Source organism: Silurus meridionalis, chromosome 12 (genome assembly GCF_014805685.1).
Source record: "Silurus meridionalis isolate SWU-2019-XX chromosome 12, ASM1480568v1, whole genome shotgun sequence".
In the NCBI taxonomy this organism is placed as follows: Eukaryota; Metazoa; Chordata; class Actinopteri; order Siluriformes; family Siluridae; genus Silurus; species Silurus meridionalis.
In genome coordinates this window covers 13343262-13413565 of record NC_060895.1, presented here as the reverse complement: position 1 = coordinate 13413565, position 70304 = coordinate 13343262, and the positions used below count along the sequence as shown (strand labels likewise).

The window sequence follows — 70304 nt, the reverse complement described above, 5'->3', positions numbered from 1 at the left end:
CTGAGCAAGACACTCGTTTATTCTTCAATATTCATCGTTAAAGATTGAAGTTATTCTACTTAAATCTTTACTCATGCTCAACCAATTCAACCATGTTTTCAGGGACTTTGGTTTATGCACAGTGGCATTACCATGCTGGAACATGTTTGGGCTAGGCTCCCTAGAGCCGCTAAAGGGAAACTTTTAATGCTACACCTTACAAAGACATCAGATATTGCATATAGTGTGTACTTCATGTTAACAGTTTGAATAAGGCCCACATATGGCTGTGATGGTCAAGCCTGATTAAAAAAAAAATAAAAATTTTGACTACTCAGTATACTAGCAAGGATACCCATAAAAACAACAGCACAGTCATTAAACCACTGGAAATTAGCAGACAACAAACTGATGCCAAATGATTGAATCTAAATATACACACACAAACAATGAATGATGTTGCTTTGTTTCATTAAAACTCAGGGCCCCGGAAGGCCCATTTTTACCTACTTATTTGTGACAGATTTAAAATGCATGTGCATATGCATGGATTAAAAATAATTACCAGTATATCAAACAAAAAGGAAAAAAAAAATTCTAATATTTTGTGATGATATCAGACCTTGTTTCACTGAACTCAAATCTAACTTTATCTATTGCTTTTTCTCCCCACAGTTACCCTAAAGCAAAGTGTGCATTAGCTATAAATCATGGAACATTAAACTCACATTAGATACATTTCTCCTGAACAACAGTGTTTGATCAATAAGAATCCAGACAAATGACACTAACGGCCATGCTAACTGGGAAAAACAAACAAAGAATAGCAAGCTGAAACATTTAGTTTTATATGCTCTGTATGTTAAAGGTAGCACTTGGTGTGGGGGGAAAAAAAACATTCATCTTAATTAGTATAAAGTAGTGGGTTTTAATCACATTTTGTATTTCAGATGTGTAAACAAATGGCAAATGTGATTACAGTTTAAGTTGAAGAAGCCAAGATCTTTCCAATGAAAATATAAATACAAACAGGCAATACAGGCAAAATAATAACTATCAGCTCGAAACCTCCAATATTCACATCCCACATATGTATATACATCACTTATAATTCAAGATAAAATAAGTGTTTACATTCACAGACACTCGATATTTACAACACATACATATGGCATAATTCTATTCCATTTTTGACATCTCAAATTTTGTGGTCATGATTTCCTGAAATAAAAAAAAATAAAAAAAACCATTAGAACAATATTATAACTTAATGGAAAATGCAAAACTGTGCAAAGAGTATAATAAGATTGGACATCTTCGAAGTAATAATACAAACTATATTACATAATAATGCATACACTGTTGCATAAATGCACGGTTCCCCCCAGAATAATGTTTATTAGCACTATGTAATGTGTGTAATGTACAGTATCCTCTACTGACAGGGAATAAATTTATAGCTTGTATTAGCAAAAGAATATCTCTAAGGCCATCTTATGGAAGCTGTGATTAGTCAGACAAAAGCATTAAAGCTCCGGTGCTCTTATTGTTCTCAGTAGAAAAAAAAATAACCAAGAGGGAGAGAACAAGGTTAAGCGATGTGACGTGGCTGGATGCTTTCTTAATGTTCTACATGAGGAATGCAGAGTTCGCCCACTTCTGGCTTTACACGGTATTACATTACATTGCACTTTAAATGACTAGTGGAAGGTGACTCATTTCAGTCTTCACAAGACTTAATATACCACAGACAATTCTAATTGTTTATACTTATGAACCTAAATCATTGAAAAACTATATGTTTTCCTTGAATTTAAATTACAGATATATTATATTTCTTATATTTATAATTTTTTTGTGTGCTGGTGCTATCATCTGATGATCTGTATTTGTTTAAAGACCTTTGTGTGCAATTACTTAAACATTTTTTTAACAAATATTGGAACTATTTTCCAAAAGCACCATTGTACCCCACAGTGGAATAAAAAAAACATACCTCATCCGAGTCCAACAGAGGGGGCAGTGCACTGCATGTCAAAAAAGGTACACAATCTTTTAACCAAGCGATTTTTTGAATGTCAAAGAAAAGCACTATTGCTTTCATAAAGGTATATAATTTCAGAATCATAAAATGTATGAAATCAAGGCAAACTAAATACATTAACATCTATTAAGGTGTATGTCTAAGATCAAAAGAATCACATCATCTATGGTGTTCATTATAACTTACACATCAGCCATTGAAGAGGGGATGTTTTCCTCAACCCATTTCAGATCTTCATCCTGAGGAAACCACAATTATTTTTATTATTAATTTATTTATGAAATGGTACAAATGTGCATCTAAGTAATGAAGCTCCACGTGTAATGAGATATTAAAAGTCAAATGTACTGTAAATGCTTTGAGGGAAAGTTTAAAAACTCTTACCACTTTACTAGGCTTTACACTGCCATTGGTTTCTACTTTAATACCTCTCATTTTTACACCCTCTGTGAATTTAAAAATATGTAAACTGAATGTCAACAAATAAAAGAAAACTGCTTTCAGTAGCATGACTGCTAAAGTTTATTTTTGAATTTTAATTACAGAACTGATTACATACTAGAACAGGTATAAATATGATACTAAAGGCTTGCATTAAGTTATAAAAAAAAAAAAAAAGCCTAGAACATGTTTAGATCCTTACCAAAAGCTTCATTCATTAGTTGTTCTGCCTCCTCCTCATCACTGAGCTCATCCACCAATGGGCTAAAAGCATACCTGAGGACATAAAAGAACACAACTCATAACCCAATATTATGTCTTCTTTGTCATCCCAAGGCCTACATACTCTTAATTTTAAACATCAGTGTTCTGATTTTCAAAAAAGTGCTTACAGAAGAAAGCTCAAGGTTTTATCATGTTCTTCAGTTATTCTACTTGTGTAAGTGAACAGATTTCTAGCAGTCTGTTTATAAGCTTTGCAACTCTGCTTTGATTATAAGCATCCTAGTCATGTCTAGTCAAACGTAGACGATTCTATAAAGTTTATTCAGGTATGAATGTGCCTTGTGGGCTTTAGACTACAGCCCCTACAACATTAAAATAATATATAATAATAAAATAAGCACATTTCCTTTTTATGCTTTTCAGACTAAGGTGTTGAACTAACTGTCCACCAGACTCCCATTTCTGCCTACGTATATCATAACATATCTTAACTGACTGCATTTTACAAAAGGCATGTTAAAAAAATAAATAGAATCATAAAATTTTACTGAAATAAATTAATAAATATGGGTTTGGGTAATAAATACCATATGCTGTAAAGCATTTATATAAGCATTTATTTATGTATTTATATAAGACCTTAGATCAATTTAATAGCTGTACATAATGCTAATTTATGTTATACCCTAAAATAAAATGTTTGTTTTACAGGAAGAATGTAATATCTGATCACATTCTCTTCAAAGAAGTTTGATGGGTTTGACAAAATAACACATATTACAGTCAAAACTAAATTTGCAAATATTTTTATCATTTATAACAAAAATAAATAAATAAATAAATAAATAAACAGGAAAGACTGTGCGCTCAGAAAACAAAAACCTGACAATAACATATGCAGAAATTTGAGTCTTCACACATCCAAATTAAAAAAACTAAATAAAGAAGCTATTAGACTTTGTGATACTGTTAGATCATTATATTTGCAAAAGTTAACTAATGACTTTTTAAAGTGTTTTACCTCTGGTTGTTGGCAGATGGCCTCCACAAGAACATGATGACAAGCAAGATGGTAGAGAAGAGAAAACGCCAGAATGCATCATCTATCCACATCTCCCTCCAGTCCTGCAAGAGACATGCAGTACCAGGCAATATTTTGATTACAAAATAGTCCACATAATTTATAATATCTAAAACAAACAGGCTTAACCAAGATAACCAAGTCAAAGTTGAAGATGACAATTGTTCTGTTACATTTAACACTGTTTATGGAAAAGAAAAAAAAAACTATTGCCTATAAGAAATTCCAATAACAAACCACACCAGATTGTTGTAAAAGGGAATAGAGATGATAATAGCACAATTGGGGTTATTATCCAATCAGCTACCTGTTGCTGTGCAGTTTTAAAATGTAAGTGCTACATCAGTGGCTGGCAGGAAAATGCTCTCGATGAATAGTCTAATCTTTTCTGTGAAACATCTAATTGGCTAAACATATCCCTGATTAGCCCTAGAGTGCATTGTGAAATAATTCTGGTGATAATAACAACCAATTTGAAAGTAATTAAATAACTCTTACAGACTGGCATTTTGTCAACTTGAAGGTCTTTGTTGTCCAAACAATGAAAATGACTGAAGCTGCAAAAGAAAAAAAAAAAAAAAAAAAAAAAGATGAAATCAGGTATTTAATATAAATGTACAGAGTAACCAAGTAAGATTTGAATCTTTCAAATCATCTCACCTATGACTGCGAAGATGAGGGTGTTGGTGAAGTGGCGGTAAAGGGAGAGTTTAACCACGTTTCTCCTAAGCCGCAAAAGCTTCATGGTCTGTGCCAAGCTTATGAATATGTAACTCAGAGTCAAGGAAAAAATGTTAAAACTAAAATCATACAGTTCATTTATAATCCTGAGTCCAAAAAAACATTAATCAATTACTAATGCTACACTCTTTTTCTTTAAAGCTTTGCATTGGCAAGGGGGGCATTAAATGCATTAACTGAAAACTTGTGTTTGAAAAAAGAGGAAGAAAACAAAATGGAGCAAAAATTTAAGAAAAGAAAGGACTATTTAGAAACCTGCATACAGAAGCAGAATAGCATAGCCATTAAAAAAGGGAGCGAATTCATAGGGCACAAGAAGACAAACACAGACATTGTGCAATGCAGGATATCCACCAGCAGAGGGTAGAGTCTAGCACAGCCAGTGGAATGGCAGCCAGCAATACAAGGTCATCTTCAGCCTGGCGGGATAATACAAATCAAGGATAGAGAAGTAAAGAGAGTGAAAAACAAACAAAGAAGAAGACCAGGAGGGGTAGCTCTATGACACCACCACCAGATGGTTGTGAACACAAACACTCACAGTTCAGACCAAGCCAACAAGTAAGCAGTGTACAGTTCGCAAAATAAGCTTAAAAGAAATGTTATTTTGTTGTGAAAAGTGCCATCAAAACAGAGTCTGGATGCATTGTGTGAATTAACTCTGCACTGATTTATAGTACAAGTAGATAATTTACATTGTCACGATTATGGCATTATATTGACAAATCATCTCTGATATTATTTCATTCTTTTAAAACAATAGTGAGTGTTGTAAGAGCTTTAGATCATTGTGTAATAATAATAATAAAAAAGGAGCTGCTACGTGTTTCTAAACATTAAAATAAATAATGCAAATCTGACCCTAACGCAACTGTCAAACAAATAGATTCAATAGATGGCTAAGGACAAAGGATATCCACCACACAATGCAAGAGTCAGTGACAGCCAGAACAATGTCACACAGTAGTCTGCTGGAGCTCCCTTGCTCCTGTGAGAAAAACAGGTTTGCTTTCAGCAACTTGAACAGCAGCACCACATTAGCATCCATAAATTGTTGAAATGAAGCAGAGATCAAGATGAATAATCTTTTCAGAGTGCATAAAAACTTACACTTTCTTGCTGTGCTGAAACTTAAAAGGGGGCTGCTGAACATGACGGTCATATTACATTTGTAAACATTACAGTATATTAATCTGATTAGCGTAGTAAGTGACTTGTCTACCAAAAAAAGTAGAACTTGATAAATAAAAATACATAACAAAAAAAGTGACACACTACTCACAGAGTTGACTCTTAAAACTCCTTCGACCACAGAGAAGCCAAGATAGAGCAGACCTACTCCTACCACCCTGTGCAGCAATGCTCCAAGCCTTGGTCTAAAAAATACAAAATAATCATTCTATAACAAAGTTTCTGTGATAAACACCCCTATACTGTACCTTAACAATGAAAACGTTTCCAACTGATATACGTGTGTATATAAATATATACACACACACACACACACACACACACACACACACACACACACACACTATATTATATAATATATTATAATAATATAGTATTCATCCCCCTTGAATATTTCTACATTTTGTCACGATATAACCACAAAATTAAATGTACAAACCCGATTCCAAAAAAGTTGGGACACTGTACAAATTGTGAATAAAAAAGGAATGCAATCTTTTACAAATCTCAAACTTATATTTTATTCACAATAGAATATAGATAACATTTAAAATGTTGAAAGTATTTCATGAGAGCTACACATTTCAAAAAAGTTGGGACAGGTAGCAATAAGAGGCCGGAAAAGTTAAATGTACATATAAGGAACAGCTGGAGGACCAATTTGCAACTTATTAGGTCGATTGGCAACATGATTGGGTATAAAAAGAGCCTCTCAGAGTGGCAGTGTCTCTCAGAAGTCAAGATGGGCAGAGGATCACCAATTCCCCCAATGCAGCGGTGAAAATTAGTGGAGCAATATCAGAAAGGAGTTTCTCAGAGAAAAATTGCAAAGAGTTTGAAGTTATCATCTACAGTGCATAATATCATCCAAAGATTCAGACAATCTGAAACAATTTCTGTGCGTAAGGGTCGAGGCCGGAAAACCATACTGGATGCCTGTGATCTTCGGGCCCTGAGACGGCACTGCATCACATACAGGAATGCTACTGTAATGGAAATCACAACATGGGCTCAGGATTACTTCCAGAAAACATTGTCGGTGAACACAATCCACCGTGCCATTCGCCGTTGCTGTCTAAAACTCTATAGGTAAAAAAAGAAGCCATATCTAAACATGATCCCGAAGCGCAGGCGTTTTCTCTGAGCCAAGGCTCATTTAAAATGGATTGTGGCAAAGTGGAAAACAGTTCTGTGGTCAGACGAATCAAATTTTGAAGTTCTTTTTGGAAAACTGGGACGCCATGTCATCCGGACTAAAGAGTATAAGGACAACCCAAGTTGTTATCAGTGCTCAGTTCAGAAGCCTGCATCTCTGATGGTATGGGGTTGCATTAGTGCGTGTGACATGGGCAGCTTACACATCTGGAAAGGCACCATCAATGCTGTAAGGTATATCCAAGTCCCAGAACAACATATGCTCCCATCCAGACGTCGTCTCTTTCAGGGAAGACCTTGCATTTTCCAACATGACAATGCCAGACCACATACTGCATCAATTACAACATCATGGCTGCGTAGAAGAAGGATCCGGGTACTGAAGAAATGGCCAGTCTGCAGTCCAGATCTTTCACCCATAGAAAACATTTGGCTCATCATAAGAAGGAAGATGCGACAAAGAAGACCTAAGACAGTTGAGCAACTAGAAGCCTGTATTAGACAATAATGGGACAACATTCATATTCCTAAACTTGAACAACTTGTCTCCCCAGACGTTTGCAGACTGGTATAAAAAGAATAGGGGATGCCACACAGTAGTAAACATGGCCTTGTCCCAAATTTTTTGAGATGTGTTGATGCCATGAAATTTAAAATCAACTTATTTTTCCTTTAAAAATGACACACATGCTCAGTTAAACATTTAATATGCCATCTATGTTGTATTCTGAATAAAATATTGAAATTTTTAACTTCCACATCATTGCATTCTGTTTGTATTCACAATTTGTACAGTGTCATAACTTTTTTGGAATCGGTTTGTATTTCTTTGGAGTCACAAAACTTTGTGGATCAATGCTCTTCTTGTCCGGCCTGTCAGTTTAGGTGGACGGCCATGTCTTGGTAGGTTAGCAGTTGTGCCATACTCTTTCCATTTTTGGATGATGGATTAAAGAGTGCTCCGTGAGATGTTCAAAGCTTGGGATATGTTTTTATTACCTAACCCTGCTTTAAACTTCTTCACAACTTTATCACCGACCTGTCTGGTGTGTTCTTTAGTCTTCATGATCAAGTTTGCTCACTAATGTTCTCTAACAAACCTCTGACGCCTTCACAAAACAGCTGTAATTATACACACAGGTAGACTCTAATTACTAATTAGGTGACTTCTGAATGCAGTTGATTGCACTGGATTTTATTTAGGGTTATCAGAGTAAAGGGTGCTGAACACAGGCACACCACACTTTTATTTGTAAACAAAATCTTTAACACCATGTATCATTTTCCTTCCACTTTACTTTGTGTTGGTCTATCACATAAAATCCAGTTTGTGGTTATAACGTGACAAAATGTGGAAATATTCAAGGGGTATGAATACTTTTGGAATGCACTGTATACATAATGTGTATGTCAAAATTAACCCTTAAAAAATTAACGCAAATTAATTGTAATAAAGTTTGTTATATATGTTATACATAAAGTCACTTACTTGACAATACCATAACCCAAACTGGCAATTATGACAAGTACTCGAGCCAGAGTTCTTTTCACAGCTGATAAGACCTCAGCAAAGACCACTGCACCCTGGACTACAAGACAAAACAAAAACAGCAACATTTTTAAAGGCCATGATTGACTGCTCAGTGAACTACAAAGGGAATTTACTCAAATTATTAGTTCTGTAACATAGCAACAGGTGATGTATTTAGCAAAGAAAATATGATTTTTGATTCTAGATAGTCATTTGATGTTGTCAGTAATAGTTTGGGAATGCTTTAGGGTTGATTCATGTATACACTTCAACCACCTTTTCCTTATAAGGCATACGTATCTTCACATGCTAATTTAAGCACACCCTTAAATATGTTTGATTGTTAACTCTAGAACAGGTTTACTGCTATAACTACCCTACATTTCAGTTATAGAAAACTTGGCTTTAAAAAATGTTCATGGAATTAACAATTAGAGAATGTGGATGTACCACAAGCACAAATCTAGAGGTTGCTCATCTTGTAAGGTGGCATACTACAGCGAAGGACCACACCCACTTTCACATTTTTGTAGCATCCAAAAAGACAAACTCATGTCTGTCAAATTAAAACAACTGTAAAATACCATTTTATTATTGGCTAAATGTTTAAATGGGTGTGTTGTTAATCACTGCATTTGACAGTCAGCTTGCTACACTACTTTACTTTTAACAATTTGGTTAGTAAGCAAGCAGTAAACTATGTACTTTTTAATTTTTGTCAACTGGCATTAAAAAGTATCTCACATTAACTTACTTTTGCTGTTAAATTTGTTTCACTAGTCTATGATGTCTTGCAGTTACAATCATTTTAAAGCCAGGAAAACTGGGTACATTTCAGTCACTTTTAAAGGTTGATAAAAACGTGGTTTATTAACTCAAATAAATATAACATTTTTATTTGTATAGCACTTTTAACAATGTATACTGTCTCAAAACTGCTTTACAGAGATAAAGAGATTAAAAATATATTAACATGTAGTTAACTTTCGAGCTACAATTAGTCCATAAGTGCATGGACACTAATTAAGGTCAGTCCATATCAACTTAATGTGGTTGTTTCTTGATTTCAAAATTCAGCAAATAAAATTTAGTGCAAATCACAAATATTGAAATCTACTAAGACATTAATAATTTTTAAATAAAAAAATGTCTTAAAATGAAATGTATGAAAAAAAATCTCTTTAACTAAATATATTTGAGGAAATCTTCACTTGTTGTTTCTATGATATTGCATAGCTGTGCTAAAGTATTTCAGGACAAACTTCTCAGGTGTTCAGAATCATAGCAGGGCTGTATTTGACTTGCAAAACCAGATTTGAAACTTGTCGCATTATTGCAGCTTAGATTCTACTGACAAACACTACCATCATTGTGAACATTGTAGATATTGCTTCTGGTCTTATTTAGTTATAATATTACTTTACACTAACTAGTATAAAGTTCTAGTACTATTGGCACCCAACTCATAGATCTGTAACAAGTATGTACCAAGTTCACTTAAAAGACAAGGTACCAGCAAACCAATTCATAAACCCAATATTATTAGATAAGAAAATGTAGAACGTAAACAATATAATTTCACTTTTAAATAATTAACACCTGAAAAAATCATGTCCCTATTTCACTAATGTGAAGTTTAAATGACAGAAAAAGGCAGTCTGAAATAAATGCTGAATAAATAAATCTGGCATCTTTATAATGGTTTGATAGGCTGTTACCTGAAAAACCATCGTAGCGGATGCTTTGAAACTCTGCGTAGTAGACAGCCTTCTCCAACATGCCGAGGAAAATGACGCCTCCTATCCAGAACTGGATCCTTAAAAGGTCTCTCCAATAGCATGCAGAAAGTGCAAGCCACAGAACACCCAAGACCACGTAAATAATGCACATCACCATATAGAACTGAGGAGGGAATTGCATAAAATATTATGAAAGTTTAATACAATAAGGGTAAACAAATGACTTTTTTAGATTTGCAAAAAAACCCTCAAAGTTTCAAGAAGTTAAATTGTCATTTAAAAAATATTTGTTTTAGACTTACAATCATCAAAGGCCAATCCGTGGCTGAAATATACTGATAAGGGCCCCGCATGTTGACTTCCACTGTGGACAGAGTAAATGTACTCAGCGAAAGTCTCAACAAACTCATGTTACTTTGTTTGATTACTCATTGGTTATCTTTTGTGTGTCTTACACTTAATGCTCCATTTTGTCTCTACATTTGGATTTTCAATGCGCAGAATGAACATGTACGGGCTGTCCTCCCAGGTCTGTGCCACTCTGTCGTGTGTAGGGTTCTGGCACAACAGACAATTTGGTTAAATAACAAAAAATCTCAGGTTAGAAAAACCTCTGGATTTTTGGTAAACTAATTTACCTGATTAAGAACTGACAGAATCTTGTTTTTGTTTTCCACAACATTGCTTGACACCTTTGAAGTGGTTTCTAAAGCCTGCAGAGACAGAAATTATCAGAATTATCAAGATCAGTACTTTAGAAAATAGTCTGTAAATAGAGTTGTGTAATGTGACTGCAAATATTCGGTCTGTCACAAATATGATATTTTCACTTAGAAATTATTGTCATACACATACTTTTGATTAACACATTCATTTTGCTAATTTGCAGTATAAACAGAAAGGGGTGAATGTAGAATCCAGAAATTAATGGACATCAGCTAAAAATATAGCAATGAAGTGGAAAACTATGTTGCAATGAGCCATTTTGATATCGAAGCAAATATTTTCAGTTCTTCTATAATGTCCGCATGTGAAAGAAGAAATTTTTGCAATATGCCAACTCATTAAAATTACTTTTACAATTACAGATAACTATAGTTGCTTCTGCCCTCTTCATACATTCAGATGGTTACATTCAAAATCTCTCATGATCTCCCATACCTCTGTGTCTCTCCTTTTTTCGCTGATTCAGATGTTCCCTAAAACAAAAAAGCTTACATTCAGCAGCTCATCTGAACAAGACCGAATAAGTTTATTTAAAGTTTTTTAATCTGTTAAAGTCTTTGCAATCAGATTAAAACTACTTTTCTTTCTATACATCTATAGCTCACCTTTGTTGGATCATTCAGAGCTATTATCTTGGAATTTTGCAATGCCAACTGTATTAAATAAATGTATAAGAAACAAGTCAAATAAGTCAAATTATTACAAAAATAGAGCACCTTGTATGCAGACTATACCAATACTTATAATTATAAACAAAAAGGTTATCATTAATAATCCTGTAAGAGTCACCTATCAGGCTGCTGAGATTATAGAAAGTGGTAAAAGTGTTAATCTGCACATAATAAAACAAAAGATGCCATACCACATTACTGGTCATGTGTTGGTGGCATTCAATGGTTTTATAAGCGTGGTTGATATAGTAACCGCTATCGCCACTCTTAATCACTGTGTTCCCGTTGAAGTACAATAATGCTTTTTGAGGCTGTAAGACAAAAATCACAGAAACAAATTAATTGTGACACACTTTAAAAGTATTAATAAGTACCCATTTAATGAATATAAACTGTAAGAGAAAATCTTAACGGTGTACTGACATCTAGGCCAAATGCCTCTTCAAAGCACCGGGAGCTGCGTAGATGCCATGATATACTCAGGTTTACTTTAGGATTGCATTCTTCTTTGAGCCCTGAAACAGCAGATTAAATAAAATACCCGCTTACATGTTATCTGTGTATTTAATGCTTCATATTGTATTTAGGAGCCAGATATTTCTTTTGACTGTTCCCAGGAAAAGTGTGTGGAGCAAAGTGAGATCATAATGACTATATACTTACATTTGATTTCAACCTGAGAGTTATTAAACATTGTCTTTGAGAAATAGAAGTAGTTTTGTGTCTTTACTGTTTCCTGCAAAATCAGAAAGAGCATTTCAGCATGTCACAGAGACGGATCATATGAGTGTGAGAAGAATCCCCAGCACCTCTTTACCCACCTACAGTATGTACCAAAGTTCACTAATATAATTTCGCCTTCAAATAATTAACACCAGTAGTGAAGTAGTTCACAGATAACCCAGACTGACAGGCTAACCTCCTAGCCTGCTAACCCCAGGAAATCCTTTCATATTATAAATGGACTAAGTGCCTTTATTGCACTGTCTTGGTGTCTTATGGCATATACAGTATAAACCACCAATTTACACAATATCTCATTTTATATATATTAAAACCTTTTTAGTTACCTTGCTACATGTAGCAAACCTTTGGCTAGCCCAATCAAGAAGGAGACTCAACTTACGCTGTCCACATTTAGAGTCCATTTCCCCTGCTCTAATACAGCACTGAGCGGCGGAATGGATATTAAAATGAAGATCAATGTAAGCAGGGTATTTCTCCGATTTGGTGAGAATAAACGGCGAAGCAAAAAAGTTGCCATTTTCTGTGAGATTTTAGTGACAACTTCACCGAGGGTTACTACTTCCCATCTGAGTGTACCGTCTTGTGACGTCAACCAGTGGGCGGGGCGCGTTTGCTTTCAGCGTGTACAAGGCGGAAGTGCTGCAGGATTTGCATATATATATATATATATATATATATATATATATATATATATATATATATATATATATATGAATATATATAAAACTGTTTACGCTCTGAAGCAAAATAAGAATTTTAAAAGAAAATAATTGTGGATTGTGTTGAAGTGAACGGCTTTAACAATACCTTTAATATGAAATTGAACATATTAATAGTGATAAAGGCTTATGAAACATATATTTCCTAATGACCTGTTTATGCAGCGAGGTGGCAAGGAAAATGGGTGGCCTTGACGAGACCTTAATAAAACCTGTTTAATAGATAGATCCGAGAGAGTCAGGGTCTCAACTTATCCTACATTCAACTTAGCATCTCTGTGTAAACATGGTGGGAAAAGGGTGATTTATAAGCAACATATGAGCAAAGACAAAGCAGATCATCACATATGAGTTATTCTTGTAGAACTTATTCGTCCTGTTGAACTTGTCTGGAAGGGCTTGTCCAGTACTTCTGGTCATGGTGTGTGTCATGCCTTCTTCTTTAGTCCCTTTCAGATTTGGATGATCCTCTATTCTTCTTAATGTTATTGTTTTAGTGAGTTTGATTCCCCTCACACTCTTATACATGTAAAATATGAGTGTGAACACTGTGAAGTGTACATATGTACGTTTGGGGTGTGAAGTCTTTGAAGGTCAGGCTGACTTCATATACTGGTTGGGTAAGTTTTTATTACACAGGTTATGGATCACTCTGACACATAAATATAAAAGATAAAAAAAAGTCAAATTCATTCTGTCACATTTTCTTTGCACCCTATTTGCAATCATAGGCATGTATTGACTGTTTCCTATAAATATAGACACAGTATATACAAGCTTTTTTATTCCAAATATCACCCAAGATGACTACAACCAATGCTAAGTAGTGAACTGAATGCTAAAGTTAATATTTGTGTTTTAGCAAATCCTGGGCAAAAAATGAGCCAAGCCCAAAATGGCAAACATTCACGGTCTTAACAGTCAATCATTACTCAGAAAATTATCAAGGATTAAACAAATGCATTCCTGAGGCCTCTTGTGTCACCATTTTGTCATTTATATTTACTACAATAAAAATTGTTTGGTGAAAGATTAGAAACTGTGGAATTCACTAACATGGTCTCCTTCTATACAGAGGTAAAACGATGATTATAAATTAAATGTGTAATGTAAAATTAATAGAGAATGATGATGTGTCTGGGTACACAGAATTTTGTTTATTTTATTTATTATCTGGGATAAAAACATTTTTAATAGTCAATAATTGATTATCTGCCACAACTGATGCTACCCATCAAAAGAATGATAGGAATGATACCATGAGTGATAGAGCAGGGAGAGGGAGATCTACACTATTTGTTTAATTTTTCCAATATTTCCTGACAAAGGGTTTGGTATTAAGGTAATTTAAAGCTTGATATTTATAAGTAAAACTTGTTTCATTTTTCATGTCCATGAGTGTACTTAAAACGTTGTACTATAATTCACTTATTTAAACAAACAAAAAAGTCCAGATTAGGTCTACACAGTAAAAAAAAAAAAAGCTACAAGTGCTATTTAGGATTTTGTTGGATAATTCATAGTTTTTAGCTTCCCAAGTGGTTCTACATGAAAAGTGTGTTTGGTAACAGGAGCCTGAGATTCCTCGCTGTTCGTGTTCAGGGCGGGGTAACATTTTAATGCGATAGATTTCTCAACTAGACAGACAAGTTTCCACAGTCGCAACAGTGCAAGACTGGGCGGACTGAAGAAGCTCTCTTTCGTCTGTAATTGTAAGTCTTTACTTTGTTTTGAGGTCCAAATGCTTTTAAATTGTATGCAACTGTATTATGCTACATTGTGCTGCAATCTGTATATGTTCTGTGGCGCTACTTTAGAGGAAGTTGGATTTTTACGACCAAAGTGTGTGATGCATAATGTTTGTGAACAGGCTGTGCTTCGCTTTTTCTTTTTTGTTTGTCTGAAGCTGTCTTTTAGTTAATGCGACACGAGTACATGCGGTTCTTCAATGCTCTAATCTAGCTCAAAATAGCATTTAAATGTCTTTTTCCTGATGTAGAAGTTTCAACTGCTGAACTTCATTTGCTCCACCTTTCAAACAGGAAATGCAACACTGCGGTTTTTAGAGCAAGCAGATTGTCGATGTGTTTTTCGTTTGTTTTAGTTCATTTCCTGAAATCACCAATAAACAAAAGCGGCAGAATTGTAAATACTAGTTACATATATATTTTCTTTTATAGGTTTTCCATTTTTAACCTGAACAACCACCACCATGTTTGCAATCAAAGGAATTGTAGGAGGCCTTATAAATGTTGTGAGGTGAGTTATCGAGTGTTTTGTGGTTACAATATAATAGTTAAAAATGTGCTCCTAATTATTGCTTTGAAATTTGTGTCGTTTCTTCTTTAATGCACTTCACTTCTAAGCAAATTCTTTTTCCCTTTCTAACATATGTTCTGCAGCAATATTGATCCTGGCATGTTTACTCCATCTGCTCCAGTAAGTTCCTATCATATTTATATTTTGTCATTCTGTTGTTTAGTCACAACCCATATACACTCACTATACAAAAAGTCGTAAGTCGTAGTTAGAAAAAGCAAATGTATATTCTGCACTATTGCGTATACATGTCTTTATGGCAGTTCGAAAAGCATATATATGATTTTTACTGTTTTTTTTGTATGCCTGCCCCAGCCTCCTACCCGAAGGCCCATATCAACAGTCCAGGCTGCGGCAAATGAGAGCGATGAAGACAGGCAGTTCCGCAAAGTTTTCCAGCAGCTCGCTGGGGATGTAAGAACCTTATGTCTTTTTTTTGTTTTTACTTTAAATTAAAAAAATATGTTCATGCCTTTTTTGTCTGTTTTTAAATTTATTTGGGTTATTTGTCTTTCTACTAAAAACAATGGGAGTGGCTTGGGCATGTAAAAACTCATTGATGCTTGTAGTTATGAATCCTGACTCATTCCTTCTCTTTAACACATTCCTGCCACTATAATGAAGAGTGACTTAGTAGCTCTGAGAAATGTTTTGAAAGATAGGTGGGTTTGTTATGGAATGTCTTCCATCAACTGTGTTTTTTTGTCTCAGTTGTTTCTTGTAGTTTCTTACATATTATAACATGATAAATAACATTTGCCAGACATTCAGTTTTTTACAACTATTCTTCACAAAAACTTTGTTATTCCACTATGCTTTTGTTTTAATACTGCTGACAAAACTTGTGATTTGAAATAATATTAAGGAAACTATTAAAACTATTAGTCATATACAACAGAGAATATCAAACATTTGTTACCAATAAATAGAGTAGACACCACATTTTTTTCACAAGAAAAGGTTGGTGTTTTTGTGGCTCAACAGCAATGTTTTTCTTGGTCTGTTTTAGGACATGGAAGTAAGCCCTAATGAACTGATGGATATTCTCAACAAGATTCTGACAAAACGTAAGTGTACTGTCTGAATTACAGCTTTTATTACAGCATGTATTGTTAAAACACAGTCAAGGGAAAATTCAAGGGAAAATGCAAGGGAAAATTCAATCTACACAGATGTCTGTGTAGATTAGAGTCAGTAAACATTGCAAGTCATCAGTGATCAACAAACTGTTATCGATACTAAGATACTAAACTTGCATGTTAAGACATTTTGTGTGTCTTTTGGGTGTGGTTAGTATATTTTCGACATTTTAAATCAGAAAAGTATGATACGTTGAGTGATGAAATGTAAGTTACATTGTTGCTAAGGATTATATTTGCATTGTAGCTAAAGATTATAAGAATGAAAAATATTGCCATGATCCACAAAAGGATTAATATAATGTCTTTTTATTTCGTCACTAGATGCTGACCTAAAGACTGATGGTTTCTCAATTGAGTCTTGCAGAAGCATGGTAGCAGTGATGGATGTATCCTTTAATAGTATACCATATATATATATATATATATATATATATATATATATATATATATATATATATATATATATATATATATATATATATTAGTATATGTTAGTATATATAAAACCCTGAATAACCCGATGGATGGATGGATGGATGGATGGATGGATGGATGGATGGATGGATGGATGGATGGATAGATAGATAGATAGATAGATAGATAGATAGATAGATAGATAGATAGATAGATAGATAGATAGATAGATATATTTTAGAATATGATGATGTGAGCACAGATGTCTTTGTTTATTCTGCCAGCAGGTTATATGTTCTGCTACAACAGGCATGAATATTTCCTTTTGCCTTAACACTTGACAAACAGTGTGACAGCTCTGGAAAGTTGGGCTTCACTGAATTCAAATACCTGTGGAACAATATCAAGAGGTGGCAGGTAAGAGAGCTGTTTGAATTTATTCTCTTGCAAAATTAATTTATAATTTGCAAAACAAATGAGTAGTACAATAAAACACGGTCTGGCATCTATCAGATTTGGAGTGCCTCTGTTTAGAAACTAGCAAGTCCAATACATGTTTTAGTAAAAAAAAAAAAAAAGCAGTAATGAAGGATTTTCCATTTTCCATTATGACCAATTGGTCACTAGTAATAATAGTGAACTAGTTAAATATGCACACATATAATGTATCGATAACTTGATCACTTTATTCAACCCAGAGAGAAATTCAGAAAATAATCAAAAATGGCAGCTGTGTTTGTCATTTCTTAAAGAACTAAGCAAGTGTAAGAGGGAGCAAAAGATGTTAAATAGCAAAAGAAATCCTTTGGCATGTGTTCCGTTTTATGCCTCTGCCACTGAGTGCTGAGAGCGATATGGTTTCAGCTTTCATCACCACTTAATTACATAAAGGTCTCGGAGCACTGTTGTCTCTCTATACGTTACAGATCTGTTTCCCTCCCTGTCCACTTGCTAGATCAAAATTACTGTTGGTTTGCTATTTCGCATATTGCAAACTAAATGTACAAAAAAGAATTTAGTTTTTCAGTCCTATGTCCATGTTTGCATGTAGAAAATTCATTTAGTTTTTTTTTTAAATAAGAAAGCATATAAATGATTTTAAAAATTATATATTCCTTTATTATGGTTAAAAAAAGTAATTAGTTCCGTTGCTCAGCTGCATGTATCTCTGTTATTGACTTTTACCTACTGTGGTTTAAAGAAGAAATTATGAGCTCATTATCTTCTGCCTGGCTGAGAACATTTATTAATGCATTATGACATTGGTTAATTCATAGTCCTACAGCAGCCTTTTGGTATTGTGGCTTCTGTTGTAAAATTATCTTCCTTCTCAATAATTACTGATTGATCTGTGATGTTTTTGTTATCAAGAAATAATAACTGGTTCTGGTAATTAAATAATAATAATGAAAACAAATAATGAATTATTAATTTAAATTATGAAATTTTAATGGAACTTTTCAATTAAGCTTCAGGCCACCCATAGCACTAAAATGACATTTTGCAAGGTTATACATGACCTGAGTGATAACGGATGCTTGAATATTCTGTAAATCTTAGTTGTCTTGAATCTGAGTGCAGGCTTTGACACATCACACCCCAAGAATCTGTTTTATTGGCTTGCTGAATTCTACAAAATGCTGTATTTTTTTAATTTATTTTTACTGATGTTTTCTGCACTTCACTTTGTTTACTTTATGAAACTGTTTTCTGTAATTGTTTATTGGCTGTCCTTGTTTTATATCATATCGTGTAATGCTAAAGTGAATTGTGTTACAACTATATACAATTATCCATTACATTGTACTCTAAATATTTTATTGTAAAGTATAGAAAAACACTGAATTTGAACTTGTCTTTGTCTGGTACAGAACATCTATAAGACATATGATGCAGATCGTTCTGGAACAATTAGCGCCACTGAGCTGCCTGGTGCTTTTAACGCTGCAGGTTAGTGTGGCAGTCAACAGGAATGAAGTATCTGATCATGAATAGTTTTAATATTTGCATTTAAGCACATTTGCACCTTAACACATGAGCTCCAATTTGCTCTTTTTCTTTTGTCCCAGGGTTTCCACTAAATCAACAGCTCCTACAGATGATCGTGCGCAGATACAGTGATGAAAACGGCGACATGGACTTTGACAACTATATTGGGTGCCTGGTGCGACTGGATGCAATGTGCCGTAAGTCAGTCTTCTTACTCTGAATGGCAATCAGTCTAAATTACATGTACATGACTTACCAGGATATATGTTTATACACAGGTGCTTTTAAAACACTTGACAAGGACAATGATGGTCAAGTCAAAGTCAACATTAAGGAGGTATGAGTTTTTTTTATATAAAATAGACTATATATATCTATCTAATATATATATATATATATATATATACAGTACAGACCAAAAGTTTGGACACACCTTCTCATTCAAAGATTTTTCTTTATTTTCATGACTATGAAAATTGTAGAGTCACACTGAAGGCATCAACACTATGAATTAACACATGTGGAATTATATACATAACAAAAAAGTGAACTAAAAATATGTCATATTGTAGGTACTTCAAAGTAGGCATCAAGAGAATGCCAAGAGTGTGCAAAGCAGTAATCTAAGCAAAAGGTGGCTACTTTGAAGAACCTACAATATGACATATTTTCAGTTGTTTCACACTTTTTTGTTATGTATATAATTCCATATATAATTCCACATGTGTTAATTCATAGTTTTGATGCCTTCAGTGTGACTCTACAATTTTCATAGTCATGAAAATAAAGAAAACTCTTTGAATGAGAAGGTGTGTCCAAACTTTTGGTCTGTACTGTGTGTGTGTGTGTGTGTGTGTGTGTATATATATATATATATATATATATATATATATATATATATATATATATATATATATATATATATTTTCTTTTTTTTTTTTTAAACTATTCTTATTTCTTATTCTTATATTTTCCCCTTTTTTATATTCACAGTGGCTGCAGTTGACTATGTACTCATAAAGCAAAATGTCTAAAATCTCTATTTCTCACTTCACCATTGAACACTTCACAAAAATAAGTTGGATCAAGTTTTTTTTTTATCAGTGCATCGTAGGTATGGAGTGTACTTTTTGCAGCTTGTATTTAACCAATAAAACTATATGCTTTGAAAACATGTGGAGTGCTTTATGACATTTACAGACATTCAGGTTTCCAAGAATGGGGAATACAAGGCGAGGTCATTTAAATAATTGAATTGCTAATTTCAAACAACTTCAGTAGGTTAAAGCAAATTCTGATACTGGAATAGCACATTTCAGTAAATCCACAATAATAAAGTCTATTTCTAATGCAGTCTGCTTAAATAAAAATCAATAAAATGGTCAATATGTTAAATGGCACAGCAAAAGTACTAGCACAAAAAACATTTACCAAACAACCAGCATGCAAATGTTTCGTACTACTTTAGTTTATTGTGTTCGTTCATGCTTTTAGGTTGCAGAAAAACAAAGTATAAATAGAAAGTAAGAATTTTTCCAAAATCTTGTGTGGAAATTTTCTTTTTGTATGATGATTAGCTAATGTCAGCCCTGTCAGATGCTAACAGTCTGTTAATGGTAATGTGTGTGTGTGTGTGTGGCACACGTTTTGTTTTTTTAACTAATCATGTCACCTATAGTTAACCCAATGAAAACTAGCATTTTTGTGTGTAGCTTTAACATTTCAATTAACTTTTTGTTTTGTTTTAGCCAGCTCTCTACAGCTCTGGGTTTCTTATACATGACCGGGTAAAAGAAGTAAGAATGAAGGAGTTAGTTAAGATAATTATTTCTTGCAATTCCAACTTTTTTAGCCAATCGGGCAGCCTCAACCCCTCTGTAGTGCCATAAAGCTTTACACATTGAAAATGAAATAGGCTACAATCAATAGAATCCCATGGTACCAAAATAAGCCTCCAACCCCTGGAGAGAACTCTGTCTAACAATCAGCTCTGGAGGAGACGGCACAAGACATACACTGTAAACTCTAATGCTCTTATTACTTAAACCAGGGGTGTCAAACTCATCTAAATCTGGCCCACGGTGTAATTATATTTGGCCCGAGATATCATATCAAAAGTGTATTAGCAACCCAGTCTCACGGTATTTCACGATATAGTCACAAAATTTAGTCTATTGACTCGTGTTCATGGACACGAATTTCCCTCTTTGTTCCGCGTCATTCAACACAACTAACCATCTAATGTATTTCAATATGATATTTTTCTGTATTTTTTTTTTTTCTGCCGTTGGGCGCCACAGACGCTGTATTGTTTATTTTCCTCATTTGTTTTTATATTTTAAATATTCTTCAACCACTTTTACACAACATTTAATTAGGAGATTTTATTCTTGGTTTTAGTGCTTTTTATTCTGTAAGCTACTCAGAATTTTAAAGCATCATCAGTGGTTGCTTCGAGTCAAAATACAGTAAATATATTCTCTTGTTAAATTTACAAGTTTGCAGATTTGTGGTACAGCCATCGCTTCTTAATTTTGCCGTTTCTATTCGGAGAAATACCATCATACCAACTGATTTTCCATCAGTTTGGTGTGTGAAATCTAGGGATCAGTTGTGGATTAATGAATGCAAATGTATCAAGATAAAAAATAAAAAAACTATAAAATTCAATTCTTTACTTTTTCGTAAATATAATAAACAATATCAAATTATTTTTTTTGGAATGTAATTATGCAAAGGATTTTTGGAAAGAAATGTTTTGGATTGTTTTCTCTGTTTACAACACAATTTGAAAGATGGATAGAAATATAATTAGTGAAATAGATGGACAGAGGTTGCGAGAATTAGACAGAAAATTATAGAGAAAATGATAAAAAAATAGAGAGAGAGAGTAGCTCTTAAAGCCTTTGGGTTCTATAAATCAGGTGTAGTTGGATTTGGACAGGTGACTCGTTTTGTTAGCCAACAGGGTACCGGTGGAAATTGGGCTACTGTTGGCTGAAGGAGGTGAAGGAGAGTAAGACATCTACAGAGACAGCAGGAAAAGAAGAGGTGGAGGAGAGTGGAGGTTCGGGTTGGTACATTAAATGTTGGTACTATGACTGGTAAAGGGAGAGAGATAGCTGATATGATGGAGAGGAAAAAGGTACCGGTAGATATTTTGTGTGTTCAGGAGACCAAGTGGAAAGGGTGGTAAAAATGGTGGTAGATTTTGCTAAAAGGAAGGAAATGGCAGTGGTGAACACTTATTTTAAGAAGAAGGAGGATCATAGGGTGACGTATAAGAGTGGAGGAAGGGACACACAGGTGGACTATGTTCTATGCAGTAGATGCAACCTGAAGGAGATTGGAGACTGTAAGGTGTTGGCAGGGGACAGTGTAGATAGACATCATCGGATGGTGGTCTGTAGGATAGTTTTGGAGGTGAAAAAGAGGAGGAGAGTAAAGACTGAAAGAAGAATAAGATGGTGGAAACTGAAGGATGAATACTGTGGTGTGAGATTGCAACTCTGTGCCCAAGCTGCTCAAATGCTCTTTATGTTTGGCTGCACATATCTATGTGAGCAACTGTTCTTTTTGATGAAGATGAACAAAACACCACTCAGGAGTCGTCTCACTGATGAACACCTTCACTTCTTCACCTACAACTTCAAACCTGAGGATTTCCTCAGCTCGGAGCCTAACCCCAGACATTGATGCACGTGCATCTAAGAAGAGATGCCAGGTATCTGGACTGAACCAATGTGCATCAGAGTAGATCAGAGTGTAGCAAACTGAGCTTGAATGAATGTTGTCTTTATGCACTTTTTCTAAATGAGTAAGTAAAATGATTATGTAGGTATAAACTTAAAATAGTATAATATTTTAACTGTGAAATATATTAGTTTACATCCTAATGGTACATTACAAGCCAGCCATCATTACACATTTTCCAAAAACACGTTGCATTATTGAGGTTTTTCCCAGTCAAACTTTGCCAACATCCCTATTAATTTTGTGAAGTTATGATTGTGAAATCAACTTAATTTGACTTGTAAGATGTAAATACATCGTTTTATACATTGGTTAATCGTGTGTTTCGAGGAAGAACAAAGTGATGTTTCCTAGTCAGTGAAATCCATTTACAGTCTATCTTAACCTTTATCATTAATCATTTTTCTTATTTAATATCACGATCTACCTACCTTTATTTGCTGATTTAGGCATATTTTTTAATTATTAATATAAAATATTATTACTTTGTTAACCTTTTTTATATTTTTATATTGATGATATAGGTGATATGAGAGAAGAACATGTGTAAATGTTAGTATTTTTAACTTTTTAAACTTTTTTTTTACTAAAAAAACATTATCGAAACATGGTGGTCATACAAAAACTGTACTTTTTCCATGCCTACACCACAACTTGCAACTTGAGGTTAGTAGTTATTAGTTTCATTTAAGATAACTTGAAAGCATTTCATGTTGTCAATATTGACAGTCGTTGTGGCATAAATGGAATTTCATGTTTATTCCTAAAGTCAGCCCAGCCAACTGAGGTCCAAACCCTTGTGCTGCGAGGAATGCCTGTACTGCTAATGATGATAAATCTGCTTTCTTTAAGTCATGTAAGGGACATGAATATATATGTAAGTACACATGTATATTTGTTGTAAAAAAAAAAATATATATATATATATATATATATATATATATATATATAAATTTCAAAATGTACACATTTTGCTTTGTGCTAAATTTTGTAATATGTGGCTAATAACAATTTGCCAATATAAATGGTGTGTGTAGTGATGTGCATATATTTATTGGCAGTTCTGAAAAATGTTCAGCCTTTAATGCAGGATCACAATAAAAGATTTATTCTTGTGTCTTCTCTAAGTGTCTGATCATCGCAATTCTATCCTTCATGTGCCAGTGGGGATCTTATTCAAGGACACTGATCTTTAGCCCCCCAACTCCTTGCATTTGAATTCCTTGATTGGTATAATATTTAAAGGCCAAATGGTGATGGACAAGATGCCAGACCACCCACAAGCAAAGTGTCTTCTCTTTGGTCTCATTTACGCATTAGACGTGAATTACCCCAAATCACTTGCAAACACGTTTGATTTTATACAGTGTATACTGATGTCAATGGGACAGAAAGCTCTCAGGCCCAAAATACAGTCTTTGGTAAAACTAGTTTTTGGTTAAGAAAAATGTTGTTTCAATGAATGTCTTGTTGTTGCTGAATTTGAGTCAGTATTGTTACATGTACATGTTCGGTACAAATTAACATAATTGTAAAACCATTTTTCCATTCGTTTCCTCCATTATCTATTAATGAATAATAGAAAGTGTGATTGGCTAAATTGATTAAGTGCACAAAGTTCGAGCAGTGATGTAGTGCAGCAGTTAATGTGTGGCTGTTACCCAGGTCTTTTCCATTCCAGTATGTACTGTAATTTAATTATTGTTTAACTGTACAGAGTTGTGGGTACTGGGTATTGTACAGGGTGGCTGTGACCCAGTTCTATTTTCATTATTTATTGTTATTTTTTTAATATTGTTTGATTATGTGCAAAAAATACATTTAATATGCTGTTCAGTATGTTTTATTTATGATAGCATAAATCAAAAGTAGTAAAATTTTAGTTTAATGTTTAAGTTAACTTAAACTATTAAGTTCACGTACTTACATATTTAATTGCAATTTATAAAACACCAAGTAAGATGAACTTACCAATTTTACAATTTACAATTTAACAATTTAGTCTACATGAGCAGCAATTTAAGTGAACTGAAATATACAAGTTTTGGAAAATGTATTACTCAATTCAACTGATGGAACTCAATAGCTTGAGTTCATTGAACTTATTAGGGTTTTCAGTGTATGAAGCAGAGTAGCCTCGGTCATACACCTACAGCTTCAAACTTCAGGCCGATGGTAACCCAGTGGATGCACCAGAAATGTTGGTGTTTACGAGAAATAAAGTCGAAATTAGGCAACCTTTTTTTATGTGTTGGAAACAGGCTTCAATAGATTTAGGCCAAAATAAAGTTTTTAAAGTTTGGGATCATTTTCAATTCAGTTCATTTTTATTTGAATAGCATTTTTAACAGTAAACATTGTCTCAAAGCAGCTTTACACAAATAATGTGGTAATAAAGAATTAATAAGATGTTCTTTATGTGTAAGTTTGTCCCTGATGTGTGAGCCGGTGGCAACTGTGGCAAGGAAAAACTCTACGAGATGGCATAAGGAAGGAACCTTGAGAGGAACCAGACTCAAGAGGGAACCCATACTCATCTGGGTGGTACCAAATGTCCATTTATTACAGATAAATGATGTTGATGTGTGCAGTGATGCAAACTGTAGTCCTGAGTCAGTGTAGCAGACAGTTGACATTAACTACAGTCAAAATCCAAATACTCAAAGCTCCTGTTCTTACTCCGTAATTTCATGGATCCCCAACGCGTTGATAAGAAACCATCCCCAGCTGCACAGAGTGGTCTCAAATCAAAGAAAACAACATCCAGAGGCACGCCGGGACAAAGTGGGTAGTATAAAAGTTAAGGACACTGTGCAGTTGGGGATTTCTGCAAGACTTACTATGGCAGCATAACTAAAAGGAAGATCCAGAGAGATATGAGACGGCCCACTACACCATCATCAACCTGAGTGAACATGTGAGGGAAGACAGAATAAAAATATTCCAGTTCACTGAACACTCTATATCCATGATCCCTCCAGATCTGCTCCTTTACCTAAGAAAAATATACTAATTAAAGGTATGATTATATAAATCTGAAAACTGAGACTGTGTCTGAGTCCCGAACACTGTTCGGAAGGCTGTTCCATAACTGTGGGCCTTTATAAGAGAAAGATCTGAAGTCTTCATTATTTAAGGTACCACCAATAGCCTACACCTTTGATCTAAGTAGGCGTGGGGGATCATATTGGCACAGAAGTTCACTCAGATACTGCGGCGCGAGACCGTTAAGTGCTTTATACGTCAGTAATAGTATTTTATAATCAATTCGAGATTTGATTGGGAGCCAGTTTAGACTGATTAAAACAGGGTTTGATGTGGTCATATTTTCTAGATCTAGTAAGGACCATGGCTGCTGCATTCTCAACTAACAAGCTTATTTATGCACTTACTCGAACACCCAGATAGTAAAGCATTACAGTAGTCTAATCTTGATGTAACAAAACAATGAACTACTTTTTCTGCACCCTGTAACGTCATCATATTTCTAATTTTAGCAATATTTTTGAGGTGAAAAAAGGCAATCCTGTTAATATTATTCACATGAGCCTCAAAGAAAAAACTAGGGTCAATAATCACACCAAGGTGTTTGACTGCTGTACACAGTGAGACAGAAAGACCATCCAGAGATGCTATGTAATCCGAAAGTACTTCTAGCTGCATTTGGTCCTAGTAAAAGTACTTCTGTCTTATCCGAGTGGAGCAGAAGGAAGTTATCAAGCATCCACTGTCTAATGTCTTTTACACACTCCTCAACTAATTTACTAAAACTTTTATTTAAAACTAAAACATAAAGAAAACACCATAGAGAGCATTTACCTTTTTTTTTTAAAGTGATCTGAAATTTATTTTGATATTTTTATTTATTGTTTTTTATTTATATATTTGTATTTGCATGTCAATGTAACATGGAAATTAAATGCACTAAATGTGAGATTGAGATGGTTTGGACATGTGCAGAGAAGGGACATGAATTATATTGGTAGAAGAATGCTGAAGATGGAGCCACCAGGTAGGAGGAAAAGAGGAAGGCTAAGGAGGAGGTTCATGGATGTGGTGAGGGAAGACATGCAGGTGGTTGGTGTGAAAGAGGCAGATGTAGAGGACAGGGTGGGAGCAGCCGAAAGAAGAAGAAGAAGAAGAAATGGGTTTAGTTTTCACAGATATTCTTGTATACAATTTCAGCAGTAAAATATTTTTTTCTAAAAAAGGAAACAAATTACTCGTTCAATTTTAAGAGACCTGTCTTGTTTTTTTCTTGCATATTTTTAGTATTGCTCCTTAATAAAGAAAAAGTACTTCTTATCAGATTACCATATTAATCGATGGAATAATCGGTAGAATACTCTATTAGTAAAATAATCGATAGCTACAGCACTGAATAGATCCATTATCTAATGAATTATGAAATTCATTAGATAATAATTTAAATGAATCAATATGTAGATCCTACACTTTAAAAATCGAGTTATTGCATTGGTTTGCTACCAGACAATTAGACATTCGCTTGCACAGATATTCATGATCAAATGTAATATGCTGAACGCATTTGAAGACATTAATAATACAATAAATATCATAATTATTTCAAAATGCAGTCCTCTTTTTGAATATTGCATACTCTAATATCTTTATGGCACTAATTTGACTCCAGTCCTGTACCCTTTGAGCTAGTTTTGGATCCTTTGAAGACACTCAGACAATCAATTATGTAATATATCGTGAATATTTTGTGTATTTTGGTACCAGATTTGTGCTCCATCCACAGCACGCTCTCGGTTGTCTCTCCTGATGAGAAAAGCAGCCAAACCCGTAAGAGACATTAACTGACAGTTTGTCAGCCAATAGTGGTGTAGCAGCTGAATACAACAGCCAATAGTAGTCTGGCCCGACAAGAGGGCGGGGTTTAGGTTTACCTGAGATGCAGAAAACCAAGCTGCAGATATTAAAATCAGATCGCTGAGCAAACACAGGTGTTGTAGACGCCCAGAACAGCTTTTCTGTACTGTAAAAAAAACTGTGGAAGTCAAAGAGGGTTTCCCACATAGGTAAGTCTTTGATTTCTTAAAAAAAAAAATTTATCGATGCAAAATATTTGTCTTTCTATTGTAAAGCCTTTGTATTGGCCGAGACGGTTAAATATTAGATAAGTCACAGGTGTTCTTTTTAAATATAGGTCATGTGTTCTATTTAAATACTTCCCCCTAAATAGATGCGGTTCCGCAACATCGAGATCCTACTTGGCTCCTGTGTCATGCTTGATCCTGTATGAGAGAAATGTGTTGATTTAATCGTGATCACTTTACAGAAAGTCTGTTCACGCTGTCATCTTTGTTTAATGAAAGCATTTGATTAAGCCTGGGGAACAGTCTAGCTGATAATAATGTCCTGGGGAATGGTGAACACTCAGGAATACTGTTTTGCCCTGTTCTCATGGGACGTGATGATGAAGACGACGCCTCTTGGCTGTTGGGTGTTTTACTATAACATAAGGCATAATGTGTTCATAGAATTATTATTATTATTACTACTACTAGATACATATTAGCAGAAAACACTAGTAGACTAAGTGTAGAGGTACAGAGGAAAAAAAGTTCCATCTAACCTTGTTTGAGGCTCTCAGGCTAAAGATGGTTGTAAATAAAAAGCATGAAGAAAGTTGTGCTTGCATTAATATGCACCACCCCATTCCTGTTAATCATCAGAATTAGTTCTGAGGAGTCCAGCTGGGATCTGAAATCATATAATTAGTTGAATGTCAACCTATGGGCAATTAAAGTGTCACTTGATCTCAGCATACCTGTAATGAAAGACCCTATACTTCAAACATCATCATGGCTAATGCACCAATTGTCCAGGGCACTGTTCTGAAAAAGTACCCCAAAACATTCCTTGGAGCACCATTATACCATTATTAAAAGTGGGCATAATATGGCATCTCTGGATAGAAGGGTCAGCAAAAAAAAATGCTGACCATGAATGTGACCAGGCATTAGTCAGAAAAGCAACCAAAATAAGATGATTTTATGCACAAGGCAACGGCGGTATATCATTTGTTGGAGTCTTCATTTTATTTATTTATCAGGAACAATGTAAAAGAAAACATTTGTTTAAACATTATAGATTTATTCATTCATCTGAAGTAAAGGCTTTATTCAGGTCATTGAGGATCCTATACAAGGATTACTATGCCTAAGGTGAGGTGGTCTGGCAGTCAATTGTAGAGCACTATTCACATACTCATTCACACCAAGAAGCAGTTTATCTTCTGTTCGACATGAAATTGCAACTTGGAAAAAAAAAATCCTCACTTGTAAAAGCCAAAACCAATCTCTAAATTTCAACTTAACATTAGGTAGTCTTATTAATTACTTCCACATTTACAGAATAATGTCAAATCTAGGTGGCTATGCATAACATACAAAATAAACTAAGTAGCACTTCTTTGAATTTAAATGTGTTGTACTGTATATACATAGAAATACATACATTTTTGCTTTAGATCAGTCAACATTCAGACATAGCCTGACTTTAAATCTAAAATATACTTTACTCATCAGTTGCAATTGCATATGCCTATAATGTAACATGTTTACAAACAATTTTCAATGTTCTTTTTAAATACATGTTCATGCATACATTAATTTTCCATAAAAGTATCTAATGATGGAGCTGAAAAAGCCTTTTACAGTTGTGTGCATACTTTGAATGCTTTTATATTCTCATTTTTAATGAAAGAAATACATTCTGAATTTCCTTCAATCAAACATCTACATCACTCACATATCACACTGAGAACAAAATGTCCTCCGAAATAAGTGAAGCTGGTAAAAACATGCTTTTTGTGGTTTAACTGACAAGTCATCGAAATTGCTTAATTTAATCAGAAATGTTAAATGCTTAGCTGAAATGGAAGCTTAAGTGATTTCCTCTGCTCACAGACGGGAAGGGTGTCGCCTGGTATTGTTGCCTAATGATCACATCCATCATTTTACTTTATATTGAATCATACAGTTTTGGACATCAGTTAAATCAAAACAGAAACAACTTTACATTTTTTATCGTTTGAAACAATATTTTCTAGCAAAATTTGTCACATGGGGACATTGTCAGTGGGATGTAAAGTTTATAAAGCATATTTTTGCAACCAATTTGAGAAAGCTTTATAGAGAAAAATGATTTGAATATAACTTTATTCACAAACTTCAGCTTAAATTCAAAGCATGTAAATTACTGGTGGGTAAAGCATATACAGTGGAAATAGCCATTTTAAACACCGAGTCCGCCTCCTAGCACGTTGCCTTGGTAAAAGCATAGTCTGTAATTATCAAGTAATTATACCTACATTCTGAAAAAAGCATCTCCAGCTTCTTTGTTTGTGCTCACTTATGCAATGCTGTCTAGTCGGTATATGTTTTAAACTGAATAATGTGGACTGTTTTATTTTTACATTAAATGCCCGGACGTTACACATGTTCATGTGATGGGTTTGAATTTAATAACTCATACTAATTCAAAGAACTTCCTAAATTGTGTTGAAAGCCTATTGGGTGCTATAAGGCCAATGATGTAATACCATTCCTTAAAATATAAATTAAATAATTTTCTTTGCATGCTGCTTTCTTCACTTAATTAATAGATTCAACTGTTTACATCTACAGTAAACTGACATCCTAGCAATTTGTTGCTTTATATAACCTTGGAGAGTACTTTATTTAACATATTCTCTCTTGACTTCCCTTTGGGGTTTTTTTTTTGGCTACTTAAATGAAATATTTCGACAACACTGTTTTTAAGATTATTAAAGGCTGTCGCCCTCCTTCATGCTTTTGTGGTTCTTCCAGTTTGTTGTTTACCCGGCAATTAATAAATGACAACTGCAGTGGGAGGCAGAGTCTGGCTGTTTGCAATGGAGTCAGACACTGCAGTAGGTTTAGACCTGCTGGTGACTTATTTGCTTAAGCATCGACTTTATCAACTGTTCTGTGCTCTCATCCATTGTAACAGACCAATTACACCTCCCAGTATGAGCCATGGTGAAGGTCCCTCTATGAATAACTGTGCTTTCTCTTGTGCTTACTTTCCTAAGCCTAAGATGGCTGCCGAGTGCCCCCCGAGACCTGAGGTGACGGAGCTTCACAGGAGGGTCAATCAGGTGACAGATGAGGTAATGGCAGCAGAAATTATATTAGGGAAACAATATAATAGGGAAATATTATTCACATATCTGTTTAGCTTCAGTGACATATGGTTATAAATGTCAATACATGTTCAATATAATGTATATTAATATATTAGTGTTTGTTAAACCAGTCAAATATAAATCGCATCCCCTATAACACTCCATTAAGTACAGGTTATTGACAGTCTGATCCATTCTCCTGTCCCTTCTCAGCTGAGGAAGTGACAGACAGTGTATTCACCCACAGTATCTCATAAAAATGAGGACACCCCTTTCATTTCAGCAACCATTTCATTATATCTTCTTAAGGGAAAATACTTTAGAAATTAACCTTATATATTTTAGAGTAGTCAATGTGCAGCTTGTAGAGCAATATACAGTAGATTTACTGTCCTCTAAAAATAACTCAACAGACATTAATGTCAAAATAGCTGGCAACAAATGTGAGTATACCATAAGTGATGATAGCTGTATGTTGCTTAACCATGCAAAGCCACATGTCCTATTCATCATGTTCCTGTTTTTGTCTGCTTGACAGGACCATACAATATTTGTGTATCTTGTATTGAAGCAGTTAAAATTTGCTGCTTTGAATACAATTCTATAATAACTCATGGCAAAGAACCCTTTGAGGATTTGAAAATTAGATTGTTGCTCTCCACAAACATGGCCTAGGCTATAAGAGTTACAGTACAGTGGCCAGAGTCATACAGAGGTTTTCCAAGATGAGTTCCACTTGAAACAGGTCTCACAAGGGTCAATCAAAGAAGTTGAGTCCTCGTGCTGTGCGTCAGGTGCAGAAGCTGCTTCAAAATGAAGACGCATGAGTGCTGCCAGCATTGATTTAGAGCTTGCTGAAGTGGAAGGTCCACTTGTCAGTGCTCAGACCATAAGCATGATCGTCATCCCAGAAGGAAGCCTCTTCTGAAGCTGGCTCACAAGAAAGAGTGAGACAGTTTGCTGAAGACAACCTGTCCAAGAGCATGAATGAATGAAATACTGGAACCATGTCCTGTGGTCTGATGAACTAAGATGTGCTGAACTAAGATAACCTTGTTTGACTCAGATGGTGTCCAGCATGTGTGGCGATTTGTTTGTGAGATACTGTATGTCTATGAACTGCTCCAAACTATTTTTTCAGTCTTCACTATTCATTTTGCTTTAACTTATTTTATTCCTTCTCTCCTGTCTCTTGGTAGTCACTTGAGATCACCAGAAATATGAAGCTTCTCTTAGAGGAGGTGAGGGACTAATTTATGTTCTTTCATACTTTGTCTACTGTAGCTATATGCAAAAACCTTTTTCAACTCTGTTACATGAAGCTCGGCTTACTGTATTGAGTGAGCAGAAAGTGGGGGCTATGTAAAACAGCATTTCCTTTCAGTTTGTAATCAAGGCTTATTATCATGCCTCTGAAATGCCATTTTATGTATTGAGACACATTGATATAATAGAATTGAATGGGCAATAGCTCATCATCTTTGTTTCCTAGAAAATAGCTAATTTGTAAAGGCTGTTTGGCCAAAGGACCATGCACCTGTGATGTCTTTATTAAGGCACACACATATAAATAAAATAAAAGACAAACACTGTATATAATCATATCATGTGCTTTACTACCCAGTCATAATTTACTGTTAATATCAGAAAATATACAGTATTATTTAATTTGGCTTGATGTTGATTTCTGCTTTCCACAGAGCAAAGATGCAGGAATCAGGACATTGGTCATGCTAGATGAACAAGGCGGTAATGACATTTCTAATTATTATTTCTGTTTTACATATGATTTAAGTAATCATTCAAAAATACAAAGTGTTCCAGAAGTAACAGAGCAATGACTAATTATAAAAATGATTTTAAATTTGATTTAATGTAAGTTGTTTGTTTTGATTTCAGATTATATGGCTATACAATCAGCTCCACAAACATTGTCATTCTTGTACATGAAAATGTATTTTGTGTAATTTTGTGTTACAGTTTTGTGTAATTAAAAACTTAACAAAAGTCATTTTATTCTAAGAAAATTAAGAAAAACTCACATGCTAAAATTAATGCATGTAGGACTGTGTGCAATATTCTAATAATTCTGAAGGTCAAAACTCATAAAGTTTCAGTTTGCAAACAGAAAATGGGAGTCAGGTTACATTTTGGTTGTTATTGCTTATGTCTGTTCTTGCAGTGTTAACAAAGCTTTTTTCCAATTTTAAATATGGAGTTCTTTTGGGACTCTGAACAAATTCAGAAATACTCACATATAGAAATGTAAATGTTCTTATACAGTCATTTAAATCACTCCGATTCAAATAACTTGCTGTCTGTATCATAATCAGTCTAAGATAAAGAGCAAATCTCTGTATTCCAGAGCAACTGGAGCGGATTGAAGAGGGACTAGACCAGATCAGTCAGGACATGAGAGAAGCTGAGAAAAATCTCACAGACCTTGGCAAATGTTGTGGCCTGTGCTCATGCGATAAGTATGTGCTCTTGGGAGGGGTCTTATATTCAGATGCATTTCTGTTTAAGATATATTTATTTAGGAATATTTTACCCCCATCTCTGTGTGGAAGAGAGAATTTACCCCTGTCATATCCAATAGGTTCAAATTATTTTTTGCCACTATTGATTAATAAAATGTAAATAAAAGGTTCAGATATATAAAACACAATATAAAAAGTCATCAATAAACATAAGTAAACATTAGAATCTATACAATAAACTGTATATCTATACAACCTATAACAATGAGTGTATGTGTACAATTGACACAGTATGGATCACTGTATTTCAACTATTTCAAGGCTGAAGAAATTTGAAGCAAGTGAGGCTTATAAGAAGGTGTGGGGTAATAATCAAGATGGTGTGGTATCTAATCAGCCTTCATCACGCATTGTGGATGAACGAGAAAAAATGACAATGAGTGGTGGATACATCCGAAGGTTCTTAAATATTATTTTACACTAAACATCAAATTTTATACAATTAGCTGTAATGAATGTTAGATTAGCCATCAGTGATTTGATTTGGTGTGTGTGTGTGTGTGTGTGTGTGTGTATATATGTGTGTGTGTGTGTGTGTGTGTGTGTGTGTGTGTGTGTGTGTGTGTGTGTGCACCAGAGTAACAAATGATGCTCGGGAGGATGAGATGGAGGAGAACTTGTCCCATGTGGGCAGCATCCTTGGAAATTTGAGAAGCATGGCACTTGACATGGGCAATGAAATTGATACTCAGAACGTGCAGACTGATCGCATACAGTCTAAGGTCTGTGTTTTGCTTTACTATATTATACATAGAGTTCCCTCCTGGACAGGCAAGGCCAATTTGTTTGTTTCTGAACACATATGTGTTTGGGATCAAAATGAAAGTAAATGAGACAATGGATTTCTGCTTTCGTTCATCTTTTATTTAGACATGTTAACAACTTGTGGTGTCTTTTGGTGGCAGACTATACAATTTATTAGGTGAGAAAAAGTATTGGAATAGCATCTGTAATGCTGTATAAAGTCTTGCTAAAATGGTGGACTGTGATACTTTGGTGGACATAATGTTGGTGATGTCACTCTAAGCTCTCACAATATTTCTGTTTTTCGACTGCTGTTCTTTTAGCCAATCTGCTCAGTGTCTCATTCTTGGTATACCACTGTTGTCTTTATTTTTCAGGACATGATTTTCTCCTATAGACATCTTTAGTCTCCATACTTTTTTATCCTGTATAACCATGAATGTAGTCTTCACAGGTGAAACCCAAAGCTGAAATTAAAATAAGACATATGGAGCTAATAATTGTGTAAATGAGTCTGACAGGGGCCACATGGGCATCAAGAAACACTAGTCAGTACCTTGTTCTAGTATTTTGATCACATGAAAACCAAAGGGAGTCATATTTTATGTTTAACTATTTGATATCAATATTAGGAAGTAAAAACTAAAATTCAATCTATCATTTTATATTCATATTTTGATTTGAAAACTATATATATATATTATATAAATATATATATAAAACAACAACAACAACAACATATTGGCCTTGCCATTCCAAAGATTTCAAAGGGGACTGTCTCTTTAATGTGTTCAAACAAGTAAAATTAAGTAGATTACAATCTTTACATTATTTTACAGGCTATTGCCAATGTTTCTCGCATCAGTGAGGCCAATCAGAGGGCTAACAAGCTAATAGCAAGGTAAACAAAGAAGAGCGGCGAAGACCTTTTGTTTACATTATTTTGTCATATTATAGTTTTAAATGGATTAAGTTTTTTGTTTGTTTGCTTTTTTATTTAATTTTGTATTAATTTTTTTTTTTTACATCTGTGTTAAATTTTAATGAAAAAAAAACATGAATGAAGGTCTTTTTTTTAGTTCATGACTGTCTACAACTTCAAATTTCAAATATCACTGCTGTATTTCATTTTATTACATATTTAAATTTTTTTTAAGAAGAGCAACCTTTTAGCAGCTTTTGGTGTGTGAAAAAAGTGTGTATTGTGGTTTGTTTTTCCAAAATGGTTTGGAGGAAATTTCAATTTCAAGCAAAAAGATGATCAACTGAAAAGCAGGTTATTGTGTGATTGCATTTTTTTACATGCAAGGACATGATGTGCAAGGATTAGATTTAAACATTTAAATGCAAAGCCAAAATGTCAACAGTCAGATAAGCCAGAATAAAAATAAAACTGATGACTATAAAAAAAAGAGCTGGTTTGTGAAAAGCATTGGAAAGCAGAGTTTTTAGTTGCCATAAGCAGTATACCAGTTATAAATACCTGTTTAGACCTTTTTATCTGTTCTGCTCACTGATTCTAAATAAATATCCAATGACATGCTTTCTTATTTTATAACAATGAAAAATGTTATAACTAGGATTCAAACAAATGAATGAAGTACTGATTTTGTACTTCCTTAAGTGACTTTTCATTCAAAATGTTCATTTTAAAAAAAAGAAAGAAAAAGTGTGTAAGAAAAATAAACCCTTGTTTTTTTCTGTTTTTAGTTTATTATTTATTTTTTTTGTTGGTTAGATTTTTTTTAAAGAAAAACGTCATATTTTAATACAATAAATATTGATTTCACTGTGATTTGGTCTTTTTCATTAATTCAATATTGTGGCACACACTTTGCGCTCATTAGCGCCATCTGCTGGAGAACAAGCGGGACTGCGAAACTGTCCAATGACAGGATTCAAAATGGAGGCTTCATTATCCTAGAGAAAATAAGGATGATTGAAGGGACCTACAAAGTCAAACATTAACATGTTAGTTCAATTTAATTTAGTTGTATTTGTATGAAATTTTAATTTATATGTTAGTGCTTATAAGTTTATCCCTAATGTGTGAGCCAGTGGAGACAGTAGCTAATAAAATCTCCTTGAGCTCGTATGAGGAAGAGAGAGACTCAAAGGGGAACCCATCTTTATCTGGGTGACACCAAATCTCCATTTATTATAGTTTTATTAATTTTTAAGGTGTGCTTTTTAGTGAACTGTTCACTTATGGGAGCTTAAATGTAAAACTGTTCATGCCAGTAGTAGTCTTAAACCATTGTAGCAGATTGTTTATATAATTACAGTCCAAATTCATCCTCATAGTTCTTGAGTTGCTGCTCATGGATCATTAGGCTGTTTATGAGGAACCATCGGGATGGATTAGACAGATACAGCAAAATCTTAACCCACCAGTTACTGTTTATATATAATCGTCAAAGGAATCTGACTTGAGGCCATTATAGTCAGCACTGCAGGCACCTTTAGCTTAAAATACATGTTGTTCTGTTCGAAAACTGCTGCTTTAACCTATCAATTGCGAGTTTGTGAGACACTGAGGCCATTTAGCAGGTGTCCAATAAAGTCGCATTTTTACATCCTTTGATAGGATGGTCAGAGGACACACTAGTTAGAGCTTGCAAATGGCATCTGTAGCAAATTGCACAAAATCTAACTTTTTTTTATTGCAAAATGGTTGACAAAGGAGAAGAAATCACAGACTCGGTCACAGATATGCTTACAAGGATATTTTACAGGATTCACTTTTCAAGAAAAAGGTGGAGATTGTGAGGTAAGGTCAGCCGAAAGAGTTGGTAAGCATTTTCATGAACAATTTATACTTTTGCATTGTGTTTGCCTTAGAATCCACATTAGAAATACACTATTTGCCCTAATTTCAAGTTCCCAGGAAAACCACAATGCATGGAAAAAATGTACATAAATACACAGAAAATCCCAGGGGCATTTTATGAGGTTAATATTGATGCTTCTGCTAGAGATGATGTATGTGGGAGGTGCAGCTGGTGACTTGTTGACTTGTGTTCATTGTGTTTCTTGCTTCAGTAATGATATTCATTTTGATGGCATAAAATACCTAGATAAGAACGATCTGTTATACTGTTTTTTTGTTTAAAATATTGATTGTTTCTTTAGCCATAGCATCATAATGTTGGTATTAAGAGGTGGATGGATTCAGGCGGGACAGCACTGAAGGCCTATGTGGGAAATATCTATGAATATAGCACTTATGCAGATTTGCATCATTATAGATTAGTAAGGGCGATCACTGTTTTGACGTCATGTCTTAAGACTGAGCTTCTTACATTTCATTAACTACAGCAGTTCGCATTATGACGTCACTCTTTTGTGTCCGACTTCAATTTGATTGGCTCAGAGACAAAGCGTCATTTTACTGCAGCCAATCCAAATGCAAATGTGATTAAGTGTTTGACTAATGTCTGAATATCTAAATCAAAAATGACGCTCGCACTGATTCTGCATGATGGTGGGCGGTGGATTCAGTTACAGTTTTCATTATGTATATAATAACTAAAGCATACAATATGTATAATATAAATATTGTACGTTCGTGTCCGTGGAAAAATTCCGTAAAACTGGTTCGTGGTGCAAAAAAAAAAAAAGTGGGCTGTGGAGCAGAGCGCCGCGCGTTAACGTGCGGGAAGAAAACAGCGCATTTCGCTGTGTACGCAACGCCGCACGGGGGCGCGCTTCGGCACGCGAACGAGTGCGCGCTGCGCGAAAGGAAAGAAAGAAAGGGGGGGGATGACGTAGCTAACAGCGTGTGCGCGCCCGACACGGGGAGGGGGGAAGCTGGTCTACGAAGTTTTCGGAGAGATGTACTCGATGGCGCTTTCGTCGATTTGCTGACTATTACTGCAACCATAAAGTGTTTCGTGTGGGTAAAGTTTATTGTGCTACGTTTACAAAGGGTTACAATAAGACAAAAAGACCTTGACGCAAAAAAAGAGCATCCGTCAATGCGTGCACAGGGAAGAGAAAGGGGAAAAAAGCGTACGTTTGCTAGCAGACGGCTAGCTAGCTAATCAACAGATAAAGTTGCTAGCATAGTTGGTGGATCTGATAGCAGTAGCCGGATTGTTGGACACCGTTAAGACACCATGGTATATTATTATCATTAATACCCGTTTGATAAGTGAGTAGGTCTGAAATATTATCTAGTATTATCTAAATGCAGAGATGCCGGAGTGTTGATGGCGTTTGTCTGGGTCTCGAAGCTTTTCTTTCGCAGCCTGCAGCACCGCTAGCTGACACACATACACACAACCACACGTTGACACACACATACACACAACAAAGAAACTGGAAGCACCAGGGAGGCGGTGTGTGTGTGTGTGTGTGTGTGTGTGTGAGAGAGAGTGTCTTGGTGATTACAAGAGCAACTCAGAACATTTAAAGCAAAACGAGCCAGTAAAAGTCGGATCCCACTGCATAATCCCCTCCTTCCTTCCTGAACCTCATCCATCTTTCTGAGGACTGGAATCTGCTTTCTCAAAAACAAATAATGGCCAAAGCTTCCTACCTGCCATCCATATACCACCTCTTTTTGCCTTTACTTTGCTAACAGTGCATTAAAAAAATGCCCTGATCCAGTTTTCATCACATTTTTGAGTCCTGTTCCCCATCAGGCTTTAGATGCACCTTTCACAATATATCTTAGTTTGTTGATATGAGTCTAATCAAAATGATGACACCCTAGAAAGCAAATGAAAGTTGTAGTCTCATCCATTTGAGTTATATTCTGTTTTGTTTGGCTGGCCTGTAATCATCTTTCTTTGTGTTTATATTGAGATGGATTTAGCTAATGGATTGTATGTAAAGAAAAAATGTTGTAATTGTATAATTATTTGAATGTCCTGATCCATTATTAAACATCTGGGCTGATGCTGATGAAGATACATGAGCACAACATACAATGTAATATCAGATTAGTATAGTTATAAGTAAGTACACAGAATTTTGATATCAGATTTATATTATATGCTCCATATCTAGGAAATATGTTTGTTGTGTCTTTATTCTGTCTTATTTTATATATACTTATCAGGTTTCCCTCTTATAGACATTATATAAAGAAAATGTTTTTCTTGTAGGTGTCAGGCTGTTTGGTGAATAAGAGACTTGATGTTCAGAGGCTAAGTGGAGTCAAGAAGGATGTCTAGAGGTCCCTTTTCATCTACTGAATCAGCAGTTGTATCAGCACACTTCAAGAAAAGGAAGTCTCGTTTCACATTTTCGGAGATTCAGCTTTTGCTGACTGAGGTGAAGAAAAATCGCCACATATTGGTTGGTTAGTATGATTATTTACATTACATTGTGTGTTGTATTCTTTATACAAGGATGTGACAAATAAAACCTTGAATTAAGTAATTTTCAAACCCAGAGAAGCGGTCCAGGAATTTACGTGTTACTTTATGCATTTCAACATTTTCAATGTACCATGTATATTTATTAAACATTATAATGTGGATAACATATAGCCTCTCAAACAGGTAAATTCAACCAGGGGGTTTCGAGTAACACTAAGAAGAGAACATGGGCTGCTCTTGCAGCTCGCATTAATGAGATCAGTGAGTGCCACAGAGAGGTCATTGAGATTGTGAAGAAGTGGTCTGATCTTAAGTGTGACACCAAGCGAAAAGTGGCAGCAATGAGAGCTTCTGGCTTCTCTGCTTCTCGAATATCCGATGACCTTTCTCCTGTCGAGAGAATGGTGCACCAGATCCTCCAGCTTGGACCTGGGGAGATATTCCCACTGGCAGACAGCATTGCAGATGATGATGAGGATGAGGATGACAACCAAAGTGTCTCTGGGATGCCATTGTTCAACCCTGGTATGACAAACGGCAGGCTGCCCATCAAGACACGGGGCATGCCAAACCACTCTGGGGTGAGCAGCAAAAGAGAGACAGATCTTCCCATGGATATACCATACAATTGTGAGTGTTTCCTTAAATATGTCTCAGAACGGGTGCAGAATTGATCAGTGATGGCATTAAATGTTATTTATTTTAAACTTATTTTACATTGACGTGCAATATCAAACACCACGTGGTAAATCTGGGGGACAGAAACCCAGTCAGAGCATGTTGTCAAATTTGCAAAATACAGAATTTCGTATTTCAGGTTGTGTCCAAAAGACAAGGCATTACTATACAGGACCTACACTGTTACACTTTTATATGTTGAGGATTAAAAATTATTGAACGAGGTATGTCCTGTTTATGTCTGGTCTAGATGAATCTGCAGTGCCTCTTACTGATCTCGAGTATGAACCATCAGGCACCGAAGGTAATATATATGTATTTTTTATAACGGTAGCATTGTGCTTTGTTTGTTTTTTTATTATTTGGCATTATTTATTCATTATGTTCAGCATGTTGATTTCTTGTATAACATGCTTATTGTTGTGTATCAGACCAGGGTCTACGAGAAACAGACACATCTGATCCAAACAAAATTCTCCCTGACCCTGACCCTGCTAACATGGACCAGATCAGAAACGAAACTCAACCTACAGCATTAAGCAATAGTACAGCTCATGCAGGAAGCTCTTCTCATTCAGCTGTTTGTCATCTACCATCGCAAGGCACAGGCAGTCTGCAGGAGCACCTCGCCAAGAGCGCCTCCCTCAGCCTGCAGGAGCAACAGGACACCACACTGCTAATAGGGGCGTTGTCACGTTCACTGGAATCAGTGGCCGAGTCGGTGCAGCAGCTGGTGCATACACAGCAAACATTTGCACGAGACACTTTGCGTCTGCAGAGAGATACGCTGCACATGCTGCGTGACTTTTCCTCTAGTGCACTGGCATTGATGCAGGACAAATCCAACGGCCATCCATAGCACCATCATGTAAATGCAGTCTACACTAGTGATGGGCATTTTGAGTGAACTTGTGGTGGAGTACTAAAACCTATTTAAAGTTTAATCAATTAATTCATCTTAAACATAAACAAGATCATTTTGCGTGAAACTAAAACCACAGCCTACTGAATACATTCAAATGCACTCGGACATTGTTTTAGTTTTATACTACCACATTTGTAGTATCGCCAGGCTGTGCGTTATATTGCAAAAAGCTTGCAAATTATTTTTGTTTTGTGATGATTATAAGAATGATTACCGATATGGTTTTATTTATTTGCCCACAGTAATGTTTTCTTGTCACCGTTTCTGTCAAATAATACTCACCGTCTTCAAGTCTATAAAACACTCCTGTGGTAGGCATTTTAAAAAGTCCATTGTTATGATGTTTTACCTTATTTTCCATTTATTCGATTTTTTAAATTTTATTTCCCAGGGACACTTAACCAAAAATGAATTTGGCAGATAAATGTTTTGTATGCTAAAAGAATAAACTGGTAAATCTATTTTAATTTAAGCACATTTGAGACAATAGGCAACAAAATGTTAAGTACTGTAATTGATTTATTATGTAGATAGCAGTAAGTTTGTTTATCTGGAGTGCTCAGGTTGTGGTAATTTAAACGTGACTGTATAAATCGTAGCAATTTGAATGTTTCCCCCCCAAAGTCTTTGTGACTGCTCTACTATAGTAGTAAAATGCTTAGCTTGGTGAAACTCTTTTTGCTAGTACTAACGTGGAAGTTACATGGATATTGTCTCACAAAGTGGTAGGTAATTTTGTTTCTTAAAGTCTAATTTTCCTAACATCTGACAAATTTTGGAATTCCCTATTTCCAGAAAGAAGAAAACATTGCTGTGCTTGGCTTTAACACCAGTGCAGCAGGCCCACAAATGCTCTCTCACTTGTCTGCCTCATGGAACTACTTTTTTTTTTAAATGACAGCATATTTTTTGGGTGCTGCACTGGTGATGAAGCTGAGCATGACGATGCTTTCATTTACAATTTTTACATTTAATATTGTACCAGGCAAACGAAAATGAATTGCATTTTGTAAAATTAAATTTGTGAATTAGTTACACAATGACTTTATAATTAGCGCCCATCACTAGTCAAAGTCTTTAAGCTATAGGATGCCCTATGGAGAGCAAGGAGGGGCTGTTGAACTACGGAACAGTACAGTTAAATGCCTCAGGAGTATGTAATAGTCCACTACAGCATTCAGCTGCCTCTTTCTTAGTGTTTCTAATGATCACAGGACTCCTACATGCACTAACACTGTTTACTCTGTGCAGGACCCTTTTCAAATAAGTGCCCACTTTTCCAAAAAAACAGTATTGATGGAGTAACCTGAAGACACATGGAACAGCTGAAAAGTAGCATTAGGACAGCAAACTGTTTCTCATATCCGAGATCTCTCTCTGTTTAAAAGAATTAACTGTTTGGGCCAGAGATAAGACACACTTACTCTAAATCGACAACGCATTATTTAATAATGCAATGTAAGTAAACTAATTAAAAAACTCTGTAATAGAGTCTAATATGAGTCTGTAATAAAATCAGTCTATCAGAAATGCACAGGTGTTTTAGACACTATTGTTCTTATTGTCTTGATTGGGTTTTTAATTGTTTTTTTCAAACTATGTGACAGTTTTTTAATGTTATCACCAAATTGTTGCAATTTAGATGTGATCTGAATCCCTAGACGTTGTGTGGGGCACATTTTTAGTACATTTGAAGGTTTTATAACCTTTAACTACTTTTAAAGTGGTTACTTTTTTATTTCAAAGTTTCTTCTTTGTAATCACATGTGCCATAGGATATTTAATTCTGAAAAGTGCTCAATACCTTCAATACAGCTTCCACTGATTTCTTGTTGGCTGCTCTTCCAATAGTATAAACACTGTTAAATGTTGTCTGTAAAAACTACTGTAAAAATGTGAATAAACCAGAAAAATCATGCTGTTTCTTTGCCTTTGTAAATTACTGGTACTTTTCAAACCGGCTGCTATGATGCTTGAAGACGTAGGTAGTGACCACTTTGTAATTTGATGAGAGGCTTTAATAAATAATGGAGCTTTTTCTAGGATCTCCATAACCGATGTTCCTGTTTGCTCTTTGAAAGACAGACACAACGCTGTGTTGCGAAAACCAAAAAATTGCTCCTGCTTTTTGGAACAGTGCCATTATTTGGTGTAAACATGAATCCTGAATAGTAAGTATATCCTATCTTTAATTTGATCCAGGTGTTTTTTTGTTTTCTTCTATTGTGATTAAAATGAGTAAGGAGTTTTGTGTTGCTAAAAGGAAACAAGGAATCCAGATCTGCTTCATTGTGTGATTGTAATTCCTTGTTATTCTAACATTAATGTTCACCTTGTAGGGTAGAAATGTTTTTGAAGAAGAATTTATTGTATAATTCATGAGCAAAATTGATCTACATGGTGCAGAGGTAGTTGTCTGAAATGAGCAAACATTGCATGTTCTTGGTTTGTTAGCATAAAGAAAACAATTATAAGATGGAGAAAGACTTCTGTATTTATTATGCTTTTCTTTTAGTGACTACCTTTTCAAGCTGCTGTTGATTGGAGACTCTGGTGTGGGGAAGTCATGTCTGCTGTTGCGTTTTGCTGTAAGTCAAAAAGTCAATAAACACTGAAACACGATATTAGACTACTCTGGACGTCAGGTTTCATGCTGAAATATTAGACTGTCTGAAATAAATTTTAAATGTATTTGTTGCATGTGGGTTAATTATTTTCTTTTACTGATTATGGCTTAATGTTGATGCATGCTAATACCAACAGGATGATACCTACACTGAAAGCTACATCAGCACGATAGGGGTTGACTTCAAAATCAGGACTATTGAAATGGACAGCAAGATAGTTAAACTGCAAATTGTAAGTAAAGAATTGATTATACTGCAATTTTTAAATGCATTATTTTTATCAGAATGTTTTGATCTTAAATTCTTCACTGGGTCTGTACATTTTGGAATTAACATCACATTTGCCAGGTTTCATTCAATTCTGTGGAATTCATGAGATTCCACATTTGTATGCCACATTCATAATCAGTAACTGAATTTTCTGTAATCTGTCGGTAATCAGTCGAGATGCCTGTATTGATTATGTTTATTGATTGATTATTGTTACAGTGGGATACAGCTGGTCAGGAGAGATTTCGCACGATTACCTCCAGCTATTACAGAGGTGCACATGGGATTATCATTGTATATGATGTTACTGACCAGGTAAAAAAAAAAACAAAAAAATAATATAGTAATAGCAAAACGTGACTTTTTAAAATGAGATTTTCTGAGTTTTTTTTATTCTTTGTAAATGTAGGAGTCTTTCAACAATGTAAAGCAATGGCTGGAGGAGATTGATCGCTATGCATGTGAAAATGTTTCGAAGCTGCTGGTGGGAAACAAAAGTGATTTAACTTCAAAAAAGGTGGTGGACTTCACAACAGCAAAGGTACCTGCACAAGCGACCTTTTAAAAGTCAGTTTAAGTATTTGTAGCCAATATTGGAGACATCTTCAGGTTTTTATACCTACAACAGTACAGTATATTAACACCTGACCATCACACCCATATGTGCTTTTTAGGAATTTAATTCCAAATGTAGTAGTTGTTTACTGTTATAATAACCTCTTTTCTAATAGAAAGGCTGCTAGATTTTGGAGTAGGGCTGTGGGATTTATGGGTTCATTTATTCACAAGAGCATTGGTGAGGTCAGACACTGTTATCATGTGAGGAGGTCTGGGATACAGTTGGTGTTCCAGTCAAAAAGGTGATCAAAAATGGCTCTGTACAGGAATATGTAAAAGTTCTTTCACTTTATAGAGTTTGCTTTGTGCATGGGGCAGTGCTGTGTTGGAAAATGTTTGGGCCTTTAAGCTCCAATGAAAGGAAACGTAATATAACAGCATACAAAGACATTCTTAAACATTGTGTGCTTCCATCTTTTCGGAAATAGTTTGGGGAATGTCCTCCTGTAAATGTGATGGTCATGTACTGTATTTTGCATATATTCTTAACAAAAAAAAATGATGTTATGTATGTTTCTAGGATTTTAGTAATATTTCCTCCTGGACAAATACCACTTATTAACTTCAGGATCATTCCAAAATGTTATATACTTAATGAGTTTTATATTCATCCAAGTGTTGTATAATGGTGTTAAAAAAAAATGAAGGAATGAAAATATTATATTTCTTTATGTTTAACACTTTTTGGGGAGAAATTGGCAGAGGCATTAGAGAAATCATTGCTTTTTAAGTTGGAATAACTCTATGCTGACCTAAATGATACAAACAATAAAAATAATAATAGCAAAATGGCATAAACACTAATGTAAAAATGACTGTATTGGTAGGTTTTACAGCATGTTACTTTCCTTTGTCCCAGAATTTATTACACAAAGAGCTACACCTATTGCATTTAACTGTTAATACTGTTGGTACAACCTTTTTCAGGAATTTGCTGAGACACTTAAAATCCCATTCCTTGAGACAAGTGCAAAGAACGCAAGTAATGTGGAGAAGGCATTTTTAACGATGGCCTCTGAAATCCAGAAGCGAGTCGTGGAAGACAACGTACAGAATGAGACAGTCAAAGTGGGAAAAATCAATAGCGCTCCTTTGTGGCATGGAGCTCAGAAACCAACAGCAGAGGAAGTCAACACCTGCTGTTAGTGCTAACAGACTTAACATGGAGTATGTTCAAGGGCTTTGCATATTTAAAAAGAATATTTTTTGGACTAATTGGATTTCACAGTTTATGCTGATTGATGTTGATTTATGAATGAATATACTGTAAAACCCTTTACTTTGTTGAATATTGTTTTAAATGTACTAAGTGTAGGATTAAATAAGTTAGGAACAATGTCAATGATACATTGTAGAAACTGACATTAGTTACATGTAGTAATTATTAATGTTAGTCTGGAAACAGACTATTGTAATGGATTTGAACAGTTTAATATACTGTACATTTATCCCATCACTTCACATCCCTGTAACATCTCAAACTGACAGGATCCATCAGCAGGTCAAGATTTTTATTTCTCATTCTCATACATTTCCTGCTATTTTTACTGTAGTCATTGAATAATGAATTCAATGTGTAATTCTGTAAATATGTTTTCAGGTCTTTGCGGATAAACAGGAAATTGTGTTTTTTCTTTTAATTTTGATAGTTTTGGGGGGTTTTAATTAATTAATCATTAATCAGAAATCAGACCAAACTAAAACATTAAGAAAGAACAAGATGCAGCTCTGATGTGGGCCATGTACAATTCAACTAGATTATAAATGAAAATATCCCACATGTGGGACCTTAAATCTTGACTAAAAATATATATAATTGCCTTAGAGCAATGTACTTTTTATACAAAGTATTCTAATATTTAAATGATCAATACAGACATTTATTTTAAGCCTAGCTCCAAAGGCAAGCAAATAAATAATGAAAGAGGTTCAAAGGTGATTTGTTCAGATTTTTTTCCTTTTCTGGCGGAACCTTGTTTTTTTTTATTATTATTATGATGAACAAACACATGAAGCTTATTTTTCTTTCTTGTGTGTGTAGTTCTGTCTTGCTTTTTAAAGTTAATAAATGCAAAGAAAATTGCTAATTTTACTGATGCTGAGAAATCTAGTGCATTGTGGTGATTTAATAATGAGTGAAAATCATTAGCATATTCAAAAAAAATTATATCCTTTGATTGTCTTTCATAACAATAACTGGCAAATGTTACCCCTTCTGATTTTGTGAGTTTAAAAAAGAAATAAAGAGTTTAGAATTTATATGGTAGGTTTATTTGAACAGAGAGAGAGAGAGAGAGAGAGATAATATATATATATTTTTAAAAAATAGGTTATAAAATAATTTGTATTTGATCAAGTGAAATAAGTATTTGATCCTGTACCGACTCCCACAGACCCAAATTAGTCCTGTTCTTTCAGGAAAGTGCTCTCAATAAAAACTCATTATGTGAATAAAAGACACCAGTCACAGAATCACCCTCTTCCATTCAAAACTCTTCACCACCATGGGAAATACCAAAGGAATATCAAAAAGCTGTCAGGTTAACAAAGTTGTTGACCTGCACAAGCCTGGATTGGGCTACAAGACCATCAGATTGTTGCCTTGGCCGTATGTTTTGAGTCATTGTCATGTTGGAAGACGATTCACGACCCATCTACAGTGTTCTGGCCTAGGCCGGAAGGTTCTCATCCAAGATTCTGCAGTGCATGGCTTCGTTCATGTGATGAAGTCTTAGCAGAGAAACAACCCCGAAGCAGAATGTTTCCTCCCCCATGTTTGACAGTGAGGATTGTGTTCTCGGGGTCATATTCAACATTTCTCTGCCTCCAAACATGGCGAGTCGAGTTGATGCCAAAGATCTCATCTGACCACATCACATTCTTCCAAGCCTTCTCTGAATCATTCAGGTGTTAACTGACAAACTTCAGACTGGCCTGTTTATGTGCAAAGCAGAAGGACCTTGGTGCATTACTAATGGTTTTCTTGGTGATTGTGGTCCCGGTTCCCTTGAGATCATTAACAAGTTCCTCCCATGTAATTATGGGCTGATCCCTTATCTTTCTCAGAATCATCATTACTCCATGAGGTGAGATTTTTGCATGGAGCTCCAGAGGGAGGGTGATTGACTTAAATTATATTTCTTCCATTCTCGAATAATCGTACCAACAGTGGTCTCTTTCTCACCAAGCTTCTTGCTGATGGTCTTGTAGCCCATTCCAGCCTTGTGCAGGTCTACAATATTGTCCCTGACATCCTTTAACAGCTCTTTGGTATTTCCCATGGTGGCGGAGAGGTTTAAATGGAAAAGGTTGATTGTGTGACTGGTGTTTTTTATACATATAACTAGTTGACATTAGGAGTACTATTTTAAAGGGACAGGACTAATTTGGGTCTGTGGGAGTCAGAATTCATGCTAATTTGGTACGGGATAAATTAATTATTTCATTTGATCAAATATAAATTCATTTATAACCTTTCTTTAATGTTTTTAAATGTATTTTTTATATATCTCTTGTAATAAACCTACCATAAAATTTCTAGACTGTAAATTTGTTTGTAAGTGGATTTTATTTGCAAATTGTCCCACCTCCTAAAATTGACTTTTTCATTTGAAATTTGGTCACTGTGCGTTTGTGAAAGTGAAAATGCAAATGGTAGAGCAAGATTTGCAGTTGCATTTGGATTATGGCACAATTTATGTGTCCACATATGAACAACACAAGTGCAAATACAATTTGCAATTCCTTTTGAAAATTGTCCTGGATATTCTTTCCTAGTAAAAATCCTTAAAGAACTTTTTATTTTGTGGTTCAAGAGATGTGCTTTTTAAAGTACTATTTAAGTGTGTCTGTTTCATTGTTTAGCTATATTTACATTTGACCTAATCAGTACAAGCACAGAAAACTTTATATCTCAATTAAAAATAACCAAATCAATAAGTGCCAGTTTAACTACAATTCTACTAGACCAGTTAGGTTGGAATTGTTTTGTTGAAAGCTACACACATTATGATAAACAACATACTTTCAATTATAATTGTATGGCGTGCAAGCTAAAATAAATATTGTTGCTCTATGCATAAAAGCACAGCAGGCAACACAGCATAACCTAAGTGATATACAGTTATTAGACTATTTTATTAAATGTATTTAATACTTTAAGCCTATACTATCCTCATAATAAAATCATAATCCTCTGTATATTATGTTTATAGTACATATATATTCATCTGTATATTATGCTCATAGTACATACACATCTGTAAATGACTGTTTATAGTCCTATAATACCATTTTATTTAATTTATTTAACTGAGGTAAACACTGTATATCCTGCACTTGCTGCTATTGCACTCTGGTTAGACCCAAACTGCATTTCGTTGCCTTGTACTTGTACATGTGTGATGACAATAAATTTCAATCTAATCTAATCTAATCTAATCTAATCTAATCTAATTTAATAACGAGGTAAGGCTCCTGAAGGTTTAATTTTAATTTGAATTCGGTTTTCCTTACTGACGTGACGTCACTCCAGATCTTGTCAGTTTTTCCACTGGAAACCCAAAGGGCTGTGGTGACGTCACACAACCCCGCCTCTCCTTTCTGTGCGTGTGAATGAGTGAACTTCTCCGGGAGTCCCCACCAGGTTCGTTGACCGTGACATGATATAATAATTGACACGACAGTGCAAATGAGCGGTAAAAAAAAAAAGTTGGGTTTTTTTGCGTGGACGCCTCGTTTTGATCCCCGGCAAGACGCACATAGTCGCCCAAATCTGCCAATCGGCGCGCGCTCTGCCCTGATTGATGGCTTGCTGCGTGATTGACCAGTTAAGTTTTTTATCCGCTTCATAAATAAAAAAGGATCGACTGATTTCGCAAAATGTAGTTGAGTAAAAGTAAGAAATTTGACTTTGAAATGTAGTGAAGTTAAAGTTTCCCGAAACAAAAAAAATGAAGTAAATTACAGATACGCGAAAAGCTACATAAGTACAGCAACGAATAACATTTCCTTCGTTACTGTCCACCACTGCACAAATCTAACAGTAGTTGCAGCTATTAGTTTTATAATACAATTATCTTTCTAATAATTATTGTTTCTATAGTAACAGCTAATCTGTTTTATATATATATATATATATATATATATATATATATATATATATATATATATATATATATATATATATATATTTATAAAAAATAGATAATAGTTGACATTTAATAAATATATATTTATATATATACAGTACAGACCAAAAGTTTGGACACACCTCATTCAAAGAGTTTTCTTTATTTTCATGACTATGAAAATTGTAGATTCACACTGAAGGCATCAAAACTATGAATTAACACATGTGGAATTATATATGGAATTATATACATAACAAAAAGTGTGAAACAACTGAAAATGTCATATTCTAGGTTCTTCAAAGTAGCCACCTTTTGCTTTGATTACTGCTTTGCACACTCTTGGCATTCTCTTGATGAGCTTCAAGAGGTAGTCACCTGAAATGGTCTTCCAACAGTCTTGAAGGAGTTCCCCGAGAGATGCTTGGCACTTGTTGGCCCTTTTGCCTTCACTCTGCGGTCCAGCTCACCCCAAAACCATCTCGATTGGGTTCAGGTCCGGTGACTGTGGAGGCCAGGTCATCTGGCGCAGCACCCATCACTCTCCTTCTTGGTCAAATAGCCCTTGATGCCTTCAGTGTGACTCTACAATTTTCATAGTCATGAAAATAAAGAAAACTCTTTGAATAAGAAGGTGTGTCCAAACTTTTGGTCTGTACTATATCTATATATATATATATATATATATATATATATATATATATATATATATATATATATATATATATATATATCTGAGCCTACAGTGTCAAAGATGGGTTTGTGAATTTAGTTTTCTTAATAAAATGAAAGGCCAATGAGAGGATGGCTGTATATAATTTCTGTCATGTAACTAAAAACTTAGGATGTTTCTTGGATGTTCAACAACATTAAACATAACTATAAACTAATTTTAAGGAAATTAAACATGCTGCACATTAATTTATTTAAAAAATCAAATCATTCACAAAACATTTCAGAGCATGTGGTTTTATAAAAAATATTCAACTTCAGTGTGCTAATGGATCACCAATGCTGTCACTGACTATTTTCTTATGTAAAAAAAATGTCCTAAGGTACTGCACAATTCCTTACATTTTTAATCGTCAAATCTCTGAATAAGTGTTACAGAATTAAAGTGTTTTATGTATAATGGCAAGAATTTTGCTGAAGCTTTACAATAATGGTCAGTAAAGAGCAGTCACAGTCCCTTATAACCAAGACTTTCTGCTGCTCAAATTAGCCATATTTACAAATTGTATTCCTGTACATTTTCTTTCTTCTGGGTTTGTCTTTGAGGTGCAATCTAGTGTTGAATCTGTCTCAAAAGAAATGGATGGTCCATGTGAGAGCAAGGCAGTGGCTGTCTTCTCATGTGACAGAGTGGCTGAAGAAGACTGCAGGACCAGCCTGCCTCGCATTGAGTGTCTGAGCCTAAGCTGCAAAGGACTGTGGGAAACATGTAGTTTCCTTTTGGGTTTACAGCACCGGAAACATGCTGTATATAATACACGAAAGATATAGACCCAGCCTAAATAGTGAAGCTCAGCAATGTTAAGGAGAAAGCAGCCCAAACTTGTGCTAAACATAAAGTTTAGGAATATAGTCTTCTCCGTAGCTCGTGACACAAAGCAGTCAGTTTGAGTCGGGCATGGGTATGCTTTGCAGCGAAACAAAAATGGCACCTTAAATCCGAACATGTAGTATTGGCCTGCCAGAAACATTATCTCCAGAATGGATCGAAAAACCACATGGATGATGTAGATCAACAAAATCTTCCCCGAATATTCAGTAGGATCCTTGCCAACCTCTTTGTAGTCATCCTGAAGGAGGCTCTGCTCTACACACTCCTCCTCACTGGGACTTTCCTCATCTTGTGGCCAATTTGATGGCTCACCTCCTAAATAAACGTTACTTTCTCCACCCGACTTCCTAATATACTGAACATGTGGGCGGTGAAGCAGCGCCTGGGCTTGGTCTGTCCGAACTTTTTCATCTTTAGTGATTTTGTGGAGGGCATAGATGATATAGAAGATGGATGGTGTAGAGACCAGGACAATTTGAAAGACCCAGAAGCGCAGATGTGAGACTGGTGCAAATGTGTCGTAGCAGACATTGTTGCAGCCCGGCTGGAGTGTGTTGCAGATGAACTTGGATTGCTCATCACTGTACACTGCATCTCCTACTAGAGTCACCAGCAGGATTCGAAAGATCAACAACATCGTCAGCCAGATCTTCCCGATCACAGTGGAGTGGTTTTGAACCTCCACTAAAAAGCGACTCAGAATTGACCAGTCTCCCATACTTTACACTGTGAAGAAAAAAGAGTTAGTCATGAATGTAAAACCCTTATAGAAATATGCCAGCATTTTCCCCAATTTAATCTCTATCCATTGTATCTTTGGTAACTAATAATTACCACAGATAGCTATATAAGGGAACTTCTGGAAAAAACTTTAGGGTTATGTTTATACCGAAGCATTTATAAACCAAATTCACCTTTGTGTAATTTGTTTAGGGATTATTACTTTATTTACACACAGTGGTGTGGGTTGATCATGCATGAATAAACAAAATTGCTTTTGCTGAAAAGTGGCATTAAATTACAATACACATAATAGCCATGTTGAGATCTTCTCTTGAGTTGTTCTTATTCTAAGCCCTTTCTTGCTGAAATATGGTAGTTTTTTTACTTCATTCTGTAACATTTATGTATCTTCAGTAACTGTTTTATCCTGGTCAGGGTTGCAGTGGGTCTGGAGACTATTCAGCATATACACACCATGCACATATTTGTGCACTCCTAGGGGCAATTTGGAGCTGCCAATATAACAGCATGTTTTATAGAGGTGGGAGGAAATGTGAACATGTGAAACAGTATCCTGAGCTCAGGATGGGACCGGGGACCATTGAGCTGTAGGGGAGGAACAACACCGTCTGTGGTGCCGTGCCTCCGTATTTGACAAATTCTTTTGACCAAAAAAATGTTTTGCGTAATACATATTTATTGCCTCCCACTACTGTGATTAGATTTCCACTGTAAGTGTGTATAGCATTCTCTGGAAACACATAATCATCCTGATCACACATATGCTATAGGTACACTAGATAAAACAAAATGTTGAAAACTGCTGAAATAATATTTTGTCATTAATATTTTGTCACTTACTATACAGTGGTTTCATTACAACTTCTTTAACTTTTAAAAATTAAATAAAGATGCGAATGGTATACAGTGACTAACTGCAGTTTACCTGGACATGCAGAAAACTGTAAACACTCACCTGATGATTTGTATTTTATCCAGATCCAACAAAATGCAAAAAAAATAAATTGTGCCCATACACATGTCTACATTTGTAAAGAAGCCGGTTAGAGAGAATGAACTGCACTGAGCAAGATCTGGAAGAATGGGCTGGTTAAATCTATTCAGGCCTTCCACCCAATACAGTGAACTGTTTACAGACAAAGACTCCCAATATTCAACACAGCAAAGATTTAAAGGTACAATGGGAGGCAATGTATCTGCAAGTCCATGAACAGTAAAAAGAATTTGCTGGAATTAGGCAACAATGTGAATTCATCAAGCATTTCTATCTCACCTAAATGTATCTGATTAAAATAGCTATAACTATTATCTACAGTTTTAATTGTAAATATGTAACTGACCCTGACTATTAATACAACTGAAATAGTTACATATGCAATATTAAGTATTTTTTTTAAAGTGAATGTTTTTATCCAGCTATTACCTGCAACTCAGCTCATCAGTATCGTTTACAACATATCCATGGAAATAGCTAAACAAAAACAGTCCTAGTGGCTTCTCACTTCTCTTTTGAACCTATTGGTCTTTTTGCAGTGTGTGTGAGAGAGTGATGCGGTGACTCAGTCACGTGTTAGCTTCAACATGATCACAGTCCTGCTATATACACTGCTGCTCAGGGGAAAACACCACCACCATCCACCACTCTGCTAAGTGTGTCCAATATTAACTGTTAAATGTGGTTGGGTGAATTAATTTTGGACTAATCACAAAACATTTTATGATAATTTAGTATGATATATATATACTGAGACTATAATAGCATTTTGGTAGACTCTGGCCTATTCAGAATAGAACAAAAAGGAAAAGATTTATTGGCATGTCTCAGGTATAAGGGCATTCCAAAAAGTTCCAAAAAGTTCCCAAAATCAACCTTCCAAAAAGTGTGCATCACAAATACAGTGAACGATATATAAATGCCAGGTGTATAAATAATTTAGCAATCCCACAACTTTTTTTTTTGGTGAAGCCTCCTTCGAGGACAAAAGATGCACTTGATTGTTATCCAGAGACATCATCATGTTGGAAGTTAAAAGAATAATTAATAATGAATTAACTTTAAACCATGAATTCAGATAAATGTCTTCTTTCTTCTTTTTGTTCTTCTTTCGGCTTCTCCCATTAGGGGTCGCCACAGCGGATCATCTGTCTCCATACTACTCTGTCCTCTACATCTGTCTCTTTCAAAACAACTACCTGCATATCTTCCTTCACCTCCTTTTTTGGCCTTCCTGTTTTTCCCCTTCCTGGTGGGTCCATCCTCAGCATTCTTCTACCGATATACCTTATGTCCCTCCTCTGCACATGTCCAAACCATCTCAATTGGGAATCTCTCACTTTGTCATCAAAACATCCTACATGTGCGGTCCCTCTAATAAACTCATTTCTAATCTTGTCCATCGTCAGCTCCACCTCCTGTCTTTTACTCAATGCCACTGTCTCTAAACCATACAACATCGCAGGTCTCACCACAGTCCTATAAACTTTCCCTTTCACTCTCGCAAATACCCTTCTATCACAGATCACTTCTGCCACTCTCACCACAAATCACAATATCATCCTCAAACATCATAGTCCATGGAGACTTCTGGATGGACGAGGTCAGACGAGGTCATATGTTAATCACATCCTCTCACCTTCCAAAATCTTTTAAACAATCTGGTTAAAAACTCCACTGCCATCTCTTCTAAACATCTACACATTTTACCAGTATGTCATCTGGTCCAACCAACTTTCCACTCTTCCTCTTCTTAATCGCTGCTCTCACTTCATCCTTACTAATCCTATCCACTTCCTGCTTCACCAGCTCCACATCATCCAACCTTCTCTCTCTCTCATTTTCCTCATATCCTAGTATATTTATAGATTTTTAACATATACATTTTTATTTAAGATGACAAGTTGATTGCACTTAATTTATGTTCATTTTCATCCTAAACTCAAATTACTGCCTTTGTGGATTGTTGCATGTACTTGCTGTGTTTCCTCTGATGTTAGTTTCCTTTGGGTTCTCGGGTTTCCTGTCAACACCCAGAAACATGCAGGTACATAGACTGGCTACATGAATTTACCCATAACTTGTAACTGAATAAATGTGTGTGTGTGTGTGTGTGTGTGTGTGTGTGTGTGTGTGTGTGTGTGTGTGTGTGTGTGTGTGTGTGTTTTGTTTTGATGTACTGGTGTCCTATCCGGGGTGCATTTTTCCCAGTTTGCACCCAGTGTTACTGAAGTGGTTATTCAAGAAATCAACCATAAATAAAGGGGGAAAACAAAATAAATAAGTAAGTAAATAAATATATAAATATTTGCATAGAGAAAATATGTATTTAGAAGAATAATTGTTAGACCAAAGATGATTTCTTTGACATTTTGAGTGTTTAAAAACAAAAAAAATCTGTTGCATTTAATAGATGTTAATAAAGTGAACTCTGGCTTTTTATGCTGGTTAGTAATGTGGTAGTTGTAGTTGGTTGCACATGTGTGCATGATAAATATGTGGATGTGGCATGAAAAGATAAATAGATGTGAAGAAGCAATTCATTTGAAAAGAATTAAAACGTAGTATTTATGGCACTTTCCATACAGGTGGTCACTTATTGTGCTTTTTATTGAAGAAAATATAGATTAAAGTTTTAGATATAATGCACAAATGTTAATCACAAAATTACATATTGATAAAAAAGTAAATAATTATGAATAATCCGCTTCTTTTTGTTTGATAATGCAATAAAAAAAAAAAAGAGTAAGAGAAATCATTGTTGGTTTGTGTGCTCCTGGATTAATAATCGTGTTGTGTTGTGTTGTGTTGTGTAAGTGTGTGTGAAGTGTGTGTGAGAGAGAAGTGTGAAATGTGTGTGCTGTGGACAATCCCAACAGCAGCGGCGCTTTTCTCAGGCGATGGTTTGGCCCGCAGGGTTACAGGAAGTTGGAGCAGCTGCCATGTTTAGCTGCTTTGTTGTAGATTTCTTGTAGGTTTCCTGCAGATTTTTTAGCTAAGTGTTGCAATGGAGCCGAGCTGGAGCTCATTTTTATTTCAGGTAAGAGAAACATTTTCAGTAAAACCCGAGCAGCTCGAAAGCGGTTCGCGGCCTCACAGCCCGTTTGCGACACCGACATTTTATAGAAAAAAAAATATTATCTTAAAAAAAGCTCAATCTATTCAACCAAAAACAATGGTAGCTAGCTGGGTTAGCTAGCGTGCCATCTTACATTAGCAGGCTAGCTAGCCCGGGTTAGCTAAGTGGCTACATCAGCGCCAGACTTCCAGCTGTGGAGTGTGGGGGAGATGAGACACTCAAACGGGATCCTTGTGGCTTTTCCCTGCTCGGTTTTACCTCAGGGTTTGCTTGTTTTTCCCCCCCCTCGTATTAGCTACGATTACTTTCCGCCTGCCAGCATGTCGTTCACTTTTTATACGATTCCCTCAATGATTTCATGGGTGCATGGTGTTTCGTAGCGCGCGGCCAAGCACGAGAGGAGAAAAAATATACAGAAAACACCCAGGATTGTACACCAGATCAGTTTTTCATGCCGCTTCAGTGGTGTTCTCACTGGAGTAGAAGTGGATGTGGAGGAGCAGGCAACTTTTCGCTAGCGGCGTTAGCATTGAGTGTGTGTGTGTGTGTGTGTGTGTGTGTGTGTGTACACGCTCGTGGTGCTACGTTACATTGCATTGCGTTGCTTTGAGCGCGAGATACAAGAATAACCTTTGCAAGTATCCAGAGTCTTGAGAGTCTTTTGTGGGGTTGTTTTTCCCCCAAGATTTGGACTTGAACACATCATGATCAGGTTTAAGATTAAACTTGTCTGGTTTCTCTTTTGCTGCTTCTTCAACTCTTAGTTTGAAGAGGGAGGAAAAGCAGCAGCAGCATCAGCGGGCTGCAGATGGAATCTCAGCTATGTTCAGAGTAGTGAAGCTGCTGCTGTTGCCGCATTCTGCATGCATTTACACTTCATACTGATATGCAACAAATTCAAGCCGAGCTCATACAGGAAAGCGGTGTGCACACTTGACTTCACGCTACAAAACTCTGCATGACTTCATAGCTGTGAATTTACGCTCAAATGTGATTTGAAAAATTCTGGACGTGAGTCACATACACCCTGAGACGCACTACACTACTACTTAATACCCATTTTGTGCATCTAATAGACTGTGCCATGTTCATACATGCAAGAAATCTACCCACTTCATTCCCTTTACGTACTACAAAACCTGCTACAGAAAGAGTTTTGATCATAAATGTTTCTTTTTACTATTATAATTATAATTGTGTGGAAATGATAGAATTCGGCTTCAGGTACCACACTTTTTTATTATTTCTTCCCATGATTCGGCACTGCAATTTATCCCATTTTGCCCACAGGCCAAAAAAAAAAAAAGTGCTTTCTCTGCTTGAGAGAGGAGGGCTGAGTGTGTTAATGAGATCTTGAAGTGTTTTCTGTTCCTTTACAACTCCAGTAGGTGAGTATGAACGGATTAATAAAAAAAATCCTCCCGAAGACTTTCTCTGGGTTTCTGAATGTATCTCTTCACTATCAGAAAAGTACAATTGGATTGTATGTGTATATTATTGTGTTTTAAGTAATGCGTATGGCATTAACTGAAAACCCTCGAGAACGCCTTGAAATCCAGCACCCATAACACTGACCACTGAAGAGTGAGATTAGAAGTAAAGCAGTGTAATTAACTTTCCTACTCTGTAAATCTAAGATTAACTTATTGCTCGTTTTAAACGGTTAACATGGGCCGTGTTTATACTTAATTACTAACCACATTAGTGGCAACTCTAAACGTTCAGGCAGCATGTTGCTCAACTGATGATAATGTGTCATTTTGATTGTAATAGAAAACCTTTATTATATGGGAGGGGGGGGATCATTGAAGCATCAGAGATATTTTCTCGAAGCAAACGCTGAAAGGAATTGTTCTGCTTGATTCCCTCCTTGTGATTCAGCATCTAATGAGACGGCGGTGTAGCGCGTCACCCGGCATTGTTCGCGAGGCGTCTGAGGTTATTCATAAGCGTGGCATTGTCTAGCTCCCAACAGGCATCGCTTAATCCGTCTGTAGCAGATAATAATAAAAAAAGAATATTTAAACTTACTCTGAGCTCAGTTTTTGCCGTAATATAAATTCAGTGTCTGTTCTGTGAAATTTTCAGGTGAACACTAAAAACAAACAACAACAAAATCCACAAAATATTTTACTGGCTTGTTAAAGCGGCAACAACCTATTACCTGAAACTAGTGCTTATACATTTAGACCCAACTTAATGCTTAGCCAGGAACATTTTATATTATTGTGCCGATCTGTTCGACATCATTGTTGATGCTAATATTCAATCATTGTTTGAGTTTGAATTTCATAGAATGAAACATGTAGACTTGCACAGATCAAGCCATGTTTTCTTTAAAAATAATAATAGAAAAAACTAATAAAAAAATTCTAGTGTCTGTGACTCTATTGTGGTATATAGTGTTTAAACACTAAAAGTAGTTGCAGTGGAACATCAGTGGAAGATCAAGTCTTTAAGCAAGCATTGCTATGTTACACTAGACTTAAACGTAACTAATTTATCAGCATGTATTAGAGTAGATCATACTACAAGTTCAGGTCACACAATACTTCTGTGCTGAACAAAATTCTCTAACAATAAGCATTTTGTAGACTGCATGTAGTTTTTATTCTCATTTTGAGCTTTCTAGTAGCTTTATCCTGTAGTCAGATGGATGATTTCTAATATGCATTAATGTGATCGGCTTTTCCTTTTGCTCACTCCAGATTCTCCATCTGGACTACATGCAGTCAAAATGCATACAAAATGCTTGTTAGAGAATTTTGTTCAGAAGTATTGTGTGACACTGAAGTTGTAGTATGATCTACTCTAATACATACTGATAAATTAGTTACGTTTAAGTATTGATTATGGCGCAGGTTGTTGGTTTGTCGTTCCTTCTTTTTTTCTTTACAGTGAACAATTGTATTTATGCATGCCATTTTTCCACTTCACCCCCCGCTTTCTGTCTTTCTTTTTTTCCCTCACTTTCTCACACCTTCTCCCTCTTGCTTTCGATGCCATGACCAATGGGACTATGCAGGCAGCTGCAGAATGGACAAGCTGTAATGATAGTGTAGTCTTTTCAATTTTGTGTAAATGCCTGCTGACCTCCCTGTAGTCTTTCTTTTTATTTAGCTTCAGTCTTCAATTCCAAGATCATATATTTTAGTATCAGTAGTTGAAATTAATTACTACCCTGCTATAGGAACATACAAGTTTAGCAATACTTGGGGAAGAATTTAGGTCTTGTTTAAAGCAAGTCGCTAACATGGTTTTTGTGTGTTTTTTATGTCGCGATATAGGTCTTAAAATTCATTCTTAATGGTCTTATTAACATCAAAGCTGCAGAAACCCTGATTTTAAAGATTATGGATATATTGAGTTTACCTGGATTTGTGTAGTACATGTTTTGAAGTGAATTATGAATGTGCTCTCACACAACTATACTAGAGCTATACATAACTGACTACTGCTCCTCTTTTTTTTTAGATGCTGAGGCTTACCTAGTTTTGAATATATTTATTTATTTTCTTGATTCAATTGTTGTTCTACGTTGTGGGGTTTATTTGTGTCTGTAATGCACAGACTGGGTAGTTTTGGCGCGTCTCCTTGATCCAGAACAGTCTGTCCCTGCAGTCACATGTGTAAAGGCTTTTATGATAGTCAGAGATCACTTTACATGTAACAGATTTAGGTGTCATCATGGCAGCATGCTACGGGTCTCTTTATGCTGAGCTGCAAGAGACGTTAGAGTGTCCGTCCCAAACTCGTGAATTCCCCGCTGTGCTCACCAGTGACTTGATCTACATCATAAAAGGGCTAAGACTGTTTTTATTATTTTTTTTTTTTTTTATTTTTTTTTGAGAATGATTTTGACAATTTACTAGTTTCTCATTAGAATGCTAAAATGTGGTGTTGGAGTGTATGTGTCTCTTTCTATATGTTGAATGTCTATTTATTTTACTCTCACACACGTGCATGTCTGTGTTCTGAAACTTCCCTGGTCTCAGTTGTGGCAGCTTGTTTTTCCTTGTTGCACAGATGCTCTTGTAATGAGTCATGTTCTATTCCGTATAAAAATTTACCACCGTCATTCTACTCTTGGCTTGTCTACTACATTACTAGAACATTATTTTATAGCCGACTACACTGTTAGGCATTTATCTGGTTAGGTCAGAGCTTAGTGTTCAGGAAGATCTTTTATATCTGTTAGTCATTATAATAATGTAGCAGAGATTATCGCCGAAAATGTACACAAGGATTCAGATTTGTAATGTGCCAAATAGTAAAATATACCATTTCAAATATGTTGAGATTTTCATTGGGAGTGACGAAGATTAGACAGGATTAGAAACAAGTTTATTAGAGGGACCGTGCATGTAGGACGTTTGGGGACAAAGTGAGAGAGGCCCGATTGAGATGGTTTGGACAGGACATGGCGGGACATGATGTTGAGGAAAGAGGAAAAGAGGAAGGGCTAGGAAAAGGTTTATGGATGTGGTGAGGGAAGACATGCAGGTAGTTTGTTTGAAAGAGGCAGATGGGGTATGGAGACGGATGATCCGCTGTGGTGACCCCTAACAGGAGTCGCTGAAAGAAGAAGAAGAAAGATTTTATAAGGATATAGATGTTGTATGTATCTTATGGCTACAATTAGCAGAGGAGTTGTGTGATTCTTGGTTCTGGGGGTTGAAAATGAACAGATAATTAAAAATGTATGAATGTAGCTAAGCATAAAAAAAGTCTGAATCTGTGTTAAAGGCAGAAACACAGGCTGGTTTACAGACTTGTGTATAAAGTATATGTTATTAAAAGATTTTTATACATTCTTTCTTTCCACCAATCAGACAAATGACACTCTGCACCACCAGCACCAGGTTGGCCAGAACAGTCTGCTGCCTCTGCTTAATGCTGGAACAGAACCCCAAGACCAAAAGCCTGTGCTCCCCATCCCACTGGAGCAGAAGCCTCCAGTCAGTGCAGCCGAGCTCCTCAAGGACAACATGGCCGGTGGGACAGGTGGAGGGGGAGGTGGGGGAGGTCCAGTGGTGGTTAAGAAGGAGCCCAAATCAAAAACGCCCTTCATCTGTGGCTACTGCAGCAAGTCCTTTCGAGACAGCTACCACCTGCGGCGGCACGAGTCTTGCCACACGGGCATCAAGATGGTGTCCCGGCCCAAGAAGACACCAGCAGCCCCCACAATGGTGCCCATGATCTCCACTGTGCAACAGCGGGATAGCAACGGCAACCCCACCTATGTGTCTGCTGCAGGTATCCTGACAGGCACCAATTCAGCCACAGTGGCGTTGGGAGCAATGGCCACTCTGCCCCAGCAGCAACCCAGCGTACCCAAAAAGCCCCCAAAGCCAGTGAAGAAAAACCATGGTTGTGAGATGTGTGGTAAAGCCTTCCGTGACGTCTACCATCTCAACCGGCACAAGCTGTCGCACTCGGACGAAAAGCCTTTCGAGTGTCCCATCTGCCACCAGCGCTTCAAGAGGAAGGACCGTATGACCTATCATGTGCGCTCACACGATGGTGGTGTGCACAAGCCATACATTTGCTCCGTCTGTGGCAAAGGCTTCTCCAGGTGGGTGAACTAGGTATTCTCAGTTCCTAATGGCTCATACATTCAGGGAGCTGAAGAAGAGAAAAAATGTGGTAAGTCTACACGTGTCTACATTTGCTCTGGGGTGTGACCAGGAACCTTCATGCTGCCACAACCCTAAGGTTATAATTTTATTTTATTTTATTTTATTTTATTTTTTGGTCCACTTTTCCAAAAACACTAATTAAAGTAATTGAACTTCAACACTGAGAAATGCTTATTGTGTGTCATAAGTGTATTGTGGCAGGTCATTAAAAACAGTTAAAGTAAAACTATTCATTTAAAATTGAAATTAAGTAAAAATGCATTTTTCCCCAAATATTTAATTTTAAGAAATCAAATATGTAAGCTCCTTCTGGAAATATATTATATTACACAAGCTTTGGAACACTGCTTTTATCAGCTTTATTTTTGGTGCTTTGTAAAAATGCTCTTTAACCAATAATAATGCTACTCTGTTTGTTTGTGCAGTCATGTTGTTTTATAAAAGGACTCCTTTATAATCAACATAGTGTTTTGACTCTGTATTTTAAATTTGTATTTTGTTATTCCATTTTTTCACTCGTTCTGTTTTTTTTCTTCTTTTTTTTTCCCCCCAACAGGCCAGATCATCTCAGCTGTCATGTAAAACACGTTCACTCTACAGAGCGGCCTTTCAAATGCCAAGTAACGGTAAGAAGCCCCTCTCTGTTTCTGTCATACAAACTCAGGCTCTAGCATTGGTTTTATGGAGTATGTTTCTCGGAAGCCTCTTTTTTTAGTAGGGTCTGGTTGTTTTAGTGATGACCGCTGCCGAGAAAGTGTACTGGCATGGCTTTTTTTTTGGTGAACAGCTAGGCAGAGGCTTGAAGAGTTTGCCAATCAACACCACTAAATAAATCTTTTGTGGCTGAAAGGTGATCTGCAACACGTGCAAGACAAATTACATAAAGATGGAATATATATAATATATATAGCAAGTTTTTTTACTTTATCAAACAATTAAGGGAATGTTGTGCAAACATTTAACCTGCAAGTTTTAGCTCTAACAATTTTTTCGAATATCGGCTGTCTAGCTCTCACTTTGACAAAACTAACACCGCACCAGTGCTTACACTTTATAGGCGATACGTTTATATATTAAATTACATAACTAAATTGAAATTTTATACAGGGCTGAACCTATTCCTTGAGTAACTTGAGCAATTTGAATACATGCTTCGTTTAGTCCATTTATCTACACACGAAGCATTGTGTTTCACACAGTTATTTTTAAAGAGGACAGTAAATCTGTACTGTTATACAAGCTGCACATTATAAAATATAAAAACTTTCTTTCGGCTTCTCCCATTAGGGGTCGCCACAGTGGACCATCTGCATGTTTGATTTGGCACGTTTTTACGCTGGATGCCTTTCCTAACGCAACCCTCCCCATTTATCCGGGCTTGGGACCGGCACTAAGGCTTGTGCAACCCTAATGGCTGGGGTTGGTTCCCTGACCGGGGATCGAACCTGGGCTGCAGCGGTGAGAGCGCTGCATCCTAACCACTAGACCACCAGGGGACCTAAATAAACGTTATAAAATATAAATAAATAAATGTATAATGTGCAGCTTGTATAACAGTACAGATTTACTGTCCTCTAAAAATAATTCAACATTCAGGCATTATTGTCTAAATAGCTGGCAACAAAAGTGAGTGCACCCTAATTGAACATGTCAAAACTGCGTCCAAAGTGTAAATTTTGTGTAAGCACCATTATGTAGCACTGCCTTAATCCTCCTGGGCATGGAATTCACCAGAGCTGCTGGTGGTGGTGTTGCTGGGATCTTCTTCTACGCATGGACATCATGGAGCTGCTGAATGTTAGACACATGATGCTTCTCCGCCTTCCCCTTAAGGATTAATTAAAGGTGCTCAATAGGGTTCAGATCTGGAGACATACTTGCCCACTTCATCACCTTCAGCTTCCTTAGCAAGGCAGTTGTCATTTTGCCCATGTGTTTGGGGTCGTTATGTTGGGAAAATGCCTTTCAGCCCAGTTTCTAAAGGGAGGCATCATGTTCTGCTTCAGAATACATGTTGTACATGTTGGAATCCATGTTTTCCTCAATGAATCACAGCTTCCCAGTACCAGCAGTTTATCTTAATCCTATCAGAAGACAGGACATGGCTCCAGTAATTCATGCTCTTGGACATGTTGTCTTTAGAAAACTGTTTGTGGGCTTTCTGGTGAGCCAGCTTCAAAAGAGACTTCATTCTGTCATGACTGCCATGCAAATTGACTTGTTGCAGTGTGTGGTATGGTCTAAACTCTGACCTTTTTGAACAAGTGAACCTTTCATTTCTGCAACCTCTGTGCATCTGTTTTTGAAGTCAGCTTCTGCACCTGACACACAGCACGAGGACTCAACTTCTTTAATTGTCTCTTGCAAAATCTGTTCCGAGTCGAACCCGTCTTGGAAAACCTCTGTATGAATCTGTGGTGTAACCGATCTTTCTTATAGCCTCGGCCAGGTTTGTGGAGAGCAACACATTTAATTCTCAAATCTTTAGAGATTCTTTGCCATGTGGTGCAAACTTGAACATCTAGTGGTCAGAATGAGAGAATTGTACTCAAAGCACCACATTTTAACTGCTCTAACTGCATGAATCACATATTATATTATTATTATTTTGTCCTGTCAAGCAGACAAAAACATAAACATAATGAATTGAACATGTGGCTTTGCATGGTTACATGACTTTTACTGTTGTCACTTGGAGTGTACTCACTTTTGTTGCCAGCTATTTAGACAATAATGGCTGTATGTTGAGTTATTTTCAGAGGACAGTAAATCTGTGCTGCTTCACAAGCTGCACATTGACTATGCTAAAATATCTTTTATTTCTGTAGTATTGTCCCTTAAGAAGATAATAAAATGGTTGCTGAAATGTGAGGGGTGTACTCACTTTTGTGAGAGATTGTGTATGTATGTGTAGACAGACAAACAGACAGACAGATAGATAATGTATGTACAGTGTGTGTGTGTGTGTGTGTGTGTGTGTGTATATATGACATAATACATGCATATATATCTTGTTAGTTATTTTTATTAATCTAACTGATATACAAAACTGATTTTTATTTATTTATTTTTTGTCATGTTTGAGCTGATAGCCAATGAACCATGATATAAAATATACTAGATTTTATTTTGTTAAAATGAGTGCATCACTAGTGTATAGAATTGTGTACACCAGTAAGTGTCCCTAAAATATTCTTTGTATAATAACTCTATTACTAAATTTACATTTTACAAATGTACATAGTAATGACAAAATATTGACACAACAATACTCAGGATAATATCATGGTTTGCCAAGGTATCACTTCGAATATATTAATGTACTAAAATGAATTAGTTTTCCTTCAAAATGCCCTGAAAATTACCTGGTATAATTTCATCATTTGCAGAGATCAGTCCAGAAAAACCTGGAAGTCCAGAAATACTTTTTTTAATTATTATTATTATTATTACTTTTTGATGCTGTTTCTTTCCCTGTAATTTACAGATCACTAATTATTCCATTTCCTTTGATTTGTGTGTGTGGCAGGCCTGCACATCTGCTTTTGCCACCAAAGACCGCTTACGCTCCCACATGATCCGGCATGAGGGTAAAGTCACCTGCAACATATGCGGCAAGATGCTAAGTGCTGCCTACATCACCAGCCACCTGAAGACACACAGTCAGGCCGGCTTCACCTCGACCTGTAACAAAGGTACGCCAGCCCTCGCCCCTCACTCCTCCTCCACCTCTTCCTCTACCACTTCCTCCTGGCCTCCGCTCGCCTCGGCTGCGCCAAACCAGGACAACACACACTCAGGTGGGCCTCTCCCTCTGTCGTGGTGATGTCACTTCCTTAAGCAATTTACAACTGCTGCTACAGGGATCTGGTACTATTAGCCAAGCCTGTACATTGCTTACAATTAACTGTGCAGGTTCAATTGATTACTACAATGCATGTTATTTTATGGCCCATTTTATAACCCAAGTTAACAGAAAAAACAAGAAATTCATATCCAAAACATTTTCCCTGAATTTAAATCCAAGTCTCATTTTGATTATATTGGTTGATGTTTCTGATTTCTGACCACGATATCTAATTTAGGGTAACACACACACACACACACAAACATTTCGAGTTCTGAAGCTAGTTGCTTCTGATATGTCTTTTAACAGAATGACAGATGACCAAGATCTTGTATTCCAACAAATATCTGGTGGCTCTGTTTTGACTTGTTTTGCTGACTATTGTTAAATCAGTCACTTAGGAATGTAATCATACAACTTCAGTCTGCAATACTGGCAAGCTGCTTATGTTTACCTGTGACAAATGTAGACTAGAGTTTATAAGCAGCAGTTATACAGCAATCATGCTATTTGATATGACAGGGGTGAGTTTGTGTCTGATTTGTGATTCATGCATATTCATGTAATTGTAATGAGGATGAGATTTTTGTGGACATGTTTTAGTCAGTGTAGTGTTTATTTTGCAATATAGATGCAGACGTTTGTAAACACCTGAACATTAGACCAAATTTGCTTTATGAACAACCCAGTCCAGATTTAGTCTTTCCTTTGTTGTTTATTATAGTGGCTTTCCCCTAGATTTTAGAGTATGGTTGTGACAATTAGAAGTAAAAACGTTCTTTCGCCTTCTCCTATCAGGGGTCGCCACAGCGGATCAGCCGCATGTTTGATTTGGCACATGTTTTACGCTGGATGCCCTTCCTAACGCAATCCTCCCCATTTATCCGGGCTTGGGACCGGCACTAACGTTTATGCAACCCTAATGGCTGGGGTTGGTTCCCTGACCTGGGATCAAACCCGGGCCGCAGCAGTGAGAGCGCCGCATCCTAACCACTAGACCACCAGGGGACCATTAGACAATTAGTGACAATTAGAAGAAGAAGAGAAAAAGAGGGAAAAAAAAAAAAAGAGAACAAACCACAACAAACTTGGCCAAGCATTTCTTAATTCATCTCACTTTATGTACAGGAGCTTTGTCATACTGGAACATGTCTAAGCCTCTAAGATCCATTCAAAGAAAATTGCAATGTTACGGCATTCAAGGATGTTCCTAAGAATGTGTGTGCATCTAGGATTGTAGTAACAGTTTGAGGAAGTACCACGTATGGGTGTGATGGTAGAATATTTTCATCCTTTTAGATAACACATTCTGATATATAAAATTAGTCATATTTTTCCTTTATTTTCCAGACACTAATAATGCATGCAATTCTGCCTCAGCTACACCAGTTACTGCCTCGGCCACCACTGCCAGCATGAACCGTGGAACCGTCAGCAACCCTGTCACCATCTCCTCCAACACAGTGAATATCACAGCACCTGTGAGCCTGCAGCACCCGGTGACCATCACTGCTCCGGTCAATATCGCCTCGGTGAACATCCCTGCCACAGCAACCGGCATGAACATCGCTCATCCAGTGGCCATCAGCACCCCCATGTCCATGAACATCACTGGCCCCCTCAACATTGCCATGAGGCCCATGGAGAGCATGCCGTTCCTCTCGCAGGTTTTGCCTTCCTCGCCACCTTGGTAGAACCCAAATAACTTCTGATTACTCATCCAACCCAGTGTGTCTTATTTTAAATCCTGTTCTGGTCTTCCATTAGTAGCGTGCTGTGAAGAAAGGGCAAGCAAGGAAGTAAGGTAGAGGTTCCAAGCTTAGTGTGGGTAGATGGTAGCAGCAGATGAGGAAAACGCAAAGATCTAGTTGGTGTTATGTAGGGGGTGCTCTGTTTATCATTATCTTGGCTATTGGCTAAGCAGAAAAAGAAATGTATAGGGTTTAGTGAAATAGCTAAAGGAAGAAGAAAAAAGTTAGTTCATGTATGGTTTGGAAGCTGACATGCTGTACGTTTGGTGATTTTTGCATCCTTAGTGCCAGAAGATCTCAGCCAATGACCATTTGGAGAGAAGCAGATCGTGCGCATGACTGGTTTTAACAGTTTTATTTTTATATTTTTTTAAATTTTTTTTATTTTGAACTGTGATGACTTTTTTTTGTTTGTTTTATATTTTTAGCTTGCTGATCAGTATTCCCTAGTTTTATTCATTGAGTTATGTACTACAAAAGGGACAGGAGCTTCCATTTGTGGGAGATAATTATTTTTAATACTGTCTACATACGAGTCTGTTTTGGATTTACATTCATTGTAAGCCACTTAAAGCTGTAGCTATTATTTTAGTTTTAAAATATTTTCTGGAGTTGATCATTCCTGGTAGAAGAAAGATTACATATTATTCTTTTGAATTGCTGGGACATCTTTCTGTTTGGTGGGTGTTGGACATGAAATTAAAACACAAGTTTTGCACTGATAACATATCTGATTGGTTGTATTCTAATGGCAGTATTATATGAAATGTTTTTAAATCTGCGGAGTTAAGTGTCTTTACCTAGATGTCGGGCCGCCTATTAGGCACCTTTTACTGAAAGGAGTTCGAGATCTAAACATGGTCCTTTTTAAGAGTGTTTTGTTCAGAACACTTTATTCTTCTTCCTTTAAGGATGAGGGCTGTACTCACATGGGCCTCTTCTCAGGGTCTTTACTGAGAGAATCCCACTCATTTGACACTCGTGTTGGACACTTCTGGAATTTTCACCTCTTTTAATACACTAAACCATTTTCTCTTTGTTGTCCCATAATTGTTAACTGTACCTGGGTGGAAGATGCATTGTGTTACATTTATGAATTTTTTTTTTTTTTTATGATTACAGTTAAACCAAAACTGCCACCTAATATTCAGGGTTTGTTGATTTTATTATTTTTTGTTTTTATCATGACACTTATTTGTGTTCCAAATGACTGTGGAAAGCTAGCAACGAACAAAAGCAAAGCGTTTCATCCATTTTGGATGGTAAAAGCAATATTAAAGTTGTACTGCTTATGAATTCTTTTAATTTCTGATCAGTGAAGTGTATTTAACTTCAATATCTATCCATTTCTGTATAGTCCCCTTTCATGATTGTGCTTTATATGAGTGCACCAGGATGAGTAAGAAAACCAGCTTAATGTGAAATAAAAGGCTCTTTTTAAACAGCAAACTAAATGCCCAAACATGTTCATATTTTTATTTGACATTACCTGAAATTATAAGCAGTAATTGTTGTTAAATCTGATTCTTTGCTGATCAGAGATGTAATGGATTTGGGATGAAAACGGATCTGGACTGTGAGTTAAGAAAAGCCTAAGAGCTACTGGATGTTCACTTTTTTTCATGAATTACGTTGTCTCCCCATTTCAACGATCAACATCACAACTTCCCCATGCATTGCATGAACTTTTCATTTTAGAACCTTGGCACCCAAAACACTCGTCTTGATGTCCTTCAGAGGACGTTGCCTTGTTTAACAGGGGTGTCGTCTTTAGGGAAAACACTGAGAACTGGAATTTGAAGAATGAGACTGAGGTGACTGGTTGAAAGCATTACAGAACTTTTTGAAGTATGCTTGTGATAAATATATGGCCCTCCAGTGGCATCACTTCTGTGCCTGATCTGAAAATGCCACATAGGAACATGACTGTCCTGTTTACCAAATCTCTGTGAAGATTTTAGATCTATTTTGCTTTGGAGATTATCACGTATAAGGAATGATCACTGTCATTAGCTTTTCTTTTCCCTGAAGTATTGTTTTATGCCTTATGCACCAACAGTATCTTTTAAAGAAATGTTTGATTATTAGTGAGGGGTGGGAGATATTTTAAGTTTTACATTGGAAAATAAAATGGTAGTTCTGTCCTTTTACAGCTTGTTTTGATCAATTGGCAAAACCATGTGAATGCCAGTGAATGTATATCTTTGTACAAAACAGTTAGCTCAGAGGATGTCGTAGGTATGGTAGACAAGTGCAAGGAAAAAATAAAATAACCTTTTATAAAACTTTTTGTATTAGAACATTAACATTGATAATTTTGTATATATGAAGACTAGGAAATTTTTTGGTTAGCAGAAAGGTGAAGCATTCCTACATTTTTTTAAATGTATGTATGTCACGAACAGTTATGTAAACACAATGTTTTATGTGCCTTTTATTTGGGTTGTCTAAATAAAAGAAAATTGTAAAACATGGATGTGTAACTCATTCTTGCTCATTAATCTTATTCACAATGCTGACCTGGTGTTTCATGGAGTCATGTTATTAAATTTACTCTGATTACCATGATTTTAATACAATTGTCTGTGTTTCATACATGATTCCAAGGAATAATTCACAGGAATGTGTTTTGGCAATATAAATAATAATCCAAGTATATATATTTTCCAGGTTATAGCTGCCCTGTTTGGGTGAGTCTGTGCATATGATGGTTTGTTCTTGGCTGACAGGAGTGGTTTCCTAAAATGTTCTATTCACCATGGTGGTAAAGAGCATTTATTTGATTTACAGTAGACATCCTTTCAGCTTGGACCACTGCTTATTCACTTCTGATCTTTCTCATCAACAGGGTGTTTCTGCCTGCAGAATTTTTATTTCTATTTTGTACCACGCTGTATAAACTCTAGAGACATTGAGTGTATGTCAAAATAAATACTTGCTTTTAAAGTTTTATGTAATTATTGTCCTGGCTATCATATGAAACATTATATAGTTGTACCAGTACACACTTATTATATAAGGATAACTTTGTTACAAATA

General features: G+C 35.9%; 7 protein-coding genes across 12 annotated transcripts; 5 read left to right on the top strand and 2 right to left on the bottom strand.

Annotated features, from left to right (window-relative positions):
* Positions 1–887: 887 nt before the first annotated feature.
* Positions 888–12872, bottom strand: zgc:162698 (Transmembrane protein 87A-like). The gene is made up of 22 exons (XM_046863363.1): positions 12651–12872; positions 12188–12260; positions 11948–12039; positions 11716–11835; positions 11459–11506; positions 11289–11326; positions 11061–11142; positions 10766–10840; positions 10583–10685; positions 10430–10491; positions 10107–10290; positions 8347–8446; positions 5794–5887; positions 5428–5499; positions 4431–4539; positions 4269–4327; positions 3711–3814; positions 2667–2740; positions 2408–2469; positions 2210–2262; positions 1976–2006; positions 888–1200 (listed from the first exon to the last, which is right to left on the bottom strand). The coding sequence occupies exons 1-22, from the start codon at positions 12786–12788 to the stop codon at positions 1159–1161; spliced, it is 1815 nt and encodes a 604-aa protein (XP_046719319.1). The 5' UTR covers positions 12789–12872; the 3' UTR covers positions 888–1158.
* Positions 12873–14547: 1675 nt separating this feature from the next.
* capns1b (calpain, small subunit 1 b) lies at positions 14548–20026 on the top strand. The gene is made up of 11 exons (XM_046863693.1): positions 14548–14702; positions 15171–15249; positions 15393–15429; positions 15625–15723; positions 16319–16376; positions 16773–16837; positions 17214–17282; positions 18737–18815; positions 18935–19051; positions 19133–19191; positions 19848–20026. The coding sequence occupies exons 2-11, from the start codon at positions 15203–15205 to the stop codon at positions 19872–19874; spliced, it is 657 nt and encodes a 218-aa protein (XP_046719649.1). The 5' UTR covers positions 14548–14702; positions 15171–15202; the 3' UTR covers positions 19875–20026.
* A 7505-nt stretch (positions 20027–27531) lies between these two features.
* zgc:101731 (SNARE_SNAP25N and SNARE_SNAP23C domain-containing protein) lies at positions 27532–35831 on the top strand. Its single transcript, XM_046862958.1, has 8 exons — positions 27532–27655; positions 30697–30774; positions 31989–32030; positions 32490–32538; positions 33155–33266; positions 33591–33728; positions 33907–34051; positions 34913–35831. The coding sequence occupies exons 2-8, from the start codon at positions 30703–30705 to the stop codon at positions 34976–34978; spliced, it is 624 nt and encodes a 207-aa protein (XP_046718914.1). The 5' UTR covers positions 27532–27655; positions 30697–30702; the 3' UTR covers positions 34979–35831.
* A 2006-nt stretch (positions 35832–37837) lies between these two features.
* zgc:113149 (uncharacterized protein LOC541363 homolog) lies at positions 37838–42919 on the top strand. 3 transcript variants are annotated; one of them, XM_046862955.1, is made up of 5 exons: positions 37838–37968; positions 39185–39381; positions 39584–40030; positions 40329–40382; positions 40510–42919. In XM_046862955.1, the coding sequence occupies exons 2-5, from the start codon at positions 39246–39248 to the stop codon at positions 40935–40937; spliced, it is 1065 nt and encodes a 354-aa protein (XP_046718911.1). In that variant the 5' UTR covers positions 37838–37968; positions 39185–39245; the 3' UTR covers positions 40938–42919. The 3 variants fall into 3 exon arrangements, with proteins under 3 accessions (XP_046718911.1, XP_046718912.1, XP_046718913.1); XM_046862956.1 differs by lacking the exon at positions 37838–37968 and adding an exon at positions 37975–38194; XM_046862957.1 differs by lacking the exon at positions 37838–37968 and adding an exon at positions 38215–39034.
* A 241-nt stretch (positions 42920–43160) lies between these two features.
* On the top strand, positions 43161–45791 carry zgc:171927 (uncharacterized protein LOC100124616 homolog). The gene is made up of 6 exons (XM_046862959.1): positions 43161–43174; positions 43519–43591; positions 43767–43862; positions 44120–44215; positions 44310–44441; positions 45446–45791. Exons 1-6 carry the CDS (start codon positions 43161–43163, stop codon positions 45662–45664), a joined length of 630 nt encoding a protein of 209 aa, XP_046718915.1. The 3' UTR covers positions 45665–45791.
* A 5046-nt stretch (positions 45792–50837) lies between these two features.
* LOC124394790 (gap junction delta-2 protein) lies at positions 50838–51929 on the bottom strand. The gene has a single exon (XM_046863236.1). It carries the CDS (start codon positions 51927–51929, stop codon positions 50838–50840), a length of 1092 nt encoding a protein of 363 aa, XP_046719192.1.
* A 3786-nt stretch (positions 51930–55715) lies between these two features.
* Positions 55716–69737, top strand: vezf1b (vascular endothelial zinc finger 1b). Of its 4 annotated transcripts, none has more exons than XM_046863230.1 (5): positions 55716–55989; positions 60861–61603; positions 62224–62293; positions 65197–65467; positions 66865–69737. In XM_046863230.1, the coding sequence occupies exons 1-5, from the start codon at positions 55957–55959 to the stop codon at positions 67206–67208; spliced, it is 1461 nt and encodes a 486-aa protein (XP_046719186.1). In that variant the 5' UTR covers positions 55716–55956; the 3' UTR covers positions 67209–69737. The 4 variants fall into 4 exon arrangements, with proteins under 4 accessions (XP_046719186.1, XP_046719187.1, XP_046719189.1 ...); XM_046863231.1 differs by having other exon boundaries at positions 55717–55989; positions 66895–69737; XM_046863233.1 differs by having other exon boundaries at positions 55718–55989; positions 65197–65362; positions 66895–69737.
* The last annotated feature ends 567 nt before the right edge of the window (positions 69738–70304 follow it).

Coding starts and splice junctions, on each gene's coding strand:
- zgc:171927 (XM_046862959.1), top strand. Junction 43,592..43,766: donor GTCTGCTGTTGCGTTTTGCT/GTAAGTCAAAAA, acceptor TAATACCAACAG/GATGATACCTACACTGAAAG. Junction 44,216..44,309: donor TATATGATGTTACTGACCAG/GTAAAAAAAAAA, acceptor TTGTAAATGTAG/GAGTCTTTCAACAATGTAAA.
- zgc:101731 (XM_046862958.1), top strand. CDS start 30,703: ATGGCTGCCGAGTGCCCCCCGAGACCTGAGGTGACGGAGCTTCACAGG. Junction 30,775..31,988: donor TCAATCAGGTGACAGATGAG/GTAATGGCAGCA, acceptor GTCTCTTGGTAG/TCACTTGAGATCACCAGAAA. Junction 34,052..34,912: donor CTGATCGCATACAGTCTAAG/GTCTGTGTTTTG, acceptor ATTATTTTACAG/GCTATTGCCAATGTTTCTCG.
- zgc:162698 (XM_046863363.1), bottom strand. CDS start 12,788: ATGGCAACTTTTTTGCTTCGCCGTTTATTCTCACCAAATCGGAGAAAT. Junction 12,040..12,187: donor CTCTCAGGTTGAAATCAAAT/GTAAGTATATAG, acceptor CTGCTGTTTCAG/GGCTCAAAGAAGAATGCAAT. Junction 10,841..11,060: donor TTGCTATATTTTTAGCTGAT/GTCCATTAATTT, acceptor CTGTCTCTGCAG/GCTTTAGAAACCACTTCAAA.
- zgc:113149 (XM_046862955.1), top strand. CDS start 39,246: ATGTCTAGAGGTCCCTTTTCATCTACTGAATCAGCAGTTGTATCAGCA. Junction 40,031..40,328: donor CATGGATATACCATACAATT/GTGAGTGTTTCC, acceptor TGTCTGGTCTAG/ATGAATCTGCAGTGCCTCTT. Junction 40,383..40,509: donor TGAACCATCAGGCACCGAAG/GTAATATATATG, acceptor GTTGTGTATCAG/ACCAGGGTCTACGAGAAACA.
- capns1b (XM_046863693.1), top strand. CDS start 15,203: ATGTTTGCAATCAAAGGAATTGTAGGAGGCCTTATAAATGTTGTGAG. Junction 15,724..16,318: donor TCCAGCAGCTCGCTGGGGAT/GTAAGAACCTTA, acceptor GGTCTGTTTTAG/GACATGGAAGTAAGCCCTAA. Junction 18,816..18,934: donor TGGTGCTTTTAACGCTGCAG/GTTAGTGTGGCA, acceptor CTTTTGTCCCAG/GGTTTCCACTAAATCAACAG.
- vezf1b (XM_046863230.1), top strand. CDS start 55,957: ATGGAGCCGAGCTGGAGCTCATTTTTATTTCAG. Junction 61,604..62,223: donor TGTGGCAAAGGCTTCTCCAG/GTGGGTGAACTA, acceptor TCCCCCCAACAG/GCCAGATCATCTCAGCTGTC. Junction 65,468..66,864: donor CCAGGACAACACACACTCAG/GTGGGCCTCTCC, acceptor TTTATTTTCCAG/ACACTAATAATGCATGCAAT.
- LOC124394790 (XM_046863236.1), bottom strand. CDS start 51,929: ATGGGAGACTGGTCAATTCTGAGTCGCTTTTTAGTGGAGGTTCAAAAC.